A 72,089-nucleotide genomic window follows, 5' to 3' on the forward strand; every position below is an offset into this window, starting at 1 on the left:
CCTGTGAGCTCTTAAACTGTTGGTTCATCTAGCTCCAGGATGCATTTAGTATCCGTCAGATGTGTTTGGAATTATGTGTTATTATGAGTATGCATGTTCCCAATAAAACTTGACGTGGTGATAATTGGGTCTCCAGAAATAGCATTGCCTTTCTGATGATGAGCATGAAAGTCTTCCCGGCATATTTTGATGTGTGGTCGGAGGTTTTCCCCCTATGTTTCCATCAGCATGACACCAGTCTCAACCTGCAGCAGACTCGTCCTATGGCTCGCGCCCACACTGCTTCTAGTTAGCAGTAGTCTACAATTAATCATAATCCACTGCACTGTATGGCAGTGTTTCTTACAGGATCCTGTTTTGTTTACACTTACTATGGTTTATATGACCAGTATGATATTACTGTATATATATTACAGTAAGGTTTTTTTTTTGCTTGAAATCCAACACAAAAATGTTTTCTGTATGACGCTATAAATAAAACAAAAAGCATGGAGATATTTTACTTTTTAAAATCTTTTTTTATTTTGCCAAAATATTAGATTAGATTAGATTGAGATTAGATTATTTATTTAACATTTGAATTTAATATATTTTAAAATTGTTCTTATTTTTTTATTTACTTTCGCTTTTTTAACAAATCATTATTTGTCCAAAATAATAAATAATTCATAAGAAATGAATCTGACATCAGTGCAACAACAGCTTCAAATTATGAAACATTTGAATTCAAATAAAAGAATCAAAGCTGTCAGCCATTCTAAACCTGATTGGATGAGCTCTGATCAATATTTAGTTTGATTCAGAATGAGATATGATACTTTTTATTAATAATAATAAACTTTAACTTACATAGGGCATTTCAGTGAGCTTCTCAAATGTGTTACATAGGAAACTATCACACTCATAACACAACTAGTAAAAATACATATAAACTAACAAACAAACAGTAAATAAACATAAATATTACAATCAACTAAAAGCAAAAAATCTATAATAATAATAATAATAATGCTGTTTCAGCATTACTAAATAACTTTTATTTTTGACAGATTCTTTCCTCAAAAGTCATTATTTACTAATCAGACATCTTTAATTGTTTAAAACTAGTGGATGCGTGCATTTTTATTGTCCGGTCTTTATATGCAGTGTCAGACCAAAATGTGATTTTATTATCACAGATGAGTGCAGACTTAATGATTATAAAGGCCATGTTTTGTTTCTTTATGTTCATCTGAGTGTTGTTCAGCAGGTTGTAGAAGGTTTATAGGGAGTTCTTGGTTATACAACAAAGATGAATAAAAACACACAGCGATTCTCTCAAGCTTTATTTCCTTGTTTATGATGAACCACATAATGTGTTGCTTTGCATAAAGAAATGCATTGACGTAATACGCCACCGCAGAGGCTTCATATTTCTTCTGATAATATAGTATTATTGTCGTATGGTAAAGACTTCAGGTTCATATTCAAATCAGCCACAAACAAACCCAGCCAATGGCTGTTGCTTTCATAAAAGAGCCCCTGATCTAGCATTTGTTTTTCAAATGAGAACATCACTGGCCACAGGAAAGCCTTGAGTAATGCTTGCACGGGGGCCGATATCTCCATGTGAACGCTGGCGAATTGTTTGTTTTGATTTCAGATCTCCGTTCTCTTCTCCAGATGGCAAGTGTCATCAAAGACCACTTCTGATTAGCCTTTGATTCCAGAATGGAAGTGGACGTTACCTAGACACTGTTTATCAGCGTGTCAATATTTACACTCAAACAAGAGTTTGTTTTACACTCGGAGAAGTTTAACTACTTCCTCTTTTTGAAATTAATTTTACACGTCTTCATGAAGATCAGATTAAGCAGGACATGCTTTGGTATAGCGGCAGATTTTCAGTGACCAGTGTTGATGAGAGAAATGAGGCCAGTAGTCTGATCAAACAAATCACTGAGCATTAAATATTTAATTGATCTAAAAAAAATATTATTTGAGGAGATTATTTTATTTTTTAAAGATTTTATGTAATTTATAATGTATATTATGTATGAAATCCAGTTTAATCCATTTAATGATTTTCTTTTGTTTATTTGCTTACTTTTAATTATACATACTTTTTATCGATTTTTTTTTTAGATCAGTTCATTTACATTTTAATTATTTATTTAATTTATTATGTAAGACTTTAAAGATGAGAAGCATTCTTTAGCCTGGCAATTATTTTTGACTCTGAAAAGTTCATCTTCCCTTAGGGTGAAAAAACAGATGAATCACAAATTAAAATAAAAAAATCATGTTGCCAATAAATGAGCAATTACATATTTATCAAATCTAAAATTATTATTATTATTTTTTTTCCATTTAATTTTATTCTAGAAATTCAACCCAGAAATGTTTTATATATTTTATTGCATGTTTTGAAAATCCAGTTTAATTTTTGTAATACTTTATTTATTTGCTTTTAATTGTACAAATTTTATTTCTTTATTTATTTTATCCATTTATTTAATTTTGGTGTATTCTAATATTTGAAAGAAATACTAATTAAATATATGAAAATATATATAACTGTATTTTTTATGTTATCATTGAACGTCCTTGAATTATTTATAATGTTGACCCAGACTGCATGAAAAAAATATTTGAAAACAGAAATTGTTTATTATCCCTCAACATCGATGTTAGAAATTAGACGAGAGGATGTTCCTGCTTCTGATAGGTCATTGTCGATTATAACGGTGAAATATCATCTAAATCATATCTTGATGAGATATTGCGACAGACAGAGCACACCAGGAGCCGGTCTCCTGCTCTCGTGAGTCATCTGAACACACTGCCGCTCTGCCGTATGATTATACCAGGTACAAGGTGAGCTGTGAAAACACAGTGGTTCTCCAAGGCCTGCATCCTCCATCAGCAGATGACGGCGCTGCTGCCCCCATCTCTCCCTCTCGGTAATGAGCCGTGATTGGCTGTGTGGAGGGGCACGAGCAGCATCGATTATATGAGCAGTCCCATATTTGGAAGGTGTTGAGCAGCCCAGCGTCTTTCTCGTGGCTCAGAGGAGCGAAGCCAAGCCATCTCTGCCAGCCTCCGCACCTCCATCACACCTCCACCTGACCCAGAGATGCAGTTTTTAGACTAAACCCACAGAAGCATTTGCGTGGCATTGTCTGAAGGATTTAGGAGTGGTTCGTTTCTTGCTTTTGTGTGTCTTGGAGCTTTAACAAAGATGCCTGAAGCAAATTATTTACGCTCGGTCTCATGGGGATATATAAAGGTATGGCATCATGGTTTCTTTGAAGCTGATTTTATGTCTTGGATGTACGGAGATCCTTATTTGGTAGCTGAAACAATCAGTTTCGGCCTCGATGCATTTACTTATCTTTCATTCATTGAGGGTGTTTTTGTCGGTCATGAATTGATGTATTCAAATAATGTGTGGTACACCACATGTAAATGATATGCAAATTAGCAGAGATGAATATTTTATAGGCCAGTTTCGGTTTGGTGTGAGAAAAATTTCTTTTTATTTGACCATGTTTGAAGGCTTCAGGTTGATTTCTTCCAATCTGTCATATACAGATATTTTCAGTGTTGATGGTGTGTTATTGTAAATCAATGCATTTGTTATGTAGGACAGTAAATATTAAACGATTCATCCTTCTTTAGAGTTAATCTGTCAAAAACATACTGAGGGACAGTTTCATCACAAATGAAAGGAAAAAAGTATAAATAATATTTTGCATGAAAAAGAAGCCTTTTTAGCCCTATTATAACATTGTAATTATTATTATGAAAAAAATGTGTGTGTATATATATATATATATATATATATACATATATATATATATATATATATATATATATTGAAATATAATAATTAATAAAATTAATTTGCCATGCTTTGCCATTAAATTATTCATGATGGGATTACAAATGTGAATTTATGAATTGATGAAATGTGCCTGATTTCTAGAATAGATTGGGCTATTTTTAGGTCTGGTCTGGTTTTATTTGAAGGGTCTGAGGGCGTCTGTTCTCAAACTGATTAGAACAGAAGGTTACAGTTGATTGATTCATTTATTCCTTGTCTTTGTGTCACCCAATCATGAAGCATTACCATGACTGATTAAAACTTTTGTCCTTTCTCTGTCTGTCTGTCTGTGTGTGCAGTTCAAGCGGATGTTGAACAGGGAGTTAACGCACCTGTCTGAGATGAGCAGATCTGGTAACCAGGTCTCAGAGTACATCTCCAACACATTTTTAGGTAACCCATCAGTCACAAAACATTAACACGTTTCATTTGTGAGTGTTACGGTGAGGTTTGGCTCATGTTCACGCTCTCCTCCCCATTGTTTCTCCAGACAAACAGCACGATGTGGAAATGCCCACTCCGCAGACGCAGAAGGAGAAAGACAAGAAGAAAAAGCCCATGTGTCAGATCAGCGGGGTGAAAAAGCTGATGCACAGCACCAGCCTCACCAACTCCAACATCCCTCGCTTCGGGGTCAAGACGGATACAGAAGACTCCTTAGCCAAGGTGAGCGCCGGTGATGCAGATCAGGCTTATTTGTGTTGGAGAGCTGCTTCAAACACTTCAGACTCGGACAGAAGCGCAATCATCTCAACTGAATGCTGATTGGATCTGATCAGAGACTCTTGTAGACCTTGACGAAAGGTCATTGGAGCTTTTCAGTCCAATGACGTAGATGGATGTCATGCATTTGGAAAGATTTTGTACCCTGCTGAAAAGAGCAGCTTGGAGCAGCATGAGTTTTCATGCTAGTTAGTGTCATGCTGTTACCAGGAAGCTTGTCGACCGGTGTGTTTTTTTAACCGAGAGCATATTGCGGGTTAAGCTAGTATTCATCAACACACTGATTGAAGAATGCTTTCAGAAACGAATCAAACGCTGCTCTTTTCAGCAGGTCAGTTTCCTCAGATTGACTGTTTATTTCTAAAACGAATCCTGATTAATTCCTAGAAAATATTGTGGCTGTTTTAAAAGCCAAACCAACATTTATTATATTTATGCGCGTTGCAAATGGGTTTAGTCAAGTCACATTCATTTATATAGCACTTTATACTATACAGATTGTTTCAAAGCAGCTTCCCTGTAGTAAACAAGAAAATAAAAGTATTAGTTCTTCAGTTAGGAAACAAATACAAATGCAGCTGTACAACAACCATGAAATAAGACACTAGTGCCATTATTCAGCTCAGTTTAGTTTAATGTTGATTCAGTTTAGTTCAATAACTGAATGCTGCAAAGCTATGAAGGACACACAGTTCAACTGTGTATAAAGCAGTTCTACTGAAGACAATAGTGTCGTTATTCAGTTCAGTATTGATCGTATTCGGTTCACTAACGTTGTCAGTGCTGCAGAGATCATCAATTATGAAGAAAACTTAATTCAGCTATAAAGCGGCTATACAGAACAACTCAATGTGGTTCATTATTAATGTTTAGTTTATAATAGTTTAAAGTTGATCAAAATCTACTGAAAACATCTTTCACTTATATTGATGCACTGAAAGAAAACGTCTGGGCAAAAAACAAATACAAGAATTATTTTAAAATAGCTACATGCACTGAAATGTTTTTTTTTTTTTTTTTCAACCAAAATTGGAATCGGAGTTATTTTATTTAGCAGAAAACTGAAGCTGAAAATAAATTGTATTGGTCAGTTTTATATAATAAGTTATAAAAACATTTAAATTGCACGTAAAGAGCTTTTGTCAACTTTTCAATTACAAAATTATGTTTTAACTCCAATGATTTCACCCAAATTGGCAAACTGGAAATTGCTATTTCGGCCAAAATGTCAGTGCATCACTACTCAAATTAGTTTTTGCAGTTAAGTGGCTTCACACACAACGGGACTGACTAATGATTGGCTGCTGTGTTTCAGGAACTGGAGGACATAAACAAATGGGGCCTTAATGTTTTTAAAGTCACAGAGTTTTCAGGCAACAGGCCTTTGACGGTGATGATGTACACTATATTTCAGGTGAGCTCAAGCATTCACCACTCTCCTTTATTTACTTAACTAATAAAAGTCTTGCTGTGCACAATTCATCAATGTTTGTTTTCATAACCTTCTTCACCTCTGATGTAACCAAGGTCACATGGACAGGGAAACACTGTTTTAACCAATAATATCATAGCCTACTTTATATGATCCAATGAAATCTGGCATTATTTAACATGCTGTGTCACATGATGTTAATAGTGTTGCAAATGCATTTTCATGTTATCGTGAACATCATCGAGATCGTCTGTTTTTCTCTCCCACAGGAAAGGGATTTACTCAAAACATTTAAAATTCCATTGGACACTTTCATAACGTACCTGATGACCTTAGAAGACCATTATCATGCTGATGTTGCGTATCACAGCAACATTCACGCAGCTGACGTCACCCAGTCCACACACGTGCTGCTCTCCACGCCTGCTCTGGAGGTGAGAGACGCCGTTTGCACAGTTCAAAACTGTAGCATATGACCCATTTCATTCACATTTGATTCAATGTGACCTTGTGTGCTACTTGCTAGGTTTCCAAAAAGGTTATGTGGTGAAGATAATGTCTGCTCTCGCTCACCGTACATCCACATGTTGTTCTCTTTCAGGCGGTTTTCACAGACCTTGAAATCCTCGCTGCCATCTTCGCCAGTGCTATTCATGACGTAGACCACCCGGGTGTCTCCAACCAGTTCCTTATTAACACCAGTAAGTGTGCTTTATGAATATATATGGTTTATTCGAACCAGATCCAAACAATTGAGCATATGACAACTGATACTAAAATTAAAAAAACACTTGTGACGTGTTTGATTGTTATTGGTTTATGCCATAGAAAATAGCAATAATAGTAAAGCTTTTAATTGTAGAGGATTCAAAAATATGCTTTTGGTGTAAATGTTTAGTTTAAATATCTAATTATTTAAATGTTGTTAATGTGTAAACAATCTCATTAAGTGTGAAAATCTAATCCTCTATTATAATTATTTTAATTTCTATAATGTAATAATTGATCATAATAATCAATAATAATAATTAATAATAATAATAATATTGTAATAATAATTTTATTTTAATTTAATTTAATTTTAATTTTAAAAATTGAAATTTACAAGTATTATCTCATTGTAAAAATGTATGAATACAGTAATCTCAATTTGAATTGTCTTTAATAATTTCTTTAAATTTCTATAATCTAATTATTCAAATGTACAAATATAATTATCTTTTTATTTAAATGTTAAAAAATAAATAAACTCATTTAAATGTGTAAATGTAATACCCTAATTAATTATCTCTTTATTTAAATGCCTAAACATAGCAATCTAATTTTGTAAACAAATAAATATTGTCTAATTATTTACATTTCTAAATATAATAATCCAATTACTTAAATGTCTAACTATAATAATGTATTTATGTGAATTTCACAATTTGTTCCAAAATTTGGTTCAAGAAATTAATAGTTAGGGGAGTTATGATGACTATTGTCGAGTTGAGATATTTGACCAATCAGCATCCAGAAAGGGCACTATCGATTTGATAAACACAATATATGTTTTTAAAGAGCTAATAGTTCCCTGAATGTCAGTTCAGGGGGTTTGTATTGTAATGGACGGATCTCAATCCCATCAGCTCAGACATCTGTCCTCAGAACCGCTGCTTACATAACTTTATTCTGTCATTAGCAGCACTGATGCAGCGATAGAACAGACACAAGCGACTCAGGCCTCATGGGATTGTGTCTGTCTGTAATCTCTCACAGACAGTGATGGAGTCCTGCTGCTGACACAGCTGTTTGCTGCCAGTCCGTCACGCTCGTGTACACATTAGCACAAGGTCACAGAGTTTGCCGTGTTTTCTTCATGTCTGCAGACTCGGAGTTGGCCCTCATGTACAATGACTCGTCGGTGCTGGAAAACCATCATCTGGCGGTGGGCTTCAAACTCCTGCAGGAGGAGAACTGTGACATCTTCCAGAACCTGAACAAGAAACAGAGACAATCGCTGCGCAAGATGGTCATCGACATCGTACGTCCCGCTCAGATGACGTTTAGCTTTGATGAAGTTCGTTCAGAATTCTGGCTTAAGATTTTTCTCGCACGTTACTCCCAGGTGTTGGCGACTGATATGTCCAAACACATGAACCTGCTGGCCGATCTGAAGACCATGGTCGAGACCAAGAAGGTCACCAGTTCTGGAGTCTTGCTCTTGGATAACTACTCAGACAGGATACAAGTGAGTCTTTTTTGACTTCCTGTAAACTCTGGCTCTGTCAAAACTGATGGAGCGGCTCAACACCGCCGCTTCTGGATCAGCCAATGGCGTGAGTTGGGGGGCGGGACTGAGCATTTTGTTGACCAGTGGTGGTTAAGAAACCCATTTGATTATTATAATGGTAACATTTTAGAATAAGATTCCATTAGTTAATGTTAGTTAACTACTTTCGTTAACATGAACTAGGCAAGAACAATCCTTCAACAGCATTTATAAGTCTTAGTTCATGTTAATTTCAACATTTACTAATGCATTATTTAAATCAAAAGTTGTGCTTGTTAACATTAGTTAATGCACTGTGAATTAGCATGAACTAACATTGAATAACTGTATTTTCATTAACTAACATTAACGAAGATGAATAAATACAGTAATAAATGTATTATTCATTGTTTGTTCATGTTAATTAATACATTAACTAACATTAACTAATGGAACCTTATTCTAAAGTGTTACCATTATAATTTATTTGTTTATTCACAGTTCACTGGAAATTCATAGAAGTGTACTTTTTTATGTAAAAAGCTACATTTTACACTTTTTTACATGTTTTAAATTGTAAATTAAGAATACATGGGACATTCAGAGAACTTCAGTGACTATCTAATAAGATATAATCTTAAATATAAGATATATATATTATTTTTTTTAATTTTTTTAAGTTTAGTATTCAATGTTTTTATTATGATATTTATTTGTAAATATAAGATTTCTAAGCTACATTAATGAATTAAAGTGTAAATTAAATGTCTGATGTCATAATCATTTGTCGTGATTTAAATGCTAAATTATGCAGAAATTGTAAATTGATAGAACTTCAATAAAGATCGAATGACATAACATAAGCTTAACATTTTATGATTTTAATAATTACTTTTTTTTATTATGATACTGGTTTGATTTACATATAGGAAGACATATTTAAAATGAAAATTAAACTGAAAATATATCTTGTTAATTCATATTATTTCAATTACTATCTATTGTTATATCAGATATGCTTAACATTTTAATACTTTACATCCTTTTTTATATTATTTTTTAAATTAGTTTTTTTTATGATACTGATTTGTTTTAAATATATGATGTAATTTCCTCAGCTGCATCTGAATTTAAATGTTGTAATTGAACAGAGACGGTTCAGTGAAGCATGTGTTGATGTTCCTCAGGTGCTTCAGAACATGGTGCACTGTGCGGACCTGAGTAACCCCACCAAACCCCTGCAGCTGTACAAACAGTGGACGGACCGCATCATGGAGGAGTTCTTCAGTCAGGGCGACCGAGAGCGGGAGCGAGGGATGGAGATCAGCCCCATGTGTGACAAACACAACGCCTCTGTAGAGAAGTCTCAGGTAGCTTCATCAATCCAAAACACTTTACACTTCCTCAGTTTCTCATTTGTGTGTGAGGGTAATTCTCACGGCCGTCTCTGTCTCCAGGTGGGCTTCATTGATTACATCGTGCACCCGCTGTGGGAGACGTGGGCCGACCTCGTCCACCCGGACGCCCAGGACATCCTGGACACGTTAGAGGACAACAGAGAGTGGTACCAGAGCACCATCCCACAGAGCCCGTCTCCCGCTCCCGACCAATCCGAGGACGGCAGCCGCTCCGCCGGAGCAGACAAGTTCCAGTTTGAACTGACGCTGGAGGAGGACGGAGAATCAGACACGGAGAAAGACAGCGGCAGCCAGGCCGAGGAGGAAGAGGAGGAGGAGGAGGATGAAGAAGAGGAGGAGGAGGAGGACAACAGCTGTAGTGATTCTAAAACTCTCATCACACAGGACTCGGAATCCACCGAGATTCCAGAAGCGGAGGAGGGAATATCGGAGGAGGTTTCCACAGAACCCAGCATGGTGGAGGAGGAGGATGAGGAGGAGGATGATGAAGAAGACGAGGAGGAGCAGCCAGCAGACACGTAGCAGCACGTTTGGACGGCCCGGACTAGCTGCCGCGATGGCAAAAAAACGCAAATATTTAATAACAGACAATGAAATTGAGTTCCAAAGCGCACGTTGCACTCCAAGACCTCGGCCGCTCCTCTCTCGCTCTCTTTCTCTTTTCCGTCTCTCTACGAGCTGCCTGGAGACGAGAGGACACTAAGACTTTGGTAGGTTGTTGTATTATTTGCACTCAGGAATAATATCTAGTCCTCTGTTTTTTCAAGCTTGGTTTCGTTTACCTCCTCCTCCTTCCCTCGTCCTCTGTGATTCTCTGTGGACGACGGTGAGGAAGTGTCCCACATGAAGCAATCAGAGGAGAGAGACGTCAGCGGGACACATTTCCTTGGATTTCAAAGAGACCTTATTTTCTACGTTTTAAGTCTTCCTAAACGTTTGACTGAGAAAGATTTCACAAAAGACTAAAAACAAACAGCGAGCGCTGTCATGGCCTCCTCAATGATTTTATACGGTATACATTCAGATTTTTACATAGTTACTTTTTAAATAACAAAACAGCAGCTGTGCGTTTTTGAGGAAACTTTGCGTGAAGGGTAACTTGCAAGTACACGACGTGGGTCGTGCGATCGCTACCATGTTCACATGACTGCTGTCCCGCACCCTCCATTCAGAAGATGTTTTTACATTGTGTTTTTGTACTTCGTCAAACACTTTACCTCTAATGAGTCTCATGTGACACGTACAGATGCTTGATCTGCGTTTAACTCTTTCTGTTTACTTCCTGTCTTGTTTCAGAGCAGTTATTTCAGCAACACTGCACTTGAAGCCTGTAATATATATATATATATATATATATATATATATATATATATATGAATGTGTATAGATATTTCATATATATATTCTTTATGATTTAGTATTATTGCACATAATACAAATATATTAAAATATACAGTCACCACATTAATATGACATATATGCATGTGTATATGTACTTATTTTATACATATGTATATATTGTATTGTGTGGGTATATATATATATATATATATATATATATATGTGTGTGTGTGTGTGTGTGTGTGTGTGTGTGTGTGTGTGTGTGTGTGTGTGTGTGTGTGTGCATATGTGTGTGTGTGTGTGTTAATATAAATGCAGATAATATATGTAGTATCAAAATATTCATATATATTACAGGCACCAAGTAATGTGTTACCAATCAAACATACGCATTTAAGAACTTTTTCACAATTCAAAAACTTATATTAATTTTTGGTTTTAATGCAGTTCAGACTGACACAGACATGCTGTTCAGGCGTTGTAACCCCAGGTCAAGCGAAACCTCTTTCTAAGGCATCATCCTCAAACCATTTATTCGAAGCACTTCTGTTGTAAGGACATCTGGAGATTGTATAGCATTCGATTTTCTTTCCATTTGCCTTTTTCTTTTTTTGAAGCCCACATCAGCGTGTAGTTCAGAAGTCCTGCGCATCGGAGAGTATTTGCTGTGCAATGTCTTTCACAACCACCTTCTGTATGTTTCCCCATCTCTCATGTTTCATTAGTTCAGAGATCTTCTCTTAGGGCTAGATGCAGTTTAGCGTCAAAATCCATATTTTCATTTCACTGGAAAACCACCCTCACGCTCCGGACACGTGGCTTTTAATAAGAGCTTATTTATATCTGTATATGGTTGTAATTTATGGTTTGGCTTCTGTCTGAAAGCAGTACTGTAGACCATCACCTGTAGCATCGAGCGTGTGGACTTGCAAGTTACTGGCCTCCTGTTTTTGGTCGTGTACATAGAACAAACTTTTTCAGATCTGTAGGAAATATAATACGCTCACAGAAACTTGAAACCTGGCTCGAGTTGAACTGATTCTGTTATTTAAGTTTGTGCCATGATATTCTTTCCTCACCAGATGACCTTACCTGATTATGGATTTTTGTTTTCACTGTTTACAACGATGTATTTATTTTGCTGTATATATTGTAATGTTTGTTGTAAATGATGACAGATTCTAAACTTCATCCCGGATGGAGTTGCTGTATTTGGTAAACTCTTGTTGAGAGAATGTTTATTATTATAAATATTATCCAATGTAAAAACAAACAAAGTGATGATAATGATAATAATAAGATCCTGTATGAAAATGAGACGGTCACCTTCAAACGTGTGTTTCTGGAGATCTGGGGAAAGCCAAACCATTCGAGACGAGTCACGCTGGCGTTTGGCCCCAGGGCTGTGCCTTAACTTAAAAACTCTTTGTTTGTGTCTGTTTGGTCTCTTTACGTGATTCGGAGAACGATGTCTGCTGCCAGGGTATCAGGGCATCTTATACGCTGCATTTAAAGCTAAAGCTTAGGACGACTTGGGTTACTACTATTCATTTGTAGGTCTAAAAATGTGGCACATAGTGAATGCTGCTGTCGAGACAGTGGCTGCAATAGTCCCGGGACGGTTCGGTTTGCTCTAGAGGTGCTTGGCTGCTTGTGATCTTTTACTTTCATGCTGTTCTTTAACTTGGTTCAGGTACCGTCTGCTACCCTCATCTCATCCAGCCTTGTAGATGTGCTTGTGCACTAAACTGAACGAGTCCTAGAGTTTCAGATGTTAAATAAGCATACCTTCTGACACGCGTACTGTAGATTAGCAGCCCTGGACCAAAGCCAATCGTGGCTATTATTATTATTATTATTACAGGTATTTTTTCAATGTCATTAAAGGGATACTTTAACATTTGGTTCATAAGTTCTGCTGATTAAAAACTGAAACACTTCTTTCAGTCTCTTATAGTCTTTTGCCGGTACTGTAGATCCATCTCCAATCGGTTTCAAGTCCATAAAGTACAAGAAAAAAAAACTTTTTATATGCAACAGTTGAAATAAAAGCATGGGTTGATTGCAAACGTGTGTCGCGTGTTTGTATTTGTTGCAGATATGAAGCATGAGACGTCTTGGGCTACTGAAGAACATGATTTGGTTTGATTGCTCTATATCCTGATGAGTCGAAGTGAAAGTCTTGATGTGGTTGAGCGCGTCATCCGCTCCGGAGCCCTGCAGAGTTTAGAGCCATCCCTTATTAAACTAATTAAACACACCTGATCCAACCAATCAAGTCCTTCAGGCTTATCTGAAAACTACATTTATGTGTGTTGGGACAAAACTCTGCAAGGCTCTGGCCCTTCAGGAAATGAGTTTAACACGCCTGCTTTAATTGAAGCTTGAAATGACTCTTTATTTAGAATATGCCTTTAAGGGACTTTGGTACTAGTCACCTAGATAACAGTAGGATGTGTGAAACCAGTCATGCTAAAGCAATTTTTAAGAATATAAAATGGACGGTTTTAATTGATCTAAAATATATGTAAATATAATTTACATAAATAGTTAATAATATCTTTTAGAAAGCACATTTATCTGGGAAAGAGTAGCAGCGCCCTCAGTCGAATCTAAAGTAAAACTGTGGTTCTGCTTCCACCTGGTGGCCACACAGAGTAACAGCAGCATCTAAGCGAATTATAAATAGCAAAAGTAAATATTTTATTTTTGTTATTTATCATACGTTTCAATTTATGTCCACTCTTACTTATCACACTTTTTTTGCCACTTCATCAAAAATTATTCAGTTCATTAATAGGCAATTAATAGGCAGTTCATTAATAGAATAATAAATCTTAATTTATTACTGGTCTGGTCCTTCCAAATAACACTTACTTGTACTTACGTACATTACTTGCTGTATTATTCTTAATAGTTCAATTAAAATAATAATAATAATAAAAGAGATTGTTGCATAAATAATGTTACAACAATAAATAAATGGCACATTTATCCATATCCTATATTAGTGACCCTTAAAACGTTTCCAAACGAAACGAGTATCTTCTCTGTGTGATAAAGGTGTGATAAATAATGCTGTGGCGATTAATTTTAACAATAAATATTAAGAACTTATGCATGGACATCAAAGTGGATATAAAACTATTGTATGCCTGCCATCATTCATGTTAAAATATCTAATAAAAAAAAAAAAATTCCTCATAAACATTTACCATGGTAATAATTTCTGTCAAAATACCACAGAGACGATGTTACAAAGAAATAAACAGTAAATGATTAGTTCACTTCCAAAAAAAAAAAAAAAAAAAAAAATGCGTGTTAAATACAAACCTTATTAACCTCATTAATTTAACCAAAAAAAAAAAAAAAAAAAAAAAAAAAAACAGACAATGGGACCAGAAGTGTTAAAATGCTATTGCGGGTTTTTTGGCAAAAAGGAACACAAAACATTTACAAATAAAGCAACAGAGCACAATAGGAATATTTATTGTTGTTTTTGTAAGTTTTTTTCTTCAGTAACACACTTCTGTCACACACTCCACACATACAGAATAACCAGCTTTTTCCAACAACTTTTTCCACACAAACCAAAAGTTAAATGAGCAAAAATAAAAAGAAAATATTTCAAATAAAACCACAATATTTTACATAAAATCACCATATTTTGGGGGACGGAAGCTTACAGACTCGGATCAATAAAGACAAAACAATGCAAATCTAATGTGTAATTAAGACAAAACAAAAGAGGTTTAAAGAGGTTTACAGTCTAACAATAAAGTACAGTACACTGTTTGTTGGACATGTAGCATGGTAAAATCATACTATCTTTTGACACACAGGAATCAGCACCACCTGATATCCACCCAAACTGTTCTAAATGTACTTTTTTGTATGTTGTTTTTTTTTTTGTATTTTGCCTGTAGTTAAGAAACTTTTTTCTGCATGCTGTGTGCCTGAAATGGCAGCTCTTATAAAACTACTGAATACTCCTTTGCAGTAGAGTGATTGCAGATATAGAGCCCTATGCATGCGCTAAATGAACGAGATTTACACACAAACACACAAAGAAAAACCACAGAGATGACTTGCAACAAGATCCACGTTTACTTTTCTCCACATGAGTATATACACACACGAACACACCGATGTAACTCCACAGTATTTTGTCTTAATGTCAGCACAAAGATAGTTTAACACAGAAGGTTTGGCAGAGCGAGCATCCATACGAGGGTTAATATAGTGTGCAAAATCAGCATGGCACATCGAGGCGCTCTCCACACACACACACACACACACACACACACACACACTATATACAAGAGATAGGGTTTCCAAATATTGCACTTGCTGGCCCATTGCACCCCACATACTGAGGGACGCATAAATGAACAAATAAATACGATTATACAGATACAGGAATCTAAATAGAGATGTCATACAGTTTCATGCAGGGATAATGCTAAACGTGGCTTGTGGTGGGGTTTCTTACTGATTTTCTTTATTCTGAGGACACATCAATGAACTATTAGCGATATACTTACCGGCGTGAACGCGATATGTTTTTAATAATGCTGGATATGGTCAGCCTAACTTTATGGACACAACTTTTTTTGTACAACGTTTACAAAACCACACATATCAACAGACCACACCATGTAGTTTTATTATTTAAGGGCTGTCACATTTTTTTTTTTACTTTATTCAACCTAGTTTATAATACATCACTATTAAAATAGAGAGAGAAGGGACAATGTCTAGAGATGAGAAACTAATAAAACCATCTTGAGCTAGATGATGAATCTCATGAAACCAGTCAGGTCATATTTCAGCCCAAAATAAAATAAAAAAAGATATAATATAAAAAAATTAAGGCTTTTTCAGGACCCACTTCTTTGGATTTTACAATAATTTTAAGGACAATTTAGAATGTTTTTGCTTCAAATTCTCACTACAAAAATTCTAATAAAATCTTTATATTAGTATGTACTGCATTATACTTTATATTAGTATTTACTGTATTATACATATATATATTTATACGAAAAGAAACATGCAAAAACATAGACAGTACTTTAAAAAAATGGGGAAAATGTGTTTCTTTATGCAAAAACAAACTGCTTTTTTTTCTGTTTCATATTGAGGTGAAATATAATCTGAATATTCTCATATTTCGAGACGTTTGCCCTAGACCTGCTCTTCCTTGGCGATACAGTAGGCGTGTTATATTTCTGACTCAAAAAAAAAAAAATCTATCTATGGCCGAAGTCATTAAAGGTTTGTGGGATGAAATCTAGATGAGTGACTCATTCCTCTGAAAATAGCTGCCCGACACATTTCCTTGGCTATTACTGCATCATTTTACAAGACAAGCTTCAGCAAGCTTCGACCCGACAGTAAAGCGGTTTCCTTATAACATCTAAAATCACTGAATCCTCTTCGAGATAAGAGCAGGAACAGCAGATCACATCCTCCACAAAAGTAGCTTTTTAGCCAGCAGAGAAAAACAACAGACGACGAGAAATTGAGAAAAAAGTGCTCGGGAAAAAATCCAAACTCCACTTGACCTAGAAGAACGTTTCGTTATCAGACACACGCAGCTCATGAAGCACATTTACTTTTCTCTTTCTCATTGTAAAGTCTGTTTGCTCTGAATAAATAGATAAATAAATATTTTTTCATTACAATGATCAAACTGAATGTGTAGAAACATTTAATGCAGATTTTCCTCCCTGTTTTGAACAGCTACTTGAATCTACGACATTATATTCATCTGACTGAAGTATATACAAACCTATATACACTAGATAGATCATGTATGTTTAATAATCTACGGTACACATGTGCACACACTTGAGTCATGCAGCTGATATCACTGATGGGAAATATCAATTCGATTAATATGGCATGAATTCCTGATCTTCAAAATCGCTAAAAAGAGTGCGTTTGTGTGTATTAATGCAATTTTGTAGGATTGCCATTGAGATCCTTTCCTTTGAGTATCTGACCCTTCACTAAGCCCCACCCTAAAAAAGCTTCTGACCAATCCTACCTTAGCAACTGTTGCCAGACAGGACATCCTGTGTGATGATGTAATTATTTTTAAATGTTTGAATTTACATTAAATGTTTTTTTTTTAAATGTGTCAGTTTAGAATCATCCAAGAATATTTGAAAGAAGACAATTTTTCAAAAAATGAAATTTTTTAACTACATTTTCATTTGTAAATGCATAATTAATTTAAGGAAGTGGAGCTTAGCAAAAGGTCAGTTTGATCATGCTCTAAATCATAAAGCTTTCACAAAAATCCCTTGTTTATTTAAAATATTTTGCATGTAAGGTTTTATTCGTAACTTTGTAATAACATTTATTTGTAACTAAGGGGGTGGAGCTTAGCAAAAGGTCAGTTTTATCGTGCTCTAAATCATAAAGAGTTCATTAAAAACTCCTTTGTATTCTAAACTAATTAGTATGTGTTTATGCATAACTATGTAATTACGTTTATTTACAATTTCAAAATGATATTTTTGTAAATATGGGGGCGGAGCTTAGAGAAAGATCAGTTTGATCGCACACAAAGTCATCAGTTCATAAACAGCCGCCGCATGCATGTTAACGAAGTCTTGATGAGCTAAATAACAGTGCTGTAAAGGCTGTTAGGACTTAAAGAAAACAGTGTGTCAGAATGAACTAGGCACCGTACAGACAGACGTGACTCTAGTGCAAAGGTGCTGGAACAACACACAACACAACATTCTTGCATTCAGGGTTCGTGTGGTCTGCATTCACATGCATCAGACAGACGACTTTGGGCGATGCATCTTTTAATTTTAAAAAGTGCCTCAAGACCCCTGCATTGTGGCTTTATGTTTTGGAATACAAGAAAGTGTCCTGTTTGAACGCCACCTAGTGGTGCAAAAGACTCACAGGCCAAATACACCACAAGCTGATAAACAAATAAATGGAACATATTCATATTTTTCAAGCTATTTTTATCCATACTGCTTGTTAAAACACTGAACAGCTTGCCATTGGTCAAGACAGCATAGATATGACAGCTCTGTTCCCATTGGGTGTAAAGAGTCACATGACTCTCGACATGCACTGATCAGATTCAAGCTGTTCCAGCACCTGTATTCTATGACATTAAAGGATATATGCATCTATCTAAAGGTGTCTCACACACACAGGTAACTGAGCACTAACAGGCACAGTTGGGCTGCTGTAGAGGAGGAGGGTTATCTGTTAACCGGGCTGTTCCCTGGGTTCCCGAGGTCACGGCGGGATCAGTCTCTAAACTCTCCGACATCTTGTCACAGATTATGTCCACCAGACGCTCAAAGGTCTGCTTCACGTTGATGTTGTCCTTGGCGCTCGTCTCGAAAAACTCAAAACCTGGTAGACGGAAACGACCACGGAACAGTTTAGATTCGACAGAAGACTAGACAGCATTTTAGACATTTTACATGAGCAGCAATCTATTCAATATATTTATAGAATAAATAAGTAATATAAATGAGATATTAATCCACTGGTTTCACAGACAAGGCTTAAGTCTAGTCCCAGACAAAAGTGTAAATCTGAGCTCTTTCAACTGAAAGAAACTTGCACTGACTGATCTTAAAATATTTCAGTGCCTTTGTTTGCCTCAAGATGCACACCAGGAATATATTTTCTAAGGCATGGTAATAAAAATCTATTACATTTTCTAACATTTTTAGTCTAAGCCCTATCTGTGAAACCAGGCCATTACGTAATAATTTAATAAGCCATAATATAAATATATAAATAGTACTATAAATAGTATAAATACCAATTTCAGAATTCAAGCTTATAGTGAAAAAGTTAAAATAAATTAAAGATGTCAGAAAAACAAGACATTTAAATATCAAGTATTATTATTATTAAACATCAAATCAATACATTTGTTATTTATATATTTCTTCAATATATTAATATAAATTATATTATTAATAAATGAATTAAATAATAATATAAATAGTATAAATAGCAATCCCAGAATGCATGCCAAAAAGCTTAGTAAAAAAACAAAAAAACAAGAAGACAAACAAAGTACACATTTAGAGAGCGAGTTTTAATATAAATATCACTAATAATATTCATTTTAATACAAACAATATATCATATTGTTTATTAATAAATTATTTGATTACCTTAGTTTATTAATGATTACATATTTAATATATTGATACATACATTTTAATTAATAATTACAAATATTTGTTATTAATAATAACACAATTACAAAATAATTATAGAAATGTGTATTTATTTTAATAAGGTTTAGTAACATGTTAAAATTAACCTATATTCATCTCTTTTAGTTGCTGACTGTAGAGTAATGTAATTTAGTGAATTATGACAATCTATTTCATGGCTGCTGCCTTAGAAGTAAGTTGCCTATGTAGGCACAATGTGCTCTTTTACAAATCGCGATCCTTGTTGAAATGTAATTGATTTGACAGTCTGAAAATGGCAAGGGTATGTCCTCTTTCACACCAAACCTGCAGAAAGTGTCTTTGCACATTCTGGTGTCATCCAATTATATGCGTTTCATTATCGCCTGAGTTCAACGCTGCAATTTCCTTCATATGCTCTAATTTATGCACAGTGAAGATATGATAACAAGAGAGCCGTCTTAGGTATATATTCCATTACAGTGCTCATGGATGGTGAGATTTATTTAAAGTCACTTCAGATGTGTAATTACTCACAACCAGAGGGGCTTGCTCAAAAATAGGTCACATGTCTGTTCTGATAAACTTACAGAGAAGATAGAAAATATAATACTTAATGTCAAAAATAATATGCAGTCATCATCAAACTGCATGATGGCGAAGATTATGCAACCAATTAAAATCTGTATTTTGAAGGAGGTTTCTCTGTAGGTTTCATGACATGCAAAACATGAATAAAACTATTTAAAGTACTAGAAAACATGACAGACTGTTGGCTCTCTATTTAACGTCCAATGCAAAACCGAGGTCTTGTTAAGAATTAAATCATGCAGACCCACCTGACTGGCTCCACAGGTCCAGGAGTTTCTAATTGGTCCCTGGAGGAATCAAACTCAGTTTTTGGGATGAAGTTAGGAAGAGTGAACTTACCCAACTGCTCCGCCAGCAGTCTGCCGTTATCTGTAGACACGACTCTCTCCTCTTCCATGTCACACTTATTTCCCGCCAGGATGACCTGCGCATTGTCCCAGGAGTACGTCTTTATCTGGGTTGACCTAGTTCAAAACAACCAAGGATGTTAGGATTCACTCTAACGATGCAATTATGGCCCATGTACAGGTATGCATGAGAGCGAGCACCACGACAAGAACATGCTGCATCATGCATGGCCTACTTCCACACTTCTTGATGCATTGCCATGTATGCAGAAATACATAACAGAAACATAATAAACAAATAAATAGCTTAATAAAACAAACAAAAAAAATGTTGAAATTAAATTTAGTCCCATTTGTGTATTACTTTTCCTTTTAAATATTTTTGACTTTATTTTTATATTTATTGTTTTATTTCTGCAGGTTTGGGCCTCCATATATGCAAGTATATGTGAAAACACATCACCCAATTATTTTATACATTTTAACGTACATTTTTATTGTTTCATTTTATGCATTTGTATTTTAAATTGTCATATGCATTTTTTATTACTGTTATTTATGATAATTTATTTTTAATTTCTGTAGGTTTGGACCCCTATATATACAGTTTTTTTCCATTTTCCCATCTGCAAGCACATCATCCAATTAAGTTTTATTCTTAAACTTTTTATTCTTTCATTTATTTTCGTTACATTTTCATATTTGTTTATTTTTCCTTTTTTATTTAAAATTTCTACATCCTTGGGCCTTCATCCTCCTGTCTCCATTTCTTAAAATAAAATGATTTTTTAAATGAATAATTACTGTACTTTCTTTATTTATTTGGATTTTTCGGCAGGGTTGGGCCTCCATTGCCCGTCTTAAACCAATGTTTTATACACATCTCAGGTTTTAAAGGCTTGTTTTGGTGTCACAGAAACAGCAGACAGCTGGTGCAGATTGTCACCGAAGCCCACGACACATTACAGTGTTTGTTCATGTATGTCGCAGTGATGCTGCAGAGACTGTGCTTCCCCAGCGTTTTCACATACGTCTGGTTTAATTAGGTGTCAGTTCACTGACCGCAGCTGGAGTCTCTTGAGCATCACCAGACTCTGCTTCTTCTCTGAGCTCCATCCTGATGATAAGAGAAACTGACTAGTCCTTCGACTCTTCAGGTTGCAGAACTACTCATCATTTCAAGGAGTTAAACTACAGTCAAGCCACTATTTGTTTCTTCTGAAAAACTAGATGTGACAAATAACTTACAAAAAGTAGCTATTTATGAGTGAAAAATCTTTTTTCATTTTATTACTACACATACAATTTCCATGAAATACATCTAAATAAATAGATAAATACAAACAACTCCAACTAAAACACTTTAATTTAATTTAATAATGAAAAACATAGTAATACACTATGTTTTTATTTAACTAAATAAATATTTATAAATGATTTAAATAACAATTTTAATTATATAATATTGTTAAAGTGAAATTAAATGATTGAATATATTAACAAATATATTAATATTTAGTAATTAAACATGTATTTATCATTATTAATCATTTGTATTTAAAACATTAAACATTTATTTTATTTAATTAGAATAGTTTACTAATACCTAGTAATACTAGTTTAGTACTAATCAAACTATTTAATTGAATGTTAAGTCTCATGTACATTTCATGTGAGGAGCTCTATTTTAGCATTAAAAATTAATTAAAAATAAAAACTGATAACACATAAATTAAATAATAATTATTATTATTATTTAAACCAGTTCACTTAATTAAGCCGCATGAAATGTTTTGTATTCCTTCACTCATGTCAGACTTTTATGGTGTTAGATATATAATTGTTTTGTCATTTACTTTTATTCTACAGAAAAGATGAGTATCAACATGACAGAATTTAATTTGTGAGCGAACTACTATTTTATCTGCTGATGAAGCAGTATAACTACACATTCACTTCTGCAGCTCTGGCTTTCAGTAAATTCAGGTCTCATTTCTGCTTAATAACATCATAAAGCTCAGACATCAAGCCTTTTTGAGGGTGTAATGACTCAGCTGCTGACCCGAATGTCTTTTTCCGCTATGTTTCTTCTGTTCCCTTTCCTCAGTCTCCTATCAGGATGCTCATTAGTCTGTCTTCTCATGCTAATTAAATCAAGCTCTGCTCACGGACCACGGCCGAACGCCCAGCAGAGCCGATCAATAGGGCAGCGTCCGTAAAGCCCTGAACCGAACCTGCTGCCCTTTAATACTGAGAGAAATTTATATGACTCTTATTAAATATTAACCAGATGGATTCCTGAAGACTCACTGATGCCACTTTTCTCTTAAAGGTCTCTTTAACTGCTCACAGAGGGCCGTTTAGTCCACCTGGAGTCTAAACTGGCCTGAATTAATCTCTTCGTCTTAATGTGAACCAATCATCAGTGTTAGTCTGTTTGGTAACACTACTTAAAGCCTCTGTGTATAATGCATTATAAAGTGTTCATAATCTATGTTGTAATGCATTATATATTTTTATAAATAACTGTGACCAAAGTTAAAATGCATTATAATGTTTTAAGGTTTTCTTGTCATGCATTAAACTTTATAAAGGTGTAACAGTAATTTGATAAGCATTAAAATGTATTTTAAATGTGGTTATAATTATTCATGAGATCATGCAATGCATCATAAAGGTGCATTACAAGACATAATTAATGCATTAAAACTACATTTACAATGCATTATATATAAAATTATACACTATAATTAAGAATAAGAAGAATAAAGAAATCATTGAATATTTTTTTTTCTTTTTTTTTTTAGTGGTAGAGAAAGTTTTTATATTTTAATGAAAATTAGATGTTGGGAAAAATCGTAAACATTCATAAGACCAGGAACATTTACTATCAGAGTTAATAGTGTTCCCATGTGTGTGTGTATGGGAACACACACACACACACACACACACACACACACACACACACACATACAAATTCAGTTTCTCTGTCCTAGATTGTTCCCCTCAAAATATTTTTCCATTTCTCATAACAAATGCATTGCAAATTCTTCTTTGATATTACAAAATGTAAAAAAAATCTACAATGCTTTTTCAGGTTTAACAGTTTTGGTGGCCACATATCCTTAAAGTTCTGTGTAAAAACCTACTGCTATTATTTTAAAGCCTTAAAATGAGTCACTGAAGCACTGTAATGAGATATTTTCCCCAGCGTTTTCTCTTTCCTCATTGCTGTCAGACTCACGGCATTTGTGTTGATGGAACAATAACTGGCATACAGTTCTCTTAAACACTGTAGTATTGTTCTGCTATCACACACACACACACACACACACACAATCTGTTATGCACAAATGCTTCAAATACAGCAGAAGTGGCCCAGCGTGATCACTGTATGGCCGTGAGGATTTGTCCAGGGGTCTCCTCCCACACGGCTCTGGGTCACTCACCAGTCCTGCACCGCTCCAAACGACTCCTCGTTAGTGATGTCATACATGAGGATGAAGCCCATGGCTCCACGATAGTATGCCGTGGTGATGGTGCGGTATCTCTCCTGTCCGGCAGTATCCTGGAAAACACACACAAAACAGCTTTCTTAGTTTGGACACTCATTTAAAAACGTTTAAAAGAATGCGTTCACATAACTCCATTCTGTGTTTACATCATATTTTATAATTTTATTATATTTATATTTTATTAAATAATTCACATTATTTTATACATTCATATCTCATATATGAAAGTCAAAATAAAAGTCCCGTCTCGAACACATCGCCCAAATGGAAAAACTTAACGATGCCAATATTTGAAAAATGCCAAATATCGGCCGATATATCGGTAATTACAAATATACTAATTACAGCTCGGCATTGTCAAAATCAAAATATGAACTTTTATTAATTTACTATGATTTTACAGCAGTAACTAGAGTATTTTGCTAGAATTTATGATTCCTGTATTTATGATTTTACTGTTGTTATTGGAGTACATTTTACAATAATTTTTTTTTTTGTCTTACTACTTATACATTTCACATTTAATTCAATGCGGTACTTGCCGTATCTTTGTAATTATTCACTAGAAATTTCTTAGAGAAAGTTTTAAATTAAATTGATTCTACACCATTTTATTAAAGTACACTTAAATATTATAAAGATTATTGGATTAAGTTTACAAGCATACATTATTTCACTCTTTCTACTTCAAAATGGCATGTTTAATTCAGTGTGTTGCTTGCAATTTCCATGTAATTATTTGTGAAATTGACTATCAATTTCTAGGTTAAAGTTGTTATAAAAGTAAATTCTACAGTGATTTTAATGTAGTTTATTATTACACATAGAATCCCAAAGCAAATTTGCCATTTGATTGAAGGTATAATATTTCTTCAGTTCATTTAAATATTAATTTAACATTTAAGCAGGCGTGATGAAGGCAAGTCATTTAACATTTAACATCTTCCAGATTGTTCCCAAATTTAGCAGAGCCAAGGAGGAGAAGTGGAGACCTGCCAGGGGTTACCATGGTGATCGGGCAGTACAGCGGGAAGCTTCAGTAGCACCGGCTGGGCGGGTGGATGCAATGGAGCAAGTTATGGAGCTTAAAGGGTCGTATTTTAATCTTTTGTAGCATTTAGTTTCTCCCATCTGTCCAGATAACAGCAGAATTTATTTACATGACCAACTCTACTCTCTCTCTGACCTTTGTTATGATTGTTGGTCAGAGTGGGTCAAGTTGCTGAACAACGAATGGCTTTCGTTATGTAAATGTTTACCTCTGTAAATATTAATGAGCTTCTAATGAGCTCAGTTTCAAAGGGTGGTATATATATAACTGCAAAAAAATATATATATATTGTTAAGCACTATCTTATTTTTGTAAATACAAATCTTCATAAAAAGAGTACAAATTGAATGCAGCAGAGAAAGGGACAAATATTTCCCCCCCATTTATTTAAATAATTTTTTTATATATATATAAAATATATATATATATATATATATATATATATATATATATATATATATATATATATATATATATATATATATATATATATATATAAACCTTGTTAATTTTAGGAATTTTGTCATTTTTATTTTATTGTCTGTAATTATTATTTTAGTACATAAAGTTACGCTAAATGAAATTGTGAAATATTGCCTTATATTTGCCTTCATTTAATTTTTTTTGTTTTTATTAATTCCGTTAGTGTTTATTTTAATTTCGAGTAACAATCTTTTTTATGGTTTCAGTCTTAGTTAACTATAATAACCCAGGTCACGAACCACAAAGGTGCTTTAAAGTCAAAATAAAACCAAATCGAAACATATTTTACCGACTTTATTTTTACCGTAATTTTTCAACATAAGCAGGAGAGATTGCAGACATGGGCAACAAAGAAGCTGTCTCAGAGGATTGGAATACGTCAGTACATTCTTATCACTGATGACAAACACCATAATATTTATCTTTATATTAATGTGCATCGATGAATCAAAAAGACATCAGAAAGACCAAGATGTGCATGTCAGTACATCAAGTCTATTTGCATTTCATACGGACTGTAAACAGTGTTCCCGTGTGCCACTATCACTGCCCTCTAGTGTGCAGCGGACCGTGACAAACTGCCAAAACCTGAATCCTGCTTGGCCTGCAGTGTGTGTGCTCTTATCTGCCACAGACAGATCCAATGAGCCACAACACACACCTTATTCACACTCGACACACACACACACACACTCACAGAATGGCCAGCCACAAGATAAAGCATCAGGCTCCATTATAATAGAGGCTTTATGATGATCTACTACTGCAAGCAATTATAAAATGGGCTCTGAGCGTCTCTTTATGGCTCTGTGAAAGGCTTCTGTTCAGACACATAAAGACTGAAGTGGACGGCTCTAATTACAGCAAACAGAGCCGTTGATAAGAGCAAACGAAATGTGGTCGCTCCTTGAGCAGGTGCTGGTCAGACTCATCCACAAGCCGTCCAGAGAGAGAAACATGCTCAGATTCACTGTCATACATATAACATGTACCTATTACATGTCCTAAAGTCTGCTTGAGTTTAAATTAAAGCTGTTCATCAATTAAAAATGTAAACACACTATGATACACATTATGATCAAATCATTTTTTTCTGTCGGACAAGTTAATTACCAAATGCATTTGTGATTAGAAAAAGTAGCTTTAGAAGTCAATAAATAAATAATGATCAAATACCAAAAAAATGCTAATAAATAAATTTGATTAGTTAATTAATTAATTAATATAATTCAATCAACATGTAAAAAAAAATAATAATAATTTATTCTATTTAAAAACTCACCAAACAGACATAAGAATTAGCTTTAGTAATTAGTAAATAATGATTAAATAAAAATATTTAAACTAAATTATAAATGTAAAAGCCCTATTTTTCATAGTACTTTATTCTCAAAACAAATTTTACCAAATAGACTTTAGAAAATGTAGCTTTAGAAGTCAATGATAAAATAAACAATATATAATAAATAAATAAATAAGACAAAATAAAACAATTTAAATAATTAAACGTGTTAAATTTAAGGTGATGCTGTAATATACTTTATTCTCTAAAAAAAAAAACACAAGAAAAGTTAGTTTTAGCAGCCTATTAAAAATAATGATTAAATAATAAACATAGATTTTAAAATGAATAATAAAAAAGTTAATATAATCGAATGAAGGTTAAATGACAGTCCTAATTTTAATATACCCAATTCTATTAATAAAGAAAACATACGAAAACATAAATAATAATGATATTTTTAAATAAATTATAAAAGAAAACATTTTTGTATGTACTTTATTCTCTAAAACAATAATCAGACATGAGAAAACATAGCTTTAAAGGTCATTTAATAAATCATAAAGTATATTTTAAAATAAAAAAATAAGTATTAATGACTAATGATTTAAATAATTAAATCAGTATTCTAAACTGACACTCCTACTATTAAAAGTACTTTATTTTCCAAAAAGAGAGAGTGCTATAAGATGTGTGAAGCAGATGGATGAATCATGTGAGACTAATGCAAGTGGAAGAGCTTCATATCCGACACGTAATGTTAGTGAAGTATGACACTAATGTGAGTCAGCGTGAGCAGAGAGACGTCAATGGCAAAACTGCTTAGGGAATAAATGAGGATTAATACATGGAAGCAACACAAGCATATATAAACGTAACAATTTTGGTCAAAATGACAATATATGAAGCCGTAAACATGTGTGGAATCAAGGAAATCAGTGTATCCTTATCCTTATTTGTTCACAAACAAAAGGCTGGAATGATGTTCTCTAACAGACAGTGAAGATGATGGAGTCATTACTGTAACAGACTCAGATGTGGGACGGGTGCTGTTGAAAGGTCAAGCTGACAAAAGCGCTGGGACTTCAAATGGAGACGACACTAAAACCTCAAACTCTGTGACACAGGAAGAAAGATTTGGGGTCAGTGACATTTTATAATGTTTTTGAAAGTCTCAGCAAAGCTGCATTTATTTGATCAAAAATTTATAAGATTTCTATTATTCTACACACAATAAAAACCAAACTAAAAACTAATAACACAATAACAATCTAGTTAAAAATGAGTTTTTGTTTATCTTTGATGCTACATGCACTTTAACTTTGAACTAAAATGTGTGTTGGCAGTGTGTGTACACAACCACCCTAATATGATAAAAATCCACCCAAGGTTTTTTTTTTATCTCGTTAAATCTTTACACCTTTTTCAAATTGAGCCAATCTCAGATGCCTGTCTTTGTGACGTCACACAGGCCCCTCCCACATAGGTTTGATTGACAGTTGCATTTCAGCACAGAATGGACTGGCTTCTTATCTTAAGAGTTTTTTTTAAGGGAATGCACTCCAAACTACATAAATGCATCTATACTAGCGCAAATCATTCATGGTCAAGATTTATCTACAGTACAGAAGAAGCGAGTATAAGGTTTTTTAATGAATCTTTGAAAAATCGCCTTTTCTAATAATGTGCTAATTCGCAATTCGCGAGGTCAGCAGAGCTCATTTGCATTTAAAGGAAAATGCTACAAAACGGCTTGCTCTGAATGAGCTGTTTTTGACAGGGTAAAAAAGGGTGTTGTTTTAGCATTGAGAAAGTTTAACCAAACTATGTTACAGACTTTTCATTAGACCCTATAAAGAATCACATCAACTTGTGAAAAATGGGCATCTAATAACCCCTATCAAGAGATATTTAATAATTTTAATTTATATTATATTATATATTTATATGATGTTAGATTTTCCTCCTTTGAACATTAAAGGAATAGACATGTTCCTGTATGACAGTGGCAGTGCCATCACTGAGGAAATGAAGAGCATTTGTTTGTTAATGCATCGCCCTCATTCTGACGGGGCCGGTCCGTTCCCATGCCATCTGAGAGATTCATGCATCTGGAGACGCTCCAGATCCCATGCCGAGTTTTATTGATCTGTGACTTGTGTGGACTAACCTTTTATCCTTTCATTGGGCCAATAAATTAACATTAGACAACGTGAGCGAGCCATTTAGGAGATGGGCCGTTACTTCTGTCCTCCGGGGCCGGTTGGGAACGGAGCGGCTGCTAGACCAGAACTGATTTGATTTAGAACGGTGAAAATACTTAAGATCAGCAGCTGAGCAAATGAGGACTGGTAAAAAAACAGCTGACACTCTCACAGTCTGAGGGAGAGACGCTCGAGTAGAGATTTTTAAAGAATTCACTTCACGCTAGCACAGAAATTCACAGACAGCAAGTAACAGAACAAAGAGATGGAGAACCATGACAGGCGATAAAGAAATGTCACCTAAAATACCACTAAAGTTAATGATTAACTGTAGAACTCACTGTAGTACATCTACTGCAGACTTATAAAAATCTGACTCCAAGCAAACTAGTGCAGACACCATCATTGATTATAATGGAAGCCATTTACTGTAGATTCAGTGTGTCGTAATATCCCTGTGTCTGGCGAGACTGCTATTTTTGCCATAAGCAAATATGACTAAAACAAGCAATCAGCATTAAGAGACTTATGCTGAAATGGAAGATTTTTATTGGTCTCTAGTTCTGCTAGCCATGCCTCTGCTGAAATCTCATTGGTCCAATATTTTTCCCGAAATGTCACCTGTGGTGAGAACATGAAATAAATGTTTTTTTGGAGCTGTAGTGTACCAGCCTTTCTTTCTTTTTACAATAGTTGAGAATAGTTTTGATGTGCACAATTTTTTTGAAATTGTTATGAATAAATCTGATTCAATTTCCAAAGGAATAATAATGAAAACTTTTGCTAAAAGGGCATGCATTTTAAAATTAAATTAAAATTATATTATTTGTAAATGTTAAATTCTGTGTGTGTGATTTTATTTGATTACTTATATACAAATAATATATATTTATTACACTTTATAACTCAATAAAAATGATTTAATTTCTGAAAGAATATTAATGTTGTTTCAATGATAAATTTGGTTTTTAAATGTCTGTTTTCTTTCAGCTGAAAGGCCTGTAGTTTTCTTATAACAACAACACAGGCACCATTCAAGCCAACAAATTTAGCATCGCTTTTAGGACTTTTGATTTCAGAACAGGGTGCACACAAGAGCATAGAGCCAATCTCTGTGAATGAAAGGAGACATATGCCACGGGGAAAACAAAACAGGCACACACACACACACACACACATGAACTCACTCACCTCCTCGTTCTACCTCTACGGTTTCTCCCAAAAGGCTTTGTGGTTGAACGAGTGAGTGTAAAAATAGCTCAAGATGAATAGTCATGTCATCAGTGTCTCTGACCACAAGAAAAAACGGATGACAAGCGTACAGAGTTTTTGGGAAGAAATGAAGAGTTTAAAGCACAGGACTGGTAGAGTCCTGTGGTGTATCCATACCTGCTTGACTAATTAATAAATTATAATAATTCTATGTATTTATATGGTTTTTGACTAAATATGTATGTGTGTGTGTGTGTGTCTATATATATTTAATGATAGCATGTAAAATTTATAAACAATATTTACTAATAATTCACTTAATGACATCACAATGTTTAAAGGAATAATTCTCTAAACATTTAAATGACAGAAAGTGATATTATTAATTATTTCAAATTTTTAACTAAATAATACATGTGAGGTACGGGGGAACACTTCTTAATATGTTTCCTCTCAGACACACGTAATCATTTCATTGTAACATCTCCACAACGAGTGTGAGGTGATTACGTTGGGTCTAGTTTCTTGACACACTTCTACAACTCTCAGGGGCGATTGCAATGGATACAGCTCTGTTGATTATCATGGACATGTTCTATAAGGACTCAAAAGTTTAAATTGTTGTTAGCTTTAACGTTTAGCCCTAACAATGGGAATAAAGTTATGTTACTTTCTTTCCTCACACAATAATTATCAGGCATTCTAAAACGTGCACTGTCACTTTAAATGGAATGTTGGGACAGACTGGAAAGCTTTCCACTGGAATGATTGACTCTCATTCTTGAAACTCGAAATGAAGCCGCTGAGATCTATAATGCTAAATGAGCTATTCTCACGGCGCTGAATGAGACACATGATTCATGGCTGATGCGGCTGCGCTTCCTGAAACAAAACACTGAGTCCAGCTGTTCCTGTCCTCTACATCTGGCTGATATAATAAGAGAACGACGGGAGCTATAAAGAGCCTTGAGAATCTTTTACCACACTTACTCTGGGATAAACCCATGTCCTACATAATAAAAAAATGTCCTAGGTGTTGTTTTGTGAAATAATGTGAATAATAATGCCACGACACTACGGATTCAAACAAAAACAAAATGTTTGGCTTGAAATAATTCAGCTTTTATTACGCTAAAAAACTATTTCTTTAAAAAGTGGGATTTCTCAGACATTCCAGTGCTTACAGATTACAACACAATCTTCAACTTATGAAAAACAATGCATTGATACAAAAACATTTCATAGCAGTTAAATGGTGAGTTCGCCTGATTTAAATTGTTCAAACGTCAGTATTAAGTGACCAAACAATGTGTATTATTTTTCCATTTTACCAGCACCAAAGTATCCCATTTATTTGTCAGCAAAATAACATTTAACCTTTGTAGCTCCAGGGCATTTATTTATACTACATATTGTTCTTTCTGCATTTTTGTAACAAAAAATGTTTTTGTTTTTTATTTTAGTTAACCATAATAACCCATTACTTCTCACTGTAAACATGTTTTTCCTGGTAAAGGCAAAGTGTGAAAAAAAAGATGAAAAAAAATTGCTTATATATTAAAATAATATTTATTTCTAAATCTACATAAATAATCTAAAATAATTATTACACTTTTCTCTCCTTTCTTCACCACAGTGGTGTTTTTTTCAAGTATTTAGTACCGATTTTCTTTCTTTTTTTTAACGCATAAACAGAATTAACCCTTTATTAGCAGCTGTGCTTGTGAGTGACGGATCATATAACCAGTGACTATGGAACGCAGGTTGATGTCTGAAAGTGCAATCGATCAGCGTTCGCTCTCCACACATGATGTTAAAGTAGTGACGTTATCAAATCAATGACGTCAGCGCAAACCAGTTCAGAAACCACATGCAACAATTTTCAACACAGGCAATTGCTTTAGGCTACTTTCCTTACAGTATGAGAACAGTCTCAGTCTTCAATCCATCCCTACTGATGATTTCATTCACATTAAGGACTAAATAAAGTGGGGTTAATTATATTTGGTGTCATAAAAAAGACGACTGTCCAAGAGCTGATTCACTAACTGCACATGAACAACATTATTTCAGTTTAAAACATAAAAACCTTCCAGTATCTGTTTTCTGAAAGCATGCACACTAGATGTCTAACAAAAGTACAGTGCCATTAAAAACATCATTCCACTAAGCCACTTTTATCCATCATGTTCGTTCACCACCTGCTTTGAGCATCTCAGCCATTTTTAGTCACACTGACTCATATGTTTGCACCAAACACACCAAATTTGGAAAAGAAATATTTTAGAAATTTTTATTTAGTATGGTGAGCATTTTGTCATAGAATAGTTTACCAATTACATTGAATAAAGCAAAAAAGCCATGAAATTCAACACCCTAGGCCATTCCACTAAATGAATATCCATGCACCAGACAAGATGTACTATTTAGAGAAGGAGAAAATATCAAGCTACAGATTGTTGGCATTTGTCTTATTTCCACTAGTTGAGAAGCACTGACCAGAGGCAAGCAAGCATCAATTTAATCGGCCTCATTTCAAGCTACACAGCTAGTCTAGTGAAAGCTGCTGCCTAATGTAGGCCAACTCACCCATATCTGCAGTTTGATTCTCTTGTCGTTCTTGTAGACAGTTTTGACTTTAAAATCGATGCCCACCGTGCTCACAAACGCTGACGTGAAGGAGTCGTCAGCGTACCGGAAGAGAAACGACGTCTTTCCTACACTGCTGTTGCCGATGATCAGCACTTTGAACATGTAATCGAAGTTCTGGTCAGATCCTTCTTTCTGTGTCGCAGCCATCTGGGACGAGAAAAGATGCATTCAAACAAACAGCTTCAGCAACACAGGTGTGCGTTTTATAATAATAAATAAATTATAATAAATCTTCAGAAGCTCATCTGCATCTATTGTGAAGCTATATTTCACTAATCAAGTAGTTTGAACAGAAGAGGTCAGAACGTTATTTTTAATGACTGATGTTATGTTTTGTTTAATTGTCTGCTAACCAGTGTAGAAACATATTTGAGTTTATCTTTGTTTAATACAATTAAAATCATTAGACTACAATATAATTGTGAATAATAACACTAATAATAATAATAATCTACTGTATTTAAACTTTTTTAGTAAACTATGTATTACTGTATTATGTTGTTGTTGTTGTTTTTTGCAATCTAAATTAATCAAAATAATTTATTTGAGATCAAAAATCTAAAAGTTTTATATATATATATAATTTTTACTGTGATATCAGATCTACTACTTCATGCATTTCTAAGGAATAACTGCAAACACCATAACATTGTATATTTTGTATTTATAATCTATATTAATTTACACACAAAGTATAAAAAGTGCAATGGTGTTTGAAGTTATTCCTTAGATAAGCATGGAAAGCTATCAGTAGATCCAATATTACAGTACAAATTATTTGGGTAAACCGATTATTGGTCTATAATTATTTGAAAATGTAATCAAACCTAAATATATATTTTTTTATATATATACTTAAAAAGGGTATACAAAAAGACAGATGTGTCTTTAAATAAAGACATGTGGTTTAAATATCAGCAAAGAGAAACTTGTGAATTGGCTTTGAAAAATACAGGCCTATTGAGCTTACTTCCACAATTATACGGGCAAAACAAACTACATGTTTTAACACTACATGCTATAAGCAATACAAATATCACATTATATTTAGGGTACATCAATCACATTTTGAGCTTGTCATTGGTTGTGAAATAATCTAGAAAATCATCCATAAAACCCATCCTCAAACATGCATCTTAAAAATACAGTCGAGGCGACAATCATTTAATTATGATAATGATCAATGCAGAGAGAGGAAGCGATTTAAAGCTTTAAAATGCTTTGGTACAGGAATATTCCCCCAACCCCCACATTACAGAGGGTTAGGGTGTGTTTCCATCAATAACAATATCCATTTTATCCACCCTTATGTTCATTTGACCATAACGGCAGATTTAATTATGCTGAGAACGAGGTTACTACGTTACAGCAATCAACTGTGATACATTTCGCCTTATATTCTTTTCTATGCAATTCGGAGATACTCAGCAGGACTGGAATTACAATGAAATAACTTAACATTATAAATTCTGGTATGATAATAAAAGCTAAAAAAAGACTAGTTCAAACCTGCATGGATCCGTCTTGACGCATCCTACCGAAGCCCGAAGATTTGGCACGATAATTCAGTCGGTTCCCGGTGATGCTCGAATCACTCCGTGTCCTCTGAGCATCAGCATCAGCCGCCAGAGAGAACGCGCACTGACGCTCCCGGCCGTGTCAACGTCACTAATTCGAGCTTTCTGCTGGGAATTGTAGTTTTTTAGAAAAAGAGCCGTTCATCTGTTTGTAGTCCTTAAACCCGGAAGACACTTGACGTTTTAAACGGATTATCCAATTTCCAGCTTTTGATTTATAGCAAAATAATATTCTTGCATAGCAGCGCGTTTTATTAAAACTTAACAAAAACAATTCCCGTTTGAGGTAGGCTAACTATGTTGTAGAACCTCTCCAAGTCATGTTAACAACAAACCTTGTTTTATTCAAATATCAAAAACGTTTAAATCAGAATTCAGGATGTTTATAAGTTATGTATAAATACATATTATATTTATATATAAATAATATTTAACTTGAGATTTAAGAAATAAACTAGTTAAGTAATACATTTTACAAAATTTTGTGCTCTACAGATTTTTTTATTTTTTTTAAAAATAGAACAACATCCAACTGGATTAAAAAATATATAATTTTAGGCCTAATCAGATTTTCAGTTAATTCTTTAATTGTTTTTAACAGGTTTGTATAATTCTGTTTCCTATGATGAAATATAAAGTCCAAAGGGCAGCTGACAGCTCGATCTCTTAATTCTGATTGGTTTGGTATCTGTCAATCATTTTAATCGGGAAACCCTGAAATCCCCGGTAGGAAGTAGGTAAGGCAAAAATAGTCAAATATGCGAGTTAAAGACGGCCTGCTTTAGTGTCCTTGGCAGATTAATATTTAGTTTTTGCTCAATATTTCAGTGTCTAGCCCTAGAGAGTCTGCCAGCGGTCTCGACTGAGATGAGGCGTGTATAACGCTACAGGACGAGTTTCAGATTTCATTTTCAATGCGCCATTTAGAAACATTAACAGGCATGTTTAAACGCACAGATGGCTCATTCACTCTGTCGAACACATGTTTTGTTTGTTTGGTGTGGTCACTGGTCTGCAGTCATTTGAAACATGACACAGGCTTCTCTTTTCTTTCCGTCGGATTGTTGCAGCAGCGCGACCTCTACTGGCCGCTATTAAATATCACATTTCCCCTTTATGGACTAATCGACCTACAGTTATTTTATTAAAATGTTTAATCTGCATAAAACGATTGTAATGTTTTTAAGTAAAAGCAAATCGAATTTTAATATAGCTATCAATATAAAATGTAAAAAATAATACTTTTCTTTAGTATTTTTAAGGCTCTTAAAAAAAATCTCTGGCAAACATTTAATCATAGGATACACTATATGAGCCTGAATTTATATAAGTGTAAATGTATAAAAACAAATGTAAAGGAATGCTAATGATAATTCTGATTATTATTACAATATTTCAACTAAAAATTGGAATTAGTCACAGCAGTTATACAAAGTTATTTTAGTATTATGTATATATTTCTATAGTATTTATAAATATTTTACATTTTCAGTTTTAATCGTAGTTTAAGTTTGAGTATTTCTTATTAGGTGCCGTTGTCATTTTTATTAGTTTTTCACCTAATATTTATATTTTATTAGATTTTTATTTGAAATTAAATTCAATTAGCCGAACAAGTTTTAATTTTAATTTTGGTTTCATATCATTACATTTATCAAACAAAACAAAATGCATTTATTTATTTATATTTTATAAATCTTTATAAAATCCCCACCATTGGAACAAATATAATAATAATAATAATATAATTGTATGATTATAATTATGCACACACACACACACACACATATATATATATATATAAATATATATATATATATATATATATATATATATTGTTGTTTAGCTTTTTTTTTTTTTTTTTTTATTTACTTTATTTAAAATTCTAATTCCAATTTCCATCCTATGAACAATAGAATGGATACTTTGTATGTTGGCCATGATATGCTTTAGAGTGCTGATATATTGAACACATTTCAGTATGGAGGACTGTATCGAGGTCATCCTCGAGGAGCACAGCAGCAGGTGGTTCAGTCATCAGCGGTCCGGCCGCAATGTCACCTTACTGATCGGATCTGCCTTCGCTGGAGTCTATGGCCTCTGGTCCATGTTCTGTATGCCTGGACTGAGGGTCCCTTTCAGACTAAAGGTGCTCTGAGTTTCTGCACATTTCTCTCTTTAATAGAGAGAAGTTGAGAGAAGCTAGGGAAGCTGAAAAGATCTGGTATGATATTCTCCCAGGTGCCATTTTTACCTTCAACAAAAGAACAAACTCTAAATGTTATCAAGCTTCTAGAAGGACGCAAAGGCTGTCTGGCTGACCTGGGATCAGGCGATGGACGTTTGGTAAGTCAGGGATGAAATGGCAGGCTTTGGAGCTCATACTAGATTATTTTATGTAGTAACTGTCCTGTTCTTTAATACAGGTTTTTGCAGCATCGTCAATGGGATTTCAGTGCACAGGTTTTGAAATAAACTCCATATTACTGACCTATTCAAGGAGTAAAGCATGGTGGCGTGGCGTACCTCACACTGATATTAATTTCGTTAAAAAGGACTTCTGGAAGGTAAGCTTTATACCTATACGTATTTCAAGTATCTTACATTATGTCAACATGTCTTACTGCAGCTCTTTTATATTTCAGACGGATCTGTCCAAATACAGAAATGTGACCGTGTTTCTGGCTCCTGCAGTGGTATGTTGCTGGATTGACATGATGGGGGCGCTATAGGATCATAGAATTCATTTTCTGACTGTTATCTACCTGCAAATCCCAAATGCTTTTCATGAAGTTTAAATATTTTCATTTTTATGAACTGCTCACCCTTATTTTGTGTCTTCACTTGCATTCAAACATTCAAGTAACCTTCAGTATGTTAACGTAATTTAATGCATGAGATATTATAAACCAAAAATATCATTTTTATAACATTTATGAATTTTAAGTTAATTTATATAAAAAAAAAAAAATCATTCTTAATTCATGGTGTATTATGTTAATATAAGAGACTTGACATTAATACATTCTTAATAAATGGGAAAAAGTGATTAACTATTGCATTTGTTATTGTTAATCTATGTATTGTAAATGGTTAACGTATCATTTAGATACAATAATTCAGTTTTAGTTTTTGCTATTTTGGCATATATGCTATTTTATACAGCGTATGAGGTTTAAGATGTTTAACGATGATTTCTATGTGTTAATGTGGCAGATGGGGGTTCTGGAAGAGAAGTTGTTAAAGGAACTTCCTGAGGATGCCAGAGTCATTGTGTGCAGTTTCCCTTTTCCTCACTGGCCCCACAGCTGCACTGCTGGATCTGGATTAAACCAGGTCTGGGCTTATGATGTCCACACTGCTAGAGAACCATCCAGAACGTCTACTCACCGATCACATGCCTGAACCAGCCTTCTGATCACCAGTGAGCAGCTGATTCTCAGCGCTGACAGATGAGCCACATGCAACGCAGAAAACAAGATATTTAGCCTTACATAACAGATGATGAATGTTTCTGTGTGACAGGCTAAACAATGAAATTCTGAATCCTATTCCAAAGCAAGATTAAGTATTTGATGTGTGATGGTAAATAAATTGTTGAAATTGTTGAAATTCATTTCCTGCATTGTATTGGACATACTATTTACATTGGGGTCTAAAAGTCTGAGATCACTTTTTTTATTTTTTTTTTACGATATTTTCAGCCTGTAATTTGACTGAGAATTTAAACAAAAAATATTATTATATTTAACTCAAAACTAAAAACTTCAAATAACAAACATAACTATTTTTGACAACAAATATAAAAAATATATATTTTAATAAATGAAATCAATAAAATTAATAATTATTTTAACAAATAAAATGAGCAAAAACTATATTATATATATTATATATAGATTTTTGATGATCCAAAAAGCGTCTTGAATTTCAAATTTTTCTGTCAGTACAAAGGGTCGCATAATCAACACCACTCATTAACTTACATTTGTAACTTACACATGTACTGAATCTGAAATAGTTCTTTATTTTGACATAAAATCATTCAGCTTTATTTCAAGGCTTAAATAAAAACAATCCAAGATTTTCAACATGGTCTCAGACTTCTGCACTTCACTGGGATATAATACAAAAACATTTCATCTTCTGATGCATTGTTTGTCTCCTAACCTTCCTCACAGCCAAATGAGAAGTTGCCTTGCATGACTTGGTTACCCAGAATGAGCTATTAGATCCGTCAGGTTTACATACTTATCATCACACTGTCTGCTATATCACCCTCAACTATGCAAAACCGATGCTGTTGGCTGGAAAATACAAGCTTATGTTTTTATGCAATGTCCATCAACTCACCCTGCAAACACAAGCTCCTCACGCTCCCATACATTCATGTCTTTACACTGCTATAGAAGAACCTTCCAGGCATCAGAGACATCTCTGATAAATAATTCATGAGACGTGATTAGCTAGACATGAAAAGCATAGATGGGATCTGCAATTAATTTTATACTGTTATGTGTTATATTAGGCCTGTGCTGTGAATATCCATTGTTTGCATGCAGTCAATATAAATGTTTACTGCTGAATTTAACTATAAATGAGTGCAGCGTGTAAATCCTTCTCAGAACCACAGAACAGCATCAACACACTGATCCAAAACAAAAGTAAACATTTTCCCACTCTTGCTAATGAGCACTTTGCAATGCATTGTATAAAATGTATTACCTTAATTTGCAGAAGACTGAGAACTGATGGTTTAATGGACGTGAATGTTTAACACTGTAGTCACTGCAATCATACTGTTAGATGCTGAGCGCATCTTACAAGAAGATGAGCTGTAGTAAAAACAAAAAACAACATGTGCATTAGCCATGACATTATGTTAATATGTGGAGAAAATGATAAAACACAAGCATATTTATTTTATTTCTATAATTTAGACTTTAAATAACATACTATGATCTGTGTACGTTAAATTCTTCTTATCTAAATAAATATTATTGTAAACCTGTTGGTTGAATTCATTATATGAGTCATGCACCACACATCCAAATCCGTAGTGCAATTAGTGTAAAACCACCACATGGTGGCGCAAGAGAGCTTTCTGTAACATATTTTCCAAAAAAATAATAAACTTGTCCATGCATGTCCTAGTCAAATTTACTGAAACAAGATATTCTATCATACTAAATAGACAGATTGAGTAAATAGAATGCGTTCAAAATCTGAAAAGTAAAATGTTGTAAAATACAGTTTTTAAGAATTGATTAATAATGATAACAAAAAAATAGATTTAGTATTAAAATAAAAATAATGTTGTTTACTTTGTTTGAGTTAAACAATAAATTTCAATATTATGTTATAAAAGTTAAAGTGCTTTACAGATCTGTCTAATCTCATGAATTAATATTCCACATGCCAAAGCGCAAACTATAACATTGCCTTTGACATGACGCACCAGTGCGAATAAAATAAACTGGGCGGAGCGTCGCGGCGCGCGCGTCTATAAGAGCGAGGCTCTGTGGTGATCCCTTCCAGTCTGGACTTGAGCATGGACATACTCAGGACTATAACACATCATCATCATCATCATCAGTCTGTGAATAACGGCAAGATGTGTGAACACACACACCACAGACCCACCGAGAACAGGCGAGGGAAATTAGAGGACAAAAATTCTCACGCCACGCAAGAAATGTCACGCATCATCACGGATTCAACCACTGGCAAATGTTACTGTAGAGGAAAAGTTTTGGGCAAGGTAAATATTTTACATTTGACTTAGGAAAAATTATTATGGTGATATCATAGTATTTTTGGAGCACCATTTACATACAGAAATATGGTAATACCATGATATATATTAAAGCCAATAGTACTTTAAATGTGTTTTATTTGGAGTTTAATGCTTCTATTCAACCAGTAAATCAAAAAAATAGTTATGTATAAATTTAAATAAGAGGTTACCAATATAAAATGTTGTATTTATATGTAATGCACTAGTTTGTCATTGTATCATGCTATAATGTCTCTCTTTTGCAGGGTGGTTTTGCCAAATGCTATGAATTTACAGATCTGAGCACAGGCAAAATGTATGCAGCCAAAATCATTCCACACACGCGTGTTTCCAAACCTCACCAAAGGGAAAAGGTAACTTGCTTTCCTGTTGTCACGTATTTGTTCATGGCTGCATTGCTTGAATTGTTTATTAAGCTTCCAACCCTTTGATTGACAGATCGACAGAGAAATTGAATTGCACAGAGCCTTGCATCACAAACACATCGTTCACTTCTACCACCATTTCGAGGACAAAGATAATATCTACATTCTACTTGAATACTGCAGCCGACGGGTGAGTGCTGTTGACGTCCTCATTCATCTGATCAAACGGATGTTGTAGGAAGTATTGTTGCTCACATACAGTTATTTTGTTCTTCAGTCACTAGCACATATTCTCAAGGCCCGAAAGGTGCTTACAGAACCAGAGGTTCGTTACTACCTAAGACAGATCATCTTGGGGTTGAAGTATCTCCACGAGCAAGAAATCCTCCACAGAGACCTTAAACTAGGTAAGCAACTAATATATACATTCAATCCCCAGAATACTGCCAATAATACAGCCTTCCCGTAGTTCAAACATGGCGGCAGCAATGCCAAAGGAATGTATGAACTGATAAAACATTTACATTGAATGCAATGCAAATCACTTTGAATAATAAAAAAAAAAAGTCTGCAAAATGCATAAATGTAAATGTAATAAACCCCAATTCTGTCGCTCTTCCCAGGTAACCTTTTCATCAATGAGTCTATGGAGCTCAAGGTTGGAGACTTTGGTTTGGCTGCAAAGCTCGAGCCGGTCGAGAACCGTAGAAGAACAATATGTGGAACACCAAACTACTTGTCTCCTGAAGTCCTCAACAAGCAAGGGCATGGATGTGAATCTGACGTCTGGGCGCTCGGATGTGTAATGTAAGTATATTGACTGATTTTTTTCCTGGATTTCATGTAAATGTCATGGAGATGTTTAATCATTTGCATCCTAACAGGTATACAATGCTTTTGGGAAGACCTCCATTTGAGACTACTAACCTTAAAGAAACGTACCGGTGTATTCGGGAAGCGCGATATTCCATGCCGTCGTCTTTGTCAGCCCAAGCCAAGCATCTCATCAGCAGTATGCTATCCAAAAACCCAATGCATAGGCCACAACTCGATGATATCCTACGCCACGACTTTTTCTGCCAGGTGTGTGTCTCTTTGTGGAAATGAAACTATCTTGACCAGTTCCCACACAATGAAATAGTCAGTGACTTTGAGCTTGATCTTTTATATCAGGGTTTCACACCAGACAGACTGTCTGCTATCTGCTGCCATGCGGCCCCAGACCTCCACCACACCAGCCCTGCCAAGAGCTTCTTCAAGAAAGCCGCAGCCGCCCTGTTCGGTGGAAAGAAGGACAAAGCCAAGTACTTGGAGAACCAAAGTAAGCACTTTCACCCTGAGTTTAACCTAAACCATTTCTGGATTACCCAAATTGCATAATCAGATTGATAATGATTTTGCTTCTTGCAGATAAACCAACCAAGGAGGAGGACGACATAAACAGACTATGCCTTGACCTCCGGAAAACGTCTATCAGCCCTCAACCCTGTAGACAAACTCTTGAGGTGAGCTCTTTCGTCCTTCATCAGAGTTGAGCAGATAGTTTAAGATTGTAACCTAACCCTACATTCCTTAATTTCCCACAGGACAGTAAACCCCCCATCCCAGCTGCTGGAAAACCATATGTCCCGATGAAGGACACCAGCAGCAAACAGCACATTAAAGACAGCATTCGAATGATAGTGCGAGGAACCCTCGGGAGCTGCAGCAGCAGCAGCGAATGTAAGAGCTTGCACCTTAGTTATTCAAATTAAAGATGTTAATGGATGTTTTAATGCAATGTCTAAAGGGTTTTGGTGCTTTTTGTGTCTTCAGGTCTTGAGGACAGCACAATGGGAAGCGTTGCAGACACCGTGGCCAGAGTACTGCGAGGCTGTCTGGAGAACATGCCGGAAGGTGCGTATCAGATGATCTGAACCCCATCTGCTTCTCAAATGCAAAGTCACTTTTAATAATGCATTTTAATCTCTCGTTCACAGCTAATAACATTTCAAAAGAGAGCGTGAACAGCGGCTTCCAGTGGGTGACTAAGTGGGTGGACTATTCCAACAAGTACGGCTTTGGCTACCAGTTGTCAGATCACACAGTTGGCGTTCTCTTCAACAACGGCACTCACATGAGCCTGCTGTCGGACAAAAAGTACGCTGAAGACCTCAGATGTCTTTTTAGCTCTTTTGATGTTAAAAATAATTGATTTTATGAGGACTAACACGTCTTTTTGACCTTCAGGACGGTGCATTACTACGCAGAGCTGGGACAATGTTCAGTCTTCTCCACTAGCGAAGCCCCAGAGCAGTTTGCCGGCCAGGTCACCATCTTAAAATACTTCGCCCACTACATGGAGGAGAATTTGATGGATGTAAGTGTCCTCACTTGGTATAGATGTGAATGCTGTCAAGTCACCATTGTTTATATAGTGCTTTATACAGTACAGAAAGCAGCTTCGCATTAATAAACAAGAAATAGAATAAAATCAGTGATGAAAACTTTTTCAAATATGAGAATTTCTGAGCTCTAGAAAAGACAGTGGTGTCCTTATTAAAGTTCAGTCGATTCAGTAACTGCAAAAGTTGAATTCAGCTGTAAGCAGCTCTACGGAAGACAATGTTGATTCAATTCTGTTCCAAAACAAAGTCAGTGTTGCAAAACACTCTATCAATTATGAAACAAAGTCGATTCAAGCAGCTCTACAGAATTCAATAGTGTCATTCTGCTCAAGTTTTGTCCAGTAGTGTCAGTGCAGTCGAATCAATACTATTACTGAATATGACGTTTTTTAAACCCCAACCAAGCAATAGCGTCAGATTTTCTAATTATTACTTGCTTTCCTTCGACAGGGAGGTGATTTACCCAATTTAACAGATGCAGGCAAACCAAGATTGTATCTTCTTCAGTGGCTCAAGTCTGACCGGGCACTCATGATGCTCTTCAACGATGGCACTTTCCAGGTAAACCTTTGTATTTTTTACTTCTAGAATGCAAGAACATGTACATACTGTAGTGCTGACCTGAAGCTAAACGCATGGTATTCCCGCAGGTGAACTTCTACCACGATCACACCAAGATCATCCTGTGCAATCAGAGCGAGGAATACCTCCTGACGTACATCAACGAGGACCGCGTGTCCACCACGCTGCAGCTCAGCACCCTGCTCGTGTCCGGCTGCTCGAATGACCTGCGCAGCCGCATGGACTATGCACTTAACATGCTGTTGCAGAGATGCAACTGAACGATAGACTGGACTACTTTGAAAGGACAAGAATGTAGACTACTTACAGCTGGACGGGAGCGTCGAAGATGGGAGGAGATGTCATGGATTATGAGTTTTACAAATGGACTGAACCGAGCTGGGCTGGGACCAGAGGCAAGGATGAAACTGTGACAGATTGATCTTGTTTAGGTGTTGTTCTTTTTAAATGCAGAAATCTTGCTTTGTTGAAGCCCAACGGAGGTGTTTGTGTTGAGGAAAGGAGGTTTCAGTAAAGCAGGGTGCTTGGATGTAGCTCTCTTGAGAGCAGATTTCGTTTAACTGTGAAAACATTCCTGCTTAAGGACACGAGTTGCGTTGTGAAACGATCCGATGCTGTAGCTGCATTTTCCACCTGTGGGGACACGACCTGCAATGCCATGGACATACAGTAACTTATTATCAGAAAGAACCCAGTATTTATTTATTTAATAAAGACAAGCTTAGTGTGAACACACGTTATTTAATTGTTCATCAGAATAACCGTGACTGGCGCTTTGTCCTTTTACCGTACGTCAATCTCTCGGGCCATCATTGGAGTGGCGATAAAACTCATTATGCAACGCCAGTGGCAAAACCGCAATAGGCATTTGCCTTGTCTTGATGTTTGTGTGAAGATTAAAGATGAATAATATTGAGGAGGTGTTGTATTTTGATTCTTTTTTGAAGCGCAGTTACCCCATTGTCCCTGCATCTGAGTGCCAAAGCAGTCCATTGCGTCAAGGGCTTGATGAAACTACGTCAAACTTACAAAAGGGAAGAAAACCATTTTAAAGAGCATTGTTTCACTAGCTACTGTCTGCCATGCACAAACTCCCTACACTATGCTGGCAAGCCCTCACAAGCACTGCATTAAAAAGAGTCAAAACAGTACTTGACTTGATGACTTGACTGTATTAACAATGCAGTGCTTAAAATGACTTTTATGTCATTTATGTTTTATGTCATTAACAATGCAGTGCTTAAAATGACTTTTACCAAGAAGACTTGCGACCCCTTCTTGGGTCACAGTCGAAAAGAAATGATGAAGCTTTACACCTTTTACTGTGACAAACAACACCTTCATGCACTAATTAACTCATTTGTTACAATTAGTCATAAAACAGAGATAAATGGAGTGCACAAAAGACAAATAAAAAGCTCATGAAAGGTTTACATGATGAACATCCCAACAACAATCCCAAAAGTCCCATTGTGTATGAACAACAGTATGGTATATATCAAATATATATCTGAAACCATCATCTAACTAGTTGTCTTGGAATAACCGAGTCTATGGTGCAAATCTCATTCTGAAAAGATTAATCTGAAAAGAGTAATCAAATGCTGGAATTGCTGGCTTGCGTTTTATTTACTGTAGAAAGAGCTGACATATGATGTAATCCAGGGTCAATGTAAATATGTATTTAATGGATGGGGGTCGGGGAGAGAAGAAAAAAAGAAAGGAAGTTCATTGGGCCTTTATGTCACAAATGTCAAGCTTCAGTTTTCCTTTTTTTCATCTCTGTATCAAGCCAGCTGGTACGTCGTCTCTCTTGGCCCCGATGAGGAAAAGTTCCAGGAACAAAGATGTGTTTGTTGGCCAAGATCAGTATAGTCCTACAGTTGGCCGCCTGGAGTCTCTTTCTAGCATCATCTGTCACTTTGAAATGTAGGCCACTTTGTCTTCTCTGAGTCAATGCCAGATTACTTAACAGGCGGAATTCACTAAATAAGACTTTTTGAGTTACATAACACATACACGGCCCCCCGATATTGACCAGGACAATTATCTGTGCTGTTACACAGACCTTCGGCACACATGAACAAATTAATAAAGAAATAAAAAAAATGTATCAAAGAAATTTTAGTGGAAGAATGTAATAATAATAATAATAATAATACTTGCAAATAAAAAAATAAATAGTAGTAGTAGTAGTAAATTAAAATAATCAAAATACATTTATTAAAATTTTTATTGTTATTATTAACAACAATAAATTATTACTGATGCTTTAATATTGTAAAGTAAGTGACTGGATATTTGAGTAAAAAAAGTAATACAAAATTAAATCATTTTATATTTTTTAATATGAAAATAACATAATTAAAATATAAATAACAGCAGCAGCAACAACAACAATAATAAACAACAATGTTTATAAATTATTTTAATAATGATAGTCATTAATTAATTATCAAAATTTATTCTAACCATTAATGACAACAACAGCAGCAGTATGATAATAATAATAATAATAATAATAATAATAATAATAATAATAATACATTAATTACATATGCTTTAATATAGTAAAACAAATGACTAGATTTCAGAATAAAAACAGTAATAAAAGCTGGTTTCAATCTATTGACATCAGAACTGTATAAGTATAGCTGCAAATCAAAGCTCATTCTTGTAATGAAAATGTTCTGTGCTGATTGTCTAAATGAAGTCCCTCTGATATATTCAGATATGCATCCTTAGGTGTGGACAAAGAAAGCAAAGCACAAATTTATTTCAATACGTGGTTATGAGCTACTGCATACGGCATGTTTCCACAATGTCATTATAGACCTCAAATACCTCAAGACATGCAGTATTACTACACAGTGTTCATGTGGTTCATGTCTTTCATTCCAGCTACAGGCAACACATATTTCACTCTGAGGGATCGAAGCCACGACTTTACACTGTAAACATGAAGTATGATAATATCTGTATATGCATAATAACCATGCTTTCATTATGCATGTCACAGGAAACGCATCCGATCTAAACAAGTGAATTGAATTAGAAATGAGGTCTTCCATGTTATGTTTCAAGAGATGGCAAACAACATGTGAAGACAATGAATCATGCCCCGATTACTTAACACACAAATGCAGCAACCTTCAGTAGTGTGTCCAAGTGTCCTACATTACACGGACACATCACTCATTTGTCCCAGTTTCTCATGTACTTGTCCGTGTCTGAATCTGTTGTCCATGCAAGACCTCTGCTCCACAACACACGCAGATTTTTCCATCTTGAATGGAAAGCGCAACCACAGAGTAATCTGAGATGCTTTTAGGGCTAATGCATCGACTCCAGCATTTCATTGACATGTCTAAACAGGATTAATTTCTTAATTTAGTAAATTCATCTGTAATGACAGGAGTTGGAAAATTGTATCAAGAGACTTCATATCACACGAACAATCACATTAGCTCAAAATCACACGATCAATAACATAAAAAGTCAAGAGATCTTTACAATGACAGACATGTGAATGCAGCTTCCTGCATGTAATGGATGGATCTCACTAAAATGTAGAAGCCAGCACAAAAAAGAAAAAAAAAATAGACCAAAGTCTATTTTAAACTTTAAAGCCATTAAGACTTTTTAGCACTATGACAATTTTCAGAACAGTTTTACAATGTTTTCACCTCAGCAATAATAATAATAAAAATAATTTGTATTATGCACTAAAATATCAGTATAAAATGTATACATTGCTTTCATAATATTAATTATTATTAGTTTAATAATAACTAAAATAAATAATAATAATAAGAAGAATTGACTGATGCTTCAATATTGTAAATCAAGGAAATAAATGGACTTATTTTGGAATTAAAAACAAAACAAAACAAAATGAAAAGAAAAGAAAAAAAAAGAAAATGAGCAAACCTGTTTTAAATCTGTTAACACCAAACCTGATTAAGAATCAGAATCAGAATGAACTTTTATTTACCAAGTGCGCACAAACACATTAGTTTGTTGTGGTTTCCAGGAGCTCTGGGTACGCACACACACGCACACACACACACACACACACACACGCACACACACACACACACACACACATACACACACACACACACACACATAACACAAAATAATAGAAAGATATATCATCTAGAATCAGAAGACTTGTGTACAAATGTGTACATTATGTACTGTATAAATAATACATATGCATTTACACAGTGAGTATCTAACACTCAGCTGGAATAAGCACCATAAGAGTACTGAACTATAAAAATAATAATTGGTGTGTTAGCTATTTAAGGTGGAGATGGCTTGGAGGGAACCGCTCCTGTGCCTGGATGTTCTAGTGCAGGAGTACAAACAGGCTGTGGTTGGGATGAGAGAGGACTGTGATGATGCTCTCCACCCGTTTCTTCTCTCTGGAGTTGTACAAGTCCTGAAGGTTGGGCAGGTGCACACCAGTTGTCCTCTCAGCCGTCCTAAAAGTCATCTTATGTCTGATTTGGTTGCTGCTGACACAGACCAGACAGTTAGGGAAGTGCACATAGCTGTTCATCCTCTCCTTCAGTCTTGTAATGCAAAAAAGTTTCCATCTGTTCAGACATTATTTTAGTTATTAAATAAGTTATTTTTATTTCAAAATTAATTATAATTCAATTTTGTGTGACAAATATGATGCACATACAGTATAGCAAAGACATTATAAATGCACAGTATTATTTTACACATCGGATTAATGTGAATGCAATCGGTGGACGTGTAGTAATTAATGAATGCAAAAACATTATAAATAATGCAATGCAATGCAAATACTGCTACTACTACTAATAAATGCCACAAAAAAGATAGTAACTTACTCTTTTTTTTATATATATTTATGCATTTTTTCTTGTTTAGGTGGAAACAGAGGATGGCCATGTTTATGATTTATTTATTTTTGACATTTTAAGCTATTAATTAAAACATTGTATCTTTAAGGAAGTGAATGAACAGAGGAAACCTCCACAGAAATGCCGACTGCATATTTGTGGCTTTACAGCGAGTTCATTCATGCCGTTTGGCACAGTGGGAAATGAACACATATCTTCCAGCCGCAAGGTTTCCTCAACAAGACCACACCTGACATTCCTCAACACACCTGATGGCTTTTTCTCACAGATTCCCTTTCTTAGGTTTGTACAGTATTCCACCTTTCACCCAGATACTGCTGCATGTAACTGCTCTGAGTTCCTAAAGGAAATAAAAATCTCAAATGTCTATTTAATATCTCGACTGATTCAGTACTGAGAATAAGATTAAACTGAGAGGCTTGCTCAGAGGTTTGTCAGAAAAAGAGCCTTAACCTTCTCTAGAGTTTCAAAAGCGATCTCATTTCATGAGACTATGAAGACAATTCATTTCTTTAGAACAACATGCACTTAGGAACGCTTTTAAGCAAAAAGATTTTGACACGTTAATCTCCGCAGTACAGAACTCAGATGCTGTAATACCTTGCTAATAATTGAACCCTATAAATCAATTTTCTAAGCATCTAAATGATTAACCTTGCTGAAACATCTACTACATGCCTTCTGTTATTTGATTCATAGTTTAGACTTTTCTAGCAAGTATAAATGTCAGGTCGTTGTTCATTTGTCATTTTGCTGTGAATTATTGGCAGAATTTTATGAAGTAAACGTAAAAGTAAATTTGATTTTGTTAGTAATATTTCAAGATGAACACTTACGGCACTGAAGCAACTTAAGTTTACATGTTTATCCATATATAATTCTTAGAAAAATCATGTTGGAATGTGAGTATTAAATCATCAGGCTTTTGTGGAACAATTCTTTGTTCATCTCTCAATCATCATTGTATTTCATTGCATTATACTGTATGTTAAAAACTAAAACTAATTATTTAAATATCTTCTTAACAAGACAAAAATATTAGGGGATATTGAGTAACAACTGATATTGACATGCATTTTATGTAAGTAGTTTGTTATAAAGATCTCATTGATTTACATTACAGGCTATATTTCATTTTTAATTTTTGTCAATATAAATATCAGCATCTGCACCAAACTGTGTTATTTGTGCTCAGTTTGATGCTCTGAATAAAAATACGGTGTTTTTCCTCTGTATTCTCATTTTTAAATACTATAATGTTTCAAATATGATACTCAAAAAAACATACGCAAACTAGATTTTTTCTAAAAACCATTCAAAATGCTGTTTGACTATATTTTATATGTCAGGCTTTACAGGGTTAAAATTGGGAATAAGAACTTTGTTGCACTTTTCTATGAATCAGACAAGGCAAATTGTGATGTCTGCATGCTTTTATTTCTGAGGAAATCACTGCTACAGCAGACAGTATGTACAGTATGTACACTGCTCTCAGTGTGTGTGTCTTACTAAGAGAAGCAAACACAATGCAGACGATTGTTGAAACACAACCGGTACTGTATGCAATGCACATTGCCACACAATGGGGCTTCTGGAGTAGTTGGCGAGTGCTTGTGGTTGTGGAGGAGTAAAGATTTCTCTAACACAAAAGAGCTTTCAGAGAAGCATTTGAATCCATTCTTACTCTTTGCATGCTGTTGTGAAAATATAAATATAAATCAGTGATCCATAAGGAGGCTAAACCAGGAGAAACAAATCATTAATCTGGCAGACTAAGATCATCGATCAGTATTGTATAATTGGAAGAAATAGTCAGAATAGTGACTTTGCAAATGGGAAATGCATACAGAGAGCACTGATAATGCTGAAAACATGCTGAGAAATACAAAAACATAGTTATGCTGCTAAACTTTCAAGAAAAACCTCAATTGTTTCTCCTTGACAGAAATGAAATTAAATGAAGCAAATATATACTTCACTTATACTCAACATAAAATCTAAATAAAGGTTCCCTCTTAATTAGATTTCTGCTTCTTTAGAGTCAATTCTCACCATCCAGTCAATTGCTGATTGATAAAATCAAGCCTCTCCTGTTTTTTTTTTTATTTTTTTATTGAATATCCAGTTTCACTTGGAATTATATATATATATAAAAAAGTTTAGAAAAGTGCATGTTTCAAATGCATTTTCATACTTCTTTTCAGCCTTTCAGATGTTTCACAGATTTCTCAGAAGAGTTGACAATAATGTCTGAAACAGTAAATTGAGCAAAATTCAAAGTCAAAACGAAATCAGCAACAATTGTCTCATTTGGGTCTATTTTGATTTATTTTAAATAATTTTAGAAGAAGCAAGGTTATGCTTAAAGTAACCATCCAAAAATGAAAATTTGCTGAAAATGTGCTCACCCTCAGGCAATCTAAGATGTAGATGAGTTTTTTTCTTCATCAGAACAGATTTGGAGAAATGTAGCATTGCATCACATGTTCACCAGTGGATCCTCTGCAGTGAATGGGTGCCATCAGAATGAGAGTCCAAACAGCTGATAAAAGCATCACAATAATCCACAAGTAATCCACTCCACTCCAGTCCAGTCCATAATCCATAATAATTCTTCCTCCAGGGAAAAAGTCCATCCTCAGAATCGACCGCATATTTGTTTAGAACTGTTTTGGTTTGCAAACGGTATTTGATATGTGCGTGGTTCTCTCCTAATTCAGACTGGGTGACTTTTTCACTGAAAGAAGCAATATTATGGATAGAGGGCTTGTATTTTAGCAAGAAGCAACAGTTTAAAGTTAAAAAATATCTTTATAATGGATTTGGTTCTTACAAACCTGTACCTTTCCCTTCACAAGACATTAACTGATGGACTGGTGTGGATTATTGTGATGTTTTTATCAGCTGTTTGGACTCTCATTCTGACGGCACCCATTCACTGCAGAGCATCTATTGATGAGCATATTGATTGAATGATACATTTCTCCAAATCTCTTCTGATAAAGACACCCTCAGGCCATCCAAGATGCAGATGAGTTTGAGTTCTCAGCGGACTTTTATTTCTGGGTGAACCATTCCTTTAAAAGAAACAAGGTTGCACGAGCAAACTATAAGTAAAGTAATGTTCCTCTAGTTTATTTCACACGTTGTTCTGTACATTGGATGAAGGCAGTTCAGCTCTGCACACAATGTTCAGGTTAAATCCACCAGAACTCAGACACCCTGTGAAACTTCACATACTGTACCTGTTATACACACAATCGTTGGTACATTTCAAGCTCTGATCTCGGGGTTTGCCATCCTAATTGAACAGATGTGTGTTTATGATGGGAGCAGGTCAGACGGGGAGAGATGTTTGTGCAGCTGGACTGGGTTTAAAGAGACGAGCAGAAGAGTATCCAGCGTGGCAGACAGCAATATGTAATTTCATACTATACAATAACATGCCTTTGCTTTCAGTAAAGCTGATGGTTTGCCTTTAGGATGAGATCTGTTTGATGCTTGGATTGAATTACACAACCCTCCTGAGAAAAGATGCATTTTGATGAGAGCATTACAACAGGCCGAGAGTTCAAGAATGCAAATATACAATTAAGTTGGCTTGTTATCTAGATTTCAGGCCCTAGTCGCCCAAAGGCATGTGTCACGTGCTGTAGAAGTGAGCTGTTCATGCAACAGAATATGTGCGGAGATTATTAAAACATACCTGGATAGGGTTTCCAAACGCATCTGGGAACCAACGGTGCACAAACTGCTCAATAAATACACTCTGGGATGGAGGGAGTAAAAGCCAATATTAGAAATAATGATTTACTTATCTGTTTATTTATTGCTAAATTCTCATAAGGCTCTACATCGATCCCATCTCACATTACAGTTTTCTCTCCAGTCATCCAAATCAAAGCATGTAAAAACTGAAAAATAAATAAATAAATAAATTGATAAAAAATAAATCCATCCCATCGGCAAGGAGTGTTGAATAATATAAGAAAAGGAGAGAGTTATATTTTTATATACCACCAACTAAAAGCAACATAAAGCTCCAAACAAATAATGTAATATCACAAAAGCTTGTTTAATAAATGAAGTGTAATATGTATACCTTCTTTGACAGTGTGTGGTGATCATGTATTAAATATCATAATTAATTAATGAATAAGTTATTGACATTTGTTTTAATAATTTGCTTATAGTAATATTAAAATGTAAATATTAAACCCCAGAAAATAGCAAACATTTATATATACAGGAGAAAATATTTGCTACTTTTAACATGTAACATGTTATTTTAAAAAATAAATTAATCTGCACTCAGTTCATGCATGTAACAATTATAAAGCTCAAACTAAAATAAGTAAATATTTATATACCTGTATACTCTAATATATATATATATAATATATGTGTTATGTGTGTGTGTATGTATAAATGACACTAAATAAATTAATTGAAAAAAAAAAAAAATATATATATATAGTTCTCAGTTCATGCATGTAGAAATTAAAGCTCCGACTAAGTTACATTTTAATGTAAATATTTATGTATGCCGTGCTTTATATATAAATATATATATATACTATATATATTAATATATATTACTTACACTTAATAAATAATTGAAAATATATAGATTTGTTCTCAATTCATTCATGTAGAAATTAAAGCTCAAATAAGTAAAATTTAGTTAGGATTGTTTGATTTAACAAGAGCCCTCAAGCATCGACCCCAAAATATAAAGTTCAAGCTTGAATATGGCATTAAACCCCAAACTTACCCTGTACACTGTAATGGAGCTATCTATTGATTTGTTTTGATCAGTAAAAATGATTTCTACAGTTATCATGTGCATCTCTCTCTCTGCCACATATAGCAATATCTCTGCCTCCACCTTCACTAAACCTGCTAATATTTGCACAGGGATCATCTTCATTTCCTTTAAACTCCATTAATCTCACTCACTCTGAAGCACATCTTGAACCTGGCGGCGTTATTTCAGCATATCTCCGGATCTAAAATGTATTCATCACTTTACCAAAAGCAAGCCCTGTAAATGCAAAATGCCTTTCAGCCACCATATTAAAATGAATCCACCACATTTCAATAAAGATTGTGGATGTGGCACGATTTTTGTACATTAATCCTTAAACACACCGGTGTGGTTTTAAACGACTGAGTCATCAGTCAAATGCACACTGATATCTGACCGTGCTCTAGCTGATATCTGCATGACACGCTCCAGGCAAATGTGAACGGGATCCTGGTTTGTTTGCCTCACACATTAAGGTCAGAGGTGCCAGAGGAGATGAAGGAGGTGACAGAGAGAGATTGTGGCATTCAGACTGCACTGCTCCAACAGTCAGCGTCCTCTGAGCCTAGCAACAGCCAGCGAATATGAGACACCCACTGCTCGAGGAAAATGCACGAGGACAAAGATCCTCCTGAACACTGATGCACTCTCAGGTTGTTCTGTGCACTTTTACATTTTCAAAGGCCCTCAAAAATGAAAGCTTTTCTGACAAATGCCAGATATTTTCGGAGCCTGGAAAACAGGATTTTACTTGCTCTTCTAAAAAAAAAACTAATCATTCAGAAATGGGTGGAGAACATGCCCTGGTCGCATTTCACCCAAAACTCTTTTAAAGAAGATTCACATAGTAACACTGTATAATGAATCATCTTCAGACAATTAAGCACATACAATTATCATGACTGTAATGCAACTATATCTCTCTGTGTGTGTGTGTATATTATAACAAAAAAAAATATTAATCAAACTTCAATAATTGTATAATTGATAACAATTTTAACAATACTTGTCTCCTATGAAATGTTTTTTCTGTGATGTCTGTTTTATGTTTTTTATGGATTTAAAGCAAATTTGTGGAATTCATATTTAAATAATAGTCTTTTTGCAGTTTAATATTCATAGATGTATCACAGTTTCATTAACTGTACAGACCTATTTTTGATTTTCATATTTTGCCACTTGACTGGAATCTGCAATTCTGTCTGATTTTTCCACACTGCGGAATACATAGAACCCTATTATTATTATTATTATTATTATTATTATTATTACTCGGCTAGAATTCAGTTTGATTGGCACTAATTTGAGCAGGTGATAGCAAAAATGGACTGTTTATTTCAAACAGAGTCAACAAAATTATTACATTTGGTGCACAAACAAAGACTAGAATGTTACTAAAACTACAAAATAAGGCAAAGAGAGGAACCTTGTCCCTGCAACAGCCTCAGTTTAATATGGAAGTGGTTTAAATAAATGTCAAACAGCAGCTACTGACAGACGCCAGGTGCAAACACTAGCCAGGGAGCCAGCTGACACTGCCCATCTCAGCACAGACTAAACCCACCAAACAGCTCAGAAGGACATAAAGCTGTCATCACTGGGGCTTGGACGCTGTACATTGACCTCATTCAGAAATGTTTTGTGTCCATTCAAAGAACTCACAGGTTTCGGTGAAGCTGCACAGTCAGTGTGCTTGAAGTTCTATGAATGTCAATATATTCCATGTCAGTAGGTGAACCATGGTATACGAACACACAAAAGAGGCAACTTAGCAGACCACCCAGAACACAATGACTATTTTATAGTTGCACTCTTACTGAATCTCATCAACTGACTCATTTGTTTCCATTTATAATTTTGGATTTTTAGTTGAAACTTTTAGAAGTAAAAGTTGGAATACACTACACAAAATCGGAACAGATTTGAAAGTGCCAGGAATTATACAAACATTATAAAGATTTTGTATATTGTCACAAAAACTGACTGAGGGCTGTACACTATCTTCAACTTCTCCAGATTGTAAATCGTGGGAAAATCAGGGCAAAAGTCGTGTTTTGTATTCCAGCCTTAAAGGAATAGTTCACTTTCAAATGAAAATGTCCTGATAATTTACTCGCCCCCATGTCATCCAAGATGTTTACGTCTTTCTTTCTTCAGTCGTTGAAAACATCCCAGGATTATTCTCCTTATAGTGGACTTCCTGCACTGCTCTGTGATGAGCATTTTTGGTATTACATGAAGTCATGGACACGGCATCACAGAGTATACAAGACGAGCATTTCTGTTTATAAAGCATATAGATTTTATTTATTTATTTATTTTTGAAAATGACTGATTGTTTTGCCAGATAAAACCCTTATTTCTCATCTGGTATCATGTAGAGCCCTTTGAACCTGCACTGAAACTGCAGTTTTGACCTTCAACCGTTTAGTAGACATTGAAGTCCACTATAAGGAGAATAATCCTGGAATGTTTTCATCAAAAACTTTAATTTCTTTTAGACTGAAGAAAGAAAAACATAAACATCATGGATGATGTGGGGGTGATTCAATTATCAGGAAATATTCATTTGAAAGTGAACTAATCCTTTGACTCCGGACTGAAGTTAATGAATTCTCCACAGCTCTGAATGAGAAACCTCTGAGAGTATTTGTCCTGTTATTATGACTCCCATCTCTCCATCTCAGCTCCACTGTCTGCAAAAGCTCATCTGAGACAGAGCTTTTAGATACGAGTCCTGCCAAACACGTTCACAGCACAGAACAGCATCAATACCTCAGCAGCACGCAGGCGTCTCTCCCGGCTCAACTTGGATGATGGATGGATGTTGTTCATTATGGTACGTCATTGGTGACATTCCCATTGGGCGGACAGCCGGATGGGAGACAGACTGGCATTATCTGTGGATGCGGATGGGTGGATTGGTCAAAAAACACTCTGAAAAGAAAGAGAGAAAGATGATGGATGCAGCTTTATAATAATGATAAAATTGATAATAATAAGAAGCAACTCAGGATATTAGAATGATTTCTGAAAGATCATATGAAACTGCAGACTGGAGAAATGATGCTGAAAATGTAACTTTGCATCCCAGGAATTAATTAAAATTTAAACTATATTCAAACAGAATTAGTTATTTTACATTTTATTAAATATATTTTACAATTTTCCTGTTTTTGCTGTATTTTTGATCAAATAAATGCAGCCATGGTGAGCAGAAGACACTTTTTTCAAAACCAAAAATTTTATTGACCCCAAACTTTTAATCAGTACTGTATTTTCCATTGCCAAATAATTTCAAAAAAAAAAAAAAAAAAATAGATGGCACAGCGTTTACTGTGCCATTGAGTGTTTACGATCTAGAGCCACTACTGATCATACAACACAGGGATTTTCCAGTGATCAGGAACGGCCTTCTTCCCAGACAACAGGAATGCTTGGAGAATGCCATCTACTGTAATATCATTCAAATTGATTAAGCTATTACCCTTGGATTCCTTTAAGTGATGTACTGTAACTGTAAGTATTGTTTAAGTGAATAATTCAGCTTGAACAAAACAAAACCTAATCAAAACTTGGCTGATTCTATTGATTTTGTGTACAATGCAAGACCTCATTTGACTGCACATGCCACAGTGTGTTGATGCTTTCTTAGGTGCACAATTACTCAAGATTGTTGGGTTCATTCTGTGAAAAGAAAAAAAATCACAGCACAAAATTCCTGGAAGTGGCTGTAATTGGTGAGGAAACAAGTTTGGCTGTTTGATTTCAGCTTGAGTGTTTCACTTCAGCTCTGGGACCGCGATGTAACACAGACATGAGAAAACCATCGAGAGGTGAAAAATGAAGTGAATTTGACACTGCATACTTTTGAGATCGACTTTAGAAGATACGGATATATGGCTAAATCTCACAAAAACATGTCCAGATAACATTCCCCCAAAATCAGGAGAAATAAAATAAAATAATAAAATAAAATGCTAAATAAATGCAATTAACACATAGAGACTTTAATGGATGAATGAATGGACATGGAAGTCTTACATTTGGTCCGAAATCAGGAGAAAATAATGAAACTAAACTAAACTAAACTTTGAAAAGATTCAATGAGAAAAAAATTAAAAGGTTCAATTAGACAGATGATACAGGTCACACACACACACACACACAAATAAATAAATAAATGCATTGGTCTTTGTTGCAGTTACATTATTTAAACAACATTTAAGTGTATAATTGCAAATAAACAATAATACATGTACGAATGCAATACAGTTAACTGGTTTATGGTCATAAAATAATATCCCACTGTATATTAATGCATAATGTAACTGCATTTTAATGCAATATATATTCTCTTATTCCCTTCTTTTGCTTCTAAGATGAAATGTGATTTAGTCAACTGAATTCAGTCTAAACACAATTGACTGTGCACAATAAACACGTTTTATTTCTTCTTTCTCGTCGCCTGGCAGAAAACACGCTGTTTACCAGAGAACCATGTGAAGAAGGAAGTGTTTTAGTAACATCTCTGCTACAGATCTGACACTGATTTACAGTTAATAAATTGCATTTATTCTCTTGTCAACACATCCTGAATCCATGCGCTCGGGCAAGACTCCTGTATGTTTCACTGGTAACAGAACAGAAGCCTTACTGACATCAGCTTCATCTGTATCAGCCCTGCAGGTAATATGGGACATCTTCGAGGTGGGTGGTTAATTCCTGTGAAGTCTTCATCCCCACAGGTGTACAGTTTCATTTGACAGTTTCTGCAATGATGCAAAAGACATGAAAGGAGAAGAATATACTATCATTTTTCTCAATAGCACAGTGTCATGGAAATTAAATCCTCAAACTGGGTTTGAAATTCAGATTCTCATTATTCAAACTGAGCGTGGAGGATTTCACATCATGTGGGACAAAAGTAAAAAGCCTGTTTCTGGTCAGTGAGCATCATAAACACACACACACACACACACACACACACACAGGCACAATTAATCAATCAAGATGGACAAAGTGTCCATCACAGGATGTGGCAGATTATGAGTTATGTAATTATGATCTACTGATAACTCTAAAGCACCTGTCATAATCAAGGTTATTCGTACTGTTTCCAGTAAAAAAGAAAAAAGAGCTTCAGTAATTATAAAATTGTAAAATAACGGTCATGTAATATTTAATATTTTAAGTAATAATTTTATATTGCTATAAAGACATGAAAATCTATTTCTAATTCTGTGCTGTCTCGATAAATTTCACGTCAATCTTAACAGAACAGTAGTTTATAAATATGCAAATAGAATGATTAAAATATATAAATCAACTGATATGATATTTCTATTTTTATTACAGTAATAGACAAATTTGTTAAAATGTTTTTTTTAGTTAATGATAGATAGATAGACAGACATGAAGCAGTAATTAAGCTAAATGTGTGCCAAGCATGTAAATATTCTCTACATGTAAACACATCAGTAAATTCAGTTGTTGATCTTGTGTCCACTGTATAAAGGTTTCTGCCTGACACTCCCTCTGCAATCACATTCCAAACACCTGAGCGCCTCCACCGAAACTGAGGCACGCAGTGGGAAACCTCCGGCACTGAAACACACAGGTTGCAACAATAACTGCCTGTGATAAATCAAAGGACACCGGGCCAAGGGTTGAGTCACCACATAAAAGGAAAACTCCTTCACTAACATGCCCAGACAAGAGCCGCCATAAACCAACAACAACAAAAAATCTCACGGCTAGAGCAATCGCACTGCACCAATATTTCACATAATCATGCTACATAGCATTATCCAGGTTTTAGTTTAATATTTGTTTATTATTTCCATCTGTTATCTCATACTTTTGCATAAATAATTACCAGTGCTCCTGTGAAAATATACACTTAAATTTAAGGATACAGTTAAAGTGTCAGCTAGGAATACTGACGAGTCAGCAGGAATGTGCATATTTAAAGCTGACATTTTAGCATGCAAAAACTGCAAAATAACTAGATTTGACACTTCTTTTATGTGTTGTTCTGGGTGTTGATATGTGGAATCATTATTTAGTCACCCTCATGATGTTTCAAACCCGTATGACTTTCTTTCGGATAGTTTCATGGTGTTTTTGTCCTTTTTGAAGTTTGGAAGCATTCGATTCACAAGACTGCACTTGTGTAGAAAAGAGCAACTAAAGCAGCATTTCTCCTTTTTGTGTTCCACAGAAGAAAAAAGTCATATGGGTTTGGCGTGAATGAATGGCAAAAGAAATTTGTTTCTTCAAGGAATAGTTTCCCCCCCAAAATTAACATTTCATGAAAATGTATTCACCATCAGGCCATCCAAGATGTAGATCAGTTTGTTTCTTCAGAAAAGCTATAAAACTATGTTGTTTTTAACTTTATACTGTTACTTCTGGCCAAAATACAAATCCATAATCCATAATACTTCCATCCCCTGTTCTCCTCTCACATTAAAATACACCAACATACTTGTTTTAGACTGTTTTTGCTTGTGAAAAGTGCTCCATTTATGCATATTCCTCTCCTGATTCAGACAAGATAACCTTTTAATCGAAGGAGTCAATATTATGGATAGAGGACTTTACCCATAAGCAATTGTTTGAACTTAAGAATGACTGTGGATTATTGTGATGTTTTATCAGCTGTTTGGCTCTCATTCTGACGGCACCCATTCACTCCAGAGGATCCTTTGGTGAACAAGTGATGCAATCCCACATTTCTACAAATCTGATCTGATGAAGGAAAAAAAAACTTAATTGCTTCTAGGATGTCTTGAGATTTCAGCAAATATAAATTATTGGGTGAACTATTCCTTTTACCAAGCACGAGGAATAGCATGCAACACTAACAAAATAAATGATAATAATAAATGATATACAGCAAGACCAAAGACTGGAGAATATTTTCATTATTGGGTTCTGTTCTGGCACACGTGGACGGTGATAAAACATCTTTAGGCTGGAATCAAAAATCCCAGCTGACAGCCCACTGAAAAGATAAATGACCCTATTATGAATGTTTCACTGAATCCAGTAATGAAACTCACAGAACAAAAGCTTATCTTAGATACTGCCAAGATCTTATAGTGTTCTGCTGCATTAGAACATGCGTCTCATTAGAGTACATCAATGAGGTGGGCATTACAAAAGATCTTCAGTGGATTCAGAGTAGTTCAGGAACACTTGAGGTTTGATGCATCACAAGATCTGGCCATTATACCAGAACGTAATGAAATAATCAGTGTGCTTTCAAAGACTCAGAATCAACCTGCACTCAATGCCCTGTGCATGTGCATGCCCAAACTGATGCAGAGCACACTGCAAAAGTGATATAGTTTCAGGAAATGTTAAATGGTAAAGGCTGAAAATTAAACCCAATCCACTGGGTCAACTGGAAGTGTGCCTGTTAGAAACTCGTTTTTCATCTCCAGAAGGAAATCGCTCTAGTTTAAGGCAGCAAAACAATAGACCTGTTTCACGTCACACACAAAAGCAGCATATTTATATTGGTGGCCAAAAAAATAGGTTGCAGTATTCACAAAGCAGGCAGAAGCATCAGCGCCAAACCCATATTTGTGTTCAAATGCAAATCAAACACTGAAAATATTAAACCTACTGTAAATATAATCAACATTATCTTTCACACTGTATGCTTTTTATAAAACAACATAAGTAACAGACACACAGACAACACTTTATGTTCAGTAAAACTTACTGAATCTAAATGATTTAAGCATGATACATCTATTTTTTGTTAATAATAATAATAATAATAAAATATATTTACATTTATATAAAACTTATTTTGTTTTAGCAAGTTGCAACATTTCTTATTTATTTACTTATTATTAACATTGAAAAATAAATAAAATAAAAACTATATAGAAATATTTTTAAAAAGGAAAAACGAATGATCTTTTAAATGAGATTAAATCATGTACTAGAAAAGAAAATATATGCTACATATAATATTATAAATCATATTAATGTCCCATTAACCTGTTCAACAGTGTTACATCACCTTTCTGAAACCTCTAATTGACATTTTTGAAGCCTTTCAGTCAAGGTGATTTCTAAAGGTGACAAACTAAAGCCTGTTACATCACAAGAACATCCGTCTTGCTTGGTTTGCTTGACCAATCCTGCTCCAGAACATTTTATAACTCTGTTTCACTGATGACAGCGAGCTATTAGCGGCTCATGCCCTCCATCAGAATATAAAATTACATATTGTGCATCTCATTCAAGGCATTGGACCTGCATTAAATCAATAGGGCATTATAATTACTAAAGCAATACAAATATTGACTGGAAGCCTCTTTCACACAGCAGGAGAGAGTGACGATCATGACGTTTCCTTGAGTGTTGCTGTTGTCCCTTCCAGGACTGGAAGGTCACTTCCTACTTCTGTGGACACATGTGGACTACAAATAGAAAATGACCAAATACAAATCCCGTGACAAGAAAACCAAAACACCACATTACTCCATCCGGCCTGCAACCTCTCTGTTTTTAAACTGTGCTACTGTGTTAAAAGGCCAGACAAAAATCAATAACTGCTCAGACTGGAAGCTGCCCGTCCAACTGGAACTGAAATCTGCTTGTGCCAAATTAGTTTTGTAATACACCTAAATATGAAGAGCATTTAAAATCAGTGATGCACGTCCAGCACTTATGACGCTCTTATATTGTAAGTTCCCTTTCAGTCAACATGAAAGAGCAAACTGTTTACTTCTTCTGAAAACTTGCTGAAAATATACTCACCCTCAGGCCATCCAAGATTCTGAAGTTTTAGTTTTTTCTTCATCAGAACATAATTCGGGGAAATTTTGCATTACATAACTTGTTCACCAGCGGATGCTCTGCAGTGAATGGGTGCCGTCAGAATGAGAGTCCAAACAGCTGATAAAAACATCACAATAATCCACAAGTAATCAACAGCAGTCTAATCTATCAGTTGACATCTAGCGAGTTGAAAAGCTTTGTTTTTATAAGAAACTAATCCATTATTAAGGCTATGACAAAAATGTGAGTCCTCTATTCATAATATTGATTTCTTCAGTGATAAAGTCCTGAATCTGAATCAAGAGAAAAAAACTATGCACAGATCAAGCAATGTTTATGAGGGAGAACAGTCCAAAGCAGTTTTAAACAAATATGTCAGTGGATTTTAATGTGAGAGGACAACAGGGGAAGGACTTTACTTTCACTTGAGGTCAAGTGTTATTATGGACTCATATTTTGACCAGAAACAAAGGTTTAAAGTTAAACTACCTTAACAATGGATTTGTTTCTTACAAACATGCAGCTTTTTGCTTCACAAGATGTTAACTGATAAACTGCTAAGTGATGTAATGCCCAAAGGTGAGTACATTTTCAACAAATTTTGAGAATTGATTGGACAGTGAAAAGTAATGAAAAGTAAGAGGTATTGAAAAGCAATTCTGTTTCAGAATTATAACATTTTGACACAAACGTGCACTGAGTATTCATGCACGATAAGAATAGGAATGTGCCTTAAGAAAGAATTCTCTTGTTGACGTTAAGCTTACGTGTTTGTAAATGTGTGAAAGGGATGTTAATGTGCATGTGCACGGATCCAAAGGGATCTTAACTTCCTCCCGGACAGGAAGCACGCAGGATGCTTAGAGCTGACACAAACTCTATTGTGTGTGCTTCCTGCGGCCCGCTGCAGGTGCATCTGTGACATGCTCAGCGCTCATGCTGCAATACTCTTCTTTGACATACAGCCTCCTGTAAGAAACTGCCATACAAGAGAGAAAAAAAGAGGGAATAAAATATTAGTTTGGATGCAAATGCAATTAAATCCTCCTCATTTTAATTGCAGATGAGAGTGGAAATTGGTTGAAAAACCAAACAAATGTCTTATTATATTTTTTTTCTTCCATCAACTACATTCATTACCAGTTGTAATTGTATAAAAAAAGATGCAGCAGCATTCTTAATGCATTTCACTGCCATAACATCATATACAGTGAAACAGGCAGGAAATAATGCAGAGTATAATTATTATTATGCTAATATAACATAATATGCACAGTGACATGCTTGCGTGCACACTAATATCTCAATATTATTATATTACAGAATTCTAGGTCATATAAACAGCTTATTGAGATAAATTATATTCATTCAAATCTCCGAACAAAAGTACTATGAGATGCAAATGATTAATTTCAATGAACTAGTTTTGTACGAACAAGAAAATGAATCAACATGACCTACACTTTTGTGCACTAAGAACATGCGTAAGAATTAGAGTTAATTAAATTACCATGGTGAATAGTAAAATAAAATGCAGCGTAATGTGAAAATCACGTCCAGTATTCCCAGTAAAGAACAGCAATATGCATGTAAATGTTGTGCTGCATGCAACACATGAATACAATAACCCCCAAATTACCTTGATTTACTATTTTCCTTGCTTCCGTTCAAGATAAGTCACACTTGAGCACATGGTATCTTATCTGAAATTAAACTCTGTAAAGAGTTTGATTAAAGCATCAGAGGCCCGTGAGCTTATCAAGTCTCAAACTCTCTGACTGCGCCGGTGATTTCCAAACGCTGAGCGCAGCAAAATCTAATCGTAAGGCCGTTTCCATCGGGCGGGAGGAACATCAAGAAAGGCCTTGAAATTCTCAGCAAACTGCTTACCAGCAAACACCAGAACAGATAAGAGCACAGAATGAGAGCAGCAGAAACTTCAGCCTCAAAAGTTATTTGTAGCACAATAAGTTGAGCAAAGAAACCTCTTTCTTATTACAAAAGACCTAAAGTTCTAGGGAAAAAATTATATCTATATATAAGGTTTCTAGCTCTTTAAATTAATAGTAATAGTAATAGGACTTCCAAGATGTAAATGAGTTTGTTTCTTCATGGGAACAGATGATGGATTTGTTTCATACAAACACAAAGCTTTTGGCTTTACTTTAACTGATGGACTGGACTGGTGTGGATTATTGTGAAGTTTTTATCAGCTGTTTAGACTCTCATTCTGACGGCACCCATTCACTGCAGAGCATCCATTGGTGAGACAGTGATGGAATACTAAATTTCTCCAAATCTGTTCTGATGAACAAACAAACAAACAAACTCATCTATATCTTCAATGGCCTCAGGGTGAGTATTTTCAGCTGATTATCATTTTTTGGTAAACTATTCCTTTATGATTTGAAATGGTTCTCTCTCCAAAGCCACGCCTCCTCAAAATCACATGACCGTGCACAGGCAGACCACAGTAAAAACTGAAATAAAAAATAAATAAAGCTAAATAGAAATATACACATATAAAGAGTGAAAGAGAGGTGATATCACTTTCAGTTCTTAATGCTGGAAATACAAAACTGAGATAAGTGCAATGTATCATTGGATGATGTATTGCATGCAGTGTGCTGCATAATTTCTGCAAACAAAGCATGTCATCGCAGATACTTCATGCATACAGAAAATGCACACATCGTGGAGTGTATACTAAATATTGCAAAAGCAGCAGAAAGAGAGTCTGAAGCAGGTGAGGGGTGTATCGCCACTTTCAAAGCATTTTCATTTAAATTCACAGCTGAAAGCAACACTATGTCACGATCTCGCTGTGATATCTGCAAACATCTGCTCTCGGTGCACAACAAAGAGAGGTTGTATCTCACTCTCGGTCACTGCAGATAAGATGGCATAAAAACATCAGCCGCACATCGTCGTGTCAGACCTGAAACTCAGACAGGACAGCCCAGCTTCTCCTGTTTCTGTATGTTTTTACAAGGGATGCATTCTATATTTCCAGGATCAAGTGCCCAGGTCTCACTGACGGTGTGGGAAAAGCCCTGGGGTTACCTTCAGCTGAGGTCAGGTTCAACTGAAACCACTGCTTGTGCTCACTGTGGGGTCAGTTTAGGTCATTTGGACCTGTTTACAATCATTACACATTATCTATAAACTGACAGTAAAATGGATTTCATTTTATTTTACAATTATTATTATATTTTTACAGATTTGTGAATATTAAACTTAAAAAGAAACAGGAAATCCAAACTGGAATACAGCATATTAAACAAATATTTGTACATTTTATTATTTTATTTTTACAGATCTGTGGAAATTATTATGATTTTACACATTTGTAAATATTAAAATATGAATACAGCATACATCAAATAAATATCAATAAAACGACACTAGTATGGATTTTATTAAAATCTTTGACCTTTTAAAGTTTTTACAATGGATTTGTGAATATTAACTGTTCTTTTTTAAATAACAGGAATTTTATTTCAAATTTTACGCATAGCATGTATGAAATAAATATTGCAAAATTGACAATAGTATGATTTAATTTATGTATTTATTTATTTTAACTGTGGTTTTGTGAATTATTTTATTTTATAATATTTGTGAATATTAAACTACTTGGGGAATAAATCAGGAAATCCAAATTTGAATACAGTATGTTTTGAACGAATGAATGAATGAATGAATATTAACCACATAAAAAATTAAATCCATTACAATATTATTAATGTTCTGTGTAATAGGTGCTCCATCAATAAATTTGAGAGTTCAAATAATAAAAATAAATGTGAAAAAAAAATACATCCGGTCTATCATGACACACGAGTCACATGACTGCTGATGATTTGATTCACAAACACTACATTCTGAAACTCAGTCCTTAACCTTTCTGTAACTATGTAACACACATTAACCTTTCTGTAACTATTGTTAATGTTGTCTTTAAAATGATGAAGTGTGTGAAATAAATTCTCTAATATTACTAATAAAACAGTAACAAAACTAGGGATTGTTCAATTTATTATTCATCCCCAAACATTTCAGAGCATCACTTTTTATCATTATGCAGTTCTAAAAGAACACACATGAACTTGACGCAGAGTCAATTCATATGAAGCTTTTACACATCATTACATTCAACACATACAGAAAGCTGTTTAAGAATAATTGAATAATTGAAAAAGAATAAAGCATGAAGAATGATCTTGCAGTGTCACCCAACAGCTCTGAATGCATTTGAATACTAATGTTAGATAGAGATAAACGATTCACTTTTGAGAGTGCAGAATAAATGAGATGATTGTTCAAATGGATCCAGTATGTCTAGTGTAGTTATGACAGTAATTATACTCCATGTCTTGATACATACTTCATCCAACTGCAAGCACAAATCATGATGTATTCTCAGTGTTGCCAAAAGGGTGCTGGTTTGTTTTATCACTGTCTGTCATAGCGGAGCATGGTTTGAAGTGGCAGTATGTTTATGGCTAGTTAACCCTATAAAGCATACGGCATCATATCTGATAGGTAGAAGCTCGAGTTTGAACTTCATATTATCACTATATCATAAATGAGCCATAAAAGACTGGTGTGTCAAACTGGATATTCAACACAAATTCAATATTTAAATTCCTTCTTAAAAATAAATAAATAAAAATATTTTTCTGGCTATTATTTCATGTTTGGCCCTACAGGGTTAATGTTAGAGTAAAATAACCTGTGAATAACCATCTGTTAGATACTAATGTTTTGACCTCCAACTGAAAAGCGCTGTGGATAATAAGGTTTTAAGAAAGCACTAAGTTTACACAGTAAATACTGAAAACTAAAGAAACTTATTAATACAACAGAAAAGGTCTGATTTCAATTGTGCAAACTGACCAGTAATAATTGACTAAATGCAATGGTCAGAACAAAAGGGGTTCAAACTGAGCATCAGGTTACAATGCTTCAAATAAATGCACAATTAAAAATGATAATATCTGAAATTGCCATTGGCATCAGTGTTTCCCAGTCTCACAAACAACAGTATAACAATCTCACAACACCCCTGCAGTCACAACATGAACACAAATCATGTAAGCAGTGGGCAGAATCACACAGACCAAAACAAAAACAGACATTCTGACACAGAACACACATTTCAAAGTAGAATAACTGGCTGGAGCATTGATTTTCTGATAGACAATTACCTGAACTAAGCATGTTTCCTAAATGTGAACCTGGAGCACAAAAGCAGTCTTAAATCTCTTGGGTATATTTGTAGCAATAGCCAAAAATACACTGTATGGGTCAAAATTATAGATTTTTCTTTTATGTCAAAAATCATTAGGATATTAAGTAAAGATCATGTTCCATGAAGATATTTTGTAAATTTCCCAACATAAATATCCAAAAACGTAATTTTTGATTAGTAATATCAGTGGCGTAGCCACGGGTGTGCCGGGGTGTGCCTGTGCCAGTGCCACACCTAAAAATAGATGCAGAATTATTTTTTATAGTCTCAATAAAAAACGTTTACTAAACTTGGGCTATTTTTTTTTTTCGCGACTCGGTTGATTCAGATCGGCACTTCGGAGCCTGTTCGCGACTCGGTTGATTCAGATCGGCACTTCGGAGCCTGTTCGCGACTCGGTTGATTCAGATCGGCACTTCGGAGCCCGTTCGCGACTCGGTTGATTCAGATGGGCACCTCGGAGCCTGTTCGCGACTCGGTTGATTCAGATCGGCACTTCGGAGCCTGTTCGCGACTCGGTTGATTCAGATCGGCACTTCGGAGCCTGTTCGCGACTCGGTTGATTCAGATCTGGACATCGAAGCAGGAAGTGTTTGTCAAACAGTTAATTGGTGATAAATTAATATTTGGACTTGATGCTTTTTTTACCTGTCGATTCAGCATGTACATGGACCCACACACAAAGGTGGACACACTCTAGACGGGTGTGCCAGGTAGGGTGACCACCCGTCCCGCGTAACGCGTGCGCGCAGTTTGAGCCCAATACATGCGTCCCACAAATTGAGACTGTGTCACGCATAATCAATGCTTGCTCAAAAAAAGTTGGTCGCTATATCTGGAGTCACGAACCCGTCGATCGCCGTCGACAAGTCGATCTTGGAAGCCTTTTAAGTCGATCGCGAAGATTTTTCAAAATCTGAGAAAAAAGGTGCGAGCCTCCGGTGTGAGTTGGGAGGTGCGAGCCTCCGCTGACTACGCACGCACCTCCCGAAACAGACGAGACATTTACACTTGACACAACTGTTTTAGACTGAAAACCAGACCATACAACTGATTTAGACGCGGGTGACGGTGTGATGAGATGTACTAATATCCATCTGCTCGGGCATGATTGTTTTAGGCCTGTAATTGATTGATTATTGAGATAATAGGGATGGCACGGTTCGCTGAAAAAAAAACCCCCGTTCGGTTCACCACGGTTCGGCACGCGCTTCAACTTAAATCTGACAAAGCATCTGTAATATCATCTGTAATATAAATGGCACGTAAAAAAACAGGTGTCAGCTAATAAATGTTTCTACTGATGCATGCGCATTCTGGCTTCCCAGACATTACAAAAACATGAAAAAAAAAAAACCTCTGGACAAATCATTCACTCTTGTTCAACGCGAATGCTGCATATTATGGAGTGAGTTTTGGTTCTTTATTACATGCGAGAAAATAAAAGATCTGAGAGAAAAAAAAAAGTTTGAGAGAAAAAGTTATCACACTGATAGCAAAAAAACATTTCATGAGAGAAAAAAGAATATTTGAGAGAAAAAGTTTTCATGCCAATAGCAAAAAATAATAATATTTGAGACTAAAAAAAGTTTTGAGAGAAAATATTTTCTCATAGAACATAAAAAAATATACATTTGAATTTTTTTAATTATTTCTGAGAAAAAAATCTCTCTCAAAATACTTTGAAAAAAACTCTCAAATATATATTTTTTGCTATCAGTGTGAAAATATTTTCTCTAAAAAAAAAAAAGTGTTTCTCTCGAAACGCTTTTCTTTGGTCTTGATGCAATTTCTTGCTCTCGTGTCAGGATTTTGCTTTCACTGTGAGAATTGTGTCATGGGCGGGGCCACGTTCCTATTGGCCAGTCGGGTGAGCATCGTCTTGTCTTGGGAGTCGAACTGAATCATTACACCATTGTTCGGTTCACCTGCATAGATGCCGTCTCTGCCTTATGGCTGGTTAAGTTGAGCACGGACACTCCAATGTTTGGGTAAGATGATGACACACAGCTGGCTGAGCAAGTTCAGTATCACTGAAGATTAAACATTAAAAAATAGCACTCATATTCATGAATGAATGTGTATTATATTATTTGCTTGCTAATCGCTAGTAAAGCTAACCAGCCATCATGCTAGGTAAACTTGCAAACTCACCTGGTTTATACTATGTTTAAATCAAATGCCAAATTAATGTTTTGATTTAGATAGTTTCACGCCTTATTTAGTGAGTAGTGAGCTAGTTTCTACCTTTGCACTTGTTAGCCTCAAAGCATCTGAAGAGTAACTGCTTGTTCATACAACCTCCCGTACAACTTTCAACTAACGTTAGTATGCATGGAAGGTGGCAACCCTACAACTAGCTAACGTTAGACAGTGATTTATAAACCGTTTGAAAGATTTAAAAGAAAAAATAATTACCATGACAGTACAGGCACAAACATATTTGTGGGTTGCTAATGTAAGAGTTAGTCCTAGACCTGCAATTTACCTTGTCAGCTCTAGACCACGGCTAGATGGTAAAAAATATTTAGAATAAGCCCGTGTAGCTGAGTTTGTGAGCTATACATGCAGTGTAGCTAAACATGTGCAACAACCATACAAAGACTATTTTAAACAAAACTAGGTGGGACACTTTCAAACGGTATATCAATCACTGCTCACTACTCACTAAAAAAGGCTTGAAACTATCTAAATCAAAACATTAATTTGGCATTTGATTTAAACATAGTATAAATCAGGTGAGTTTGCAAGTTTACCTAGCATGATGGCTGGTTAGCTTTACTAGCGATTAGCAAGCAAATAATATAATACACATTCATTCATGAATATGAGTGCTATTTTTTAATGTTTAATCTTCAGTGATACTGAACTTGCTCAGCCAGCTGTGTGTCATCATCTTACCCAAACATTGGAGTGTCCGTGCTCAACTTAACTAGCCATTAGGCAGAGGCGGCATCTATGCAGGTGAACCGAACAATGGTGTAATGATTCAGTTCGACTCCCAAGACAAGACGATGCTCACCCGACTGGCCAATAGGAACGTGGCCCCGCCCATGACACAATTCTCACAGTGAAAGCAAAATCCTGACACGAGAGCAAGAAATTGCATCAAGAGCAAAGAAAAGCGTTTCGAGAGAAACACTTTTTTTTTTTTAGAGAAAATATTTTCACACTGATAGCAAAAAATATATATTTGAGGGTTTTTTTCAAAGTATTTTGAGAGAGATTTTTTTTCTCAGAAATAATTAAAAAAATTTCAAATGTATATTTTTTATGTTCTATGAGAAAATATTTTCTCTCAAAACTTTTTTTAGTCTCAAATATTATTATTTTTTGCTATTGGCATGAAAACTTTTTCTCTCAAATATTCTTTTTTCTCTCATGAAATGTTTTTTTGCTATCAGTGTGATAACTTTTTCTCTCAAACTTTTTTTTTTCTCTCAGATCTTTTATTTTCTCGCATGTAATAAAGAACCAAAACTCACTCCATACATATGAGCAGTAATTTATTCCGTCATCACCTGGGTGCTGATATCTGTGTTTAAACTAAACTCATTTAAGGTTTGTCAGTTTAAACATTTAAGAGCCAGAGGCAGCGAGTTCGCGCGCGCAGTGAGAAGATTTGTGCATGCGCTCATCCGAAGTGCGCAAACCCGCGCCTCGGCATGCGCGCAAATATAAGATCTATATTGAGCAACTACAATTCATTTTAATCCTATATTTATGTATTATAATTTATTTAAAGTGAATAAATTGTAATGAAAAATAAACAAAATGAAATAGCTGAAGTTCAAAATTATCGTATTTGTAAGAAAATTATTACATTTAACAATTAACTACATTTTTACACGACCTGCAAATTAACACTAGGAGTATGGTTGGACGGAAGCAGTGTGACAAAAATACTATCCCATAATTTTGCACAGTAATCTGACAATAAAAGACTTTTAAAAATACACTTAAGGTTTTGTGGTCCAGGGTCACAAATATCTGGGTGTTTTTATGCCATTTTTAAGCATTCGTGTAAAAAATTTGTTTTACAAGGGAACCATACGGCATATTTAATGTTATCAGGTCTTTGATAACAATCTCAAAACATTAGCATGATAACGTCATTTACAAACTGTTCATTGAGTGTTTTTCTCAACCATTTAGTTGGATGTATTTAAACGTTACTTGTTGTTACTAATTGTTTCAGAACATTCAGAGAACGTTCAAACGTAACATTCCCACAATGCTTGCAAAAGGACAACATGGAACATTCAAGGAAAAAAGGCTTTTAAAACATTTTCAAAAATGGACCGTTTGAACATTCAAAGAACAGCGTTTTTATAACTTACTAGGATTGATAGCAAAACCTTCTCAGAACATATTTTGGTTAGCTGGGACAGCAGAACAGATGAGCAGTCATGGATCTTCAGTTCAGATGGGTTTGAGGAGGATGTGAATTGTCTCTCAGCTGCTGTCACAGATCTCCTGTTACCCTCCTCCTCTCTGACATCAATGTTTCTGTCACATCAGGGTGCTTTAGTCAGGCTAGTTTAGTCATTTAGTTTAGTCATAGGGGCCGTGGAGCCATGTTAAAAGTTTCAGATTTCAAAGGAATTACGTTTCAGAAATTCCTGAGACTTCACACACATGAACTGAGTGGGACCTCAGGAGCCACAACATTTAATCTCTGTATTTTTACATTTATTCACAATAGCAGTGTTTTTATGAGAATCAAGATAGTGGCCGTTTCATAAACATCTGCTGACTTGAGATGCTCATCACATGACTGTGTTCATTATCATATGAGGGAATAAACTGGCATGGACAGAAAAGCAATTCACGAGGAACAATGTTCCATTGAGATATATCATAACAGGAATGCCAACATCCTCATCAGTCTGTGAATGATCATGATATTCATCTTAACAGTCACAGACAGAAAGAAAAGTCACAATGAGGTCTTTCATATCTCAGTCATTCTCCGAGACTAAATAGATAGATAGGAGACTGTAAGTCTCTTTCTCATCAAATTTTACTTCTGAGAAAAAAAAAACCCTC

At 35.0% G+C, this 72,089-nt stretch overlaps 4 protein-coding genes across 15 annotated transcripts in view; 3 read left to right on the forward strand and 1 right to left on the reverse strand.

Moving 5' to 3' along the window:
- Positions 1-11,040, forward strand: part of LOC113054721 (cAMP-specific 3',5'-cyclic phosphodiesterase 4D-like) — a 169,097-nt gene extending 158,057 nt beyond the window's left edge. For 7 of the 12 annotated variants that reach the window (XM_026220471.1, XM_026220475.1, XM_026220472.1 and 4 more), the window contains 9 exons: positions 4,165-4,258; positions 4,356-4,531; positions 5,904-6,002; positions 6,290-6,454; positions 6,622-6,721; positions 7,889-8,043; positions 8,128-8,250; positions 9,459-9,641; positions 9,729-11,039. In XM_026220471.1, the coding sequence (XP_026076256.1) occupies positions 4,165-4,258; positions 4,356-4,531; positions 5,904-6,002; positions 6,290-6,454; positions 6,622-6,721; positions 7,889-8,043; positions 8,128-8,250; positions 9,459-9,641; positions 9,729-10,211 (1,578 nt within the window). In that variant the 3' untranslated portion in view covers positions 10,212-11,039. Of the gene's footprint in view, positions 1-2,624; positions 3,269-4,164; positions 4,259-4,355; positions 4,532-5,903; positions 6,003-6,289; positions 6,455-6,621; positions 6,722-7,888; positions 8,044-8,127; positions 8,251-9,458; positions 9,642-9,728 lie in introns of those variants that run through there. The other 5 variants (XM_026220467.1, XM_026220469.1, XM_026220466.1 and 2 more) reach the window with 2 other exon arrangements.
- Positions 11,041-14,502: 3,462 nt separating this feature from the next.
- Positions 14,503-34,220, reverse strand: LOC113054724 (ras-related protein Rab-3C-like). Its single transcript, XM_026220480.1, has 5 exons — positions 34,075-34,220; positions 32,503-32,712; positions 23,616-23,734; positions 20,159-20,283; positions 14,503-18,425 (listed from the first exon to the last, which is right to left on the reverse strand). The coding sequence occupies exons 1-5, from the start codon at positions 34,096-34,098 to the stop codon at positions 18,232-18,234; spliced, it is 672 nt and encodes a 223-aa protein (XP_026076265.1). The 5' UTR covers positions 34,099-34,220; the 3' UTR covers positions 14,503-18,231.
- A 567-nt stretch (positions 34,221-34,787) lies between these two features.
- On the forward strand, positions 34,788-37,756 carry LOC113054725 (protein N-lysine methyltransferase FAM173B). Its single transcript, XM_026220481.1, has 6 exons — positions 34,788-34,879; positions 36,123-36,291; positions 36,384-36,488; positions 36,569-36,709; positions 36,788-36,838; positions 37,359-37,756. The coding sequence occupies exons 2-6, from the start codon at positions 36,124-36,126 to the stop codon at positions 37,545-37,547; spliced, it is 654 nt and encodes a 217-aa protein (XP_026076266.1). The 5' UTR covers positions 34,788-34,879; position 36,123; the 3' UTR covers positions 37,548-37,756.
- A 1,901-nt stretch (positions 37,757-39,657) lies between these two features.
- On the forward strand, positions 39,658-43,897 carry LOC113054723 (serine/threonine-protein kinase PLK2-like). Its single transcript, XM_026220479.1, has 14 exons — positions 39,658-39,903; positions 40,185-40,292; positions 40,378-40,494; positions 40,582-40,711; positions 40,928-41,111; positions 41,189-41,387; positions 41,478-41,625; positions 41,715-41,809; positions 41,891-42,026; positions 42,120-42,200; positions 42,284-42,443; positions 42,534-42,663; positions 43,142-43,252; positions 43,342-43,897. The coding sequence occupies exons 1-14, from the start codon at positions 39,694-39,696 to the stop codon at positions 43,531-43,533; spliced, it is 2,001 nt and encodes a 666-aa protein (XP_026076264.1). The 5' UTR covers positions 39,658-39,693; the 3' UTR covers positions 43,534-43,897.
- The last annotated feature ends 28,192 nt before the right edge of the window (positions 43,898-72,089 follow it).

Source organism: Carassius auratus, chromosome 35 (genome assembly GCF_003368295.1).
Source record: "Carassius auratus strain Wakin chromosome 35, ASM336829v1, whole genome shotgun sequence".
Lineage (NCBI taxonomy): Eukaryota > Metazoa > Chordata > Actinopteri > Cypriniformes > Cyprinidae > Carassius > Carassius auratus.

Coding starts and splice junctions, on each gene's coding strand:
- LOC113054725 (XM_026220481.1), top strand. CDS start 36,124: ATGGAGGACTGTATCGAGGTCATCCTCGAGGAGCACAGCAGCAGGTGG. Junction 36,710..36,787: donor TTAAAAAGGACTTCTGGAAG/GTAAGCTTTATA, acceptor TTTATATTTCAG/ACGGATCTGTCCAAATACAG. Junction 36,839..37,358: donor TGTTTCTGGCTCCTGCAGTG/GTATGTTGCTGG, acceptor TTAATGTGGCAG/ATGGGGGTTCTGGAAGAGAA.
- LOC113054723 (XM_026220479.1), top strand. CDS start 39,694: ATGGACATACTCAGGACTATAACACATCATCATCATCATCATCAGTCT. Junction 40,712..40,927: donor CCACAGAGACCTTAAACTAG/GTAAGCAACTAA, acceptor CGCTCTTCCCAG/GTAACCTTTTCATCAATGAG. Junction 41,626..41,714: donor CAAGTACTTGGAGAACCAAA/GTAAGCACTTTC, acceptor TGCTTCTTGCAG/ATAAACCAACCAAGGAGGAG.
- LOC113054724 (XM_026220480.1), bottom strand. CDS start 34,098: ATGCGTCAAGACGGATCCATGCAG. Junction 32,713..34,074: donor GTCAAGACGGATCCATGCAG/GTTTGAACTAGT, acceptor TTCTCGTCCCAG/ATGGCTGCGACACAGAAAGA. Junction 20,284..23,615: donor TTTGGAGCGGTGCAGGACTG/GTGAGTGACCCA, acceptor GTTTTGAACTAG/GTCAACCCAGATAAAGACGT.